Source organism: Abramis brama, assembly GCF_963993115.1.
Source record: "Abramis brama genome assembly, chromosome: 2".
In the NCBI taxonomy this organism is placed as follows: Eukaryota; Metazoa; Chordata; class Actinopteri; order Cypriniformes; family Leuciscidae; genus Abramis; species Abramis brama.
In genome coordinates, this window is record NC_139964.1 from 12,781,644 (window position 1) to 12,834,782 (window position 53,139).

Consider the following 53,139-nt stretch of genomic DNA (forward strand, 5'->3'; position numbering starts at 1 on the left):
CTGTCGTTCCGCGGCCCTGATTCACAAATGCACACAAGCCTATCTGTCTCATAGACTGTGATCTGTCCCCATTACCTGCAAAGATGCTATATGGTGTCTTCCTCCAGAGGGCGCTAACCGGCCTTCGAGCTGAATCTCCCAAAGGGCTGGATTCATTTCGTTTTCGGACTTAGCGAGACAACTGAAGTCTAAACATTTTTCACTAAATATCATATACATACATGCAAAGGTAGAGTAAAACCAAACCCCTTTTTTATTCTTCAACGTGAAATCAGAATAGGCTATGTAACCTGTTAAGAAAACCATAGGCCTACCCCACAGATAACAGGAAAGCTTTAAAGCATTTCTGTAACTGTTGGCAAACTACAAGGCTGTACGTTTTCTTTTGTTTATATAATTGTAGTTCTGAATGTACTTTGTGTAATGTAATAACCCCTCCCCTCACACACATATACAGTGAGGAAAATAAGTATTTGAACACCCTGCTATTTTGCAAGTTCTCCCACTTAGAAATCATGGAGGGGTCTGAAATTGTCATCGTAGGTGCATGTCCACTGTGAGAGACATAATCTAAAAAAAAATCCAGAAATCACAATGTATGATTTTTTAACTATTTATTTGTATGATACAGCTGCAAATAAGTATTTACACACCTGAGAAAATCAATGTTAATATTTGGTACAGTAGCCTTTGTTTGCAATTACAGAGGTCAAACGTTTCCTGTAGTTTTTCACCAGGTTTGCACACACTGCAGGAGGGATTTTGGCCCACTCCTCCACACAGATCTTCTCTAGATCAGTCAGGTTTCTGGGCTGTCGCTGAGAAACACGGAGTTTGAGCTTCCTCCAAAGATTCTCTATTGGGTTTAGGTCTGGAGACTGGCTAGGCCACGCCAGAACCTTGATATGCTTCTTACAGAGCCACTCCTTGGTTATCCTGGCTGTGTGGACAAATGAAGATATTTTGAAGAATGTCAGAAACCAGACGGTTAACGGAACCCATTAAATTCCATAGTAGAAAAAAAAATAATACTATGCAAGTCAATGGCTACTGTCAACTGTCTGGTTTCTGACATTCTTCAAAATATCTTCATTTGTGTTCAGCTGAAGAAAGAAACTCATACAGGTTTGAAACAACTTAAGGATGAGTAAACGGTGACAGAACTTTCATTTTTTGGGTGAACTATTCCTGTTTTCGCAGATTGAAAAAACATGTTTGGCAATTAATGAACCATTCAATTTAAAGTGGTTTTTGTGTTGTGGTTGCAGCCAAATAAATATTGCCTTGAATTGAGTATATCATCCAGTCTCATTATTTAGTTGGTTGAAATAATATACTTTTCCCCCATTTTTATTATATAACTCTTAATAAACTTTGATTTTTTTTTGCTAAAGCTTTATAGTAAATGAACAGATCAAAAAAAGATGAACAACTGGTTCATCTGATTCAGCACAAAAGGAGCAACTGACGCAAATCTCACTTTCCAACTTTTCCATGTAATGGTTTGCATAAGAATTGTTTACTTGAGGGTAATACTTGTGGATTCTTTTGAAAGAAATATTTTACTTTGTTGGTTAAATTATGTGGAAGCATTCATCCATTCTTTAAAAATAAGGAAAGCAAAACATACAGGTAATTGCTGAAAATATATTAATTTCCATTTAATATATGTGTGTGAGGGGAGGGGTTATTACATTACACAAAGTACATTCAGAACTACAATTATATAAACAAAAGAAAACGTACAGCCTTGTAGTTTGCCAACAGTTACAGAAATGCTTTAAAGCTTTCCTGTTATCTGTGGGGTAGGCCTATGGTTTTCTTAATAGGTTACATAGCCTATTCTGATTTCACGTTGAAGAATAAAAAAGGGGTTTGGTTTTTGGTCCGAAAACGAAATGAATCCAGCCCTTTGGGAGATTCAGCTCGAAGGCCGGTTAGCGCCCTCTGGAGGAAGACACCATATAGCATCTTTGCAGGTAATGGGGACAGATCACAGTCTATGAGACAGATAGGCTTGTGTGCATTTGTGAATCAGGGCCGCGGAACGACAGTCTCAAAAGATTCCACAGATACAAAAGCGCATATTCAGGGGCATTTTTAAGGCAGAACACCAATGCAAAAGACTCTGAAATTACAGGTACAGATAAAGCAAAGTTGTGAATTGTGTTGTGAGCAAAGCAATGCGAGTAAGGACAATAATGCACGATTGCGTGTGTGTGTATCTCTCGCGTGCATTCGTGGATCGCTGTGTTTGTGTGTGAGAGAGATAATCTCTCGCGTGCATTTGTGGATTGCTTTGTGTGTGTGGATCTCTCGCGTGCATTTGTGGATTGCTTTGCGTGTGTGGATCTCTCGCGTGCATTTGTGGATTGCTGCGCGCACATGTGGATCTCTCGCGTGCATTTGTGGATTGCTGCGCGCACATGTGGATCTCTCGCGTGCATTTGTGGATTGCTGCGCACACATGTGGATCTCTCGCGTGCATTTGTTGATTGCTGCGCGCACATGTGGATCTCTCGTGTGCATTTGTGGATTGCTGCGCACGCATGTGGATCTCTCGCGTGCATTTGTGGAAGGTTTTGAGACTGTTTTCACTCCATAAATTTTATTTGTTAATGTACCAGATGCAGTTACTCAGATTTACTTTATTTTTTTTACTTGCATTTATTCAATTCATACAGTATATTTCATTGATTTCACAGCTTTTTTTGAGTGTAAAAATGTTTCACCAAAAAAATTGAGTAAATCATATTAAACCTTTTAGAGTGTAATTAAGTGATAAAAACACTTGCAAATGTTGTACAAAATAGGCCTACACACACCATACTCATCTTTGCACCAATAAAATGTGCAACACTTTATGTTTTTACTACCAAATTATATGTATCTAATTAATTTAAATTACAATGGAATGTTTTCCTCGACATCTCGCGATTTCGGGGCACATTCCCAGTTCCTGAACATAATGCATGATGGGATACGCTTAGCCTTGAATACTCTGAAGTGGTATTGGAGATAGTGTGGGTTTAGTGTGCATTAAGGGCACTGCACTTTGTCATTTTTATGACATGGGACAGTATTACACACTTACTTTCTGTCGCGTGCACACGCTCTCAAGTGGCCAAGACCACAAGTGTGGGTATTTGGACAAGGCAAGAGACTGGAGACGAGCGGTGAGTAAGTAAGTGCATAATGATAAACATCTGCGTCTTGTTGCAGTAATTGGCATGGAGAGACCGGATAAAAGCCACTGGGAAACTGGGAGATTCTGAGAGAGAGTGGGCTGAGGACTCGTGGCGCTGTGTCTGTTCCAGACCAGACTTTATGCTACTTTGATCTACTGAGAAATGTATGTAAGCTCAGAGAACACGTGTTTGTTTTTGGTTTATTTTAAACTAATAATAGCACTAGCCTCAGCCTATTCTTGGACCTACATATGAAGACACTAGCTCAACATAAACCCCCTGTATGTTGACTATAGCTGCGCATGCCCATGTACAAGTGTGTGAAAATTGAGCACCATCTATTTTGAGATTGAACAGAGAACTAAAAGAGAAATACGCTCTAGTTCTTAGCTTAACGTCAAACAGAAATCAATGAAATACTTTTATTTATGCAAGAAAATGACAGCAACCATCATTTTTGCACTGCTTGAGTACGGAACTGTCTAAAGCCTTTCCCCGTCCCCTTTGATTGACAGCAGCTTTCATTATATAGTCAGCCTGTATTATACAGTTACTTCTTGTTAAAATATTAAAGTTTTAAGGTGTTTGTCACCAACATACAAAACACTGCTAGAGAAAACATTGTGCTATTGGACTTTTGATTTTAAACCATATAGTTACTGAGACACAGCCCTGTGACAACTAGCCCCAACCAATCTCCCATAAATCCCCCACACTTAAGATATTTAACAGAACAGTTATAAAATCATGCTCTTACCCGTTTCACCAACACCAGTGACCAGTGACAGCACTACAAATGATCAGGATGAAACCAGTATTGGCGTTTTCACACTCTGAATGACACGTGATTAACACGTTACTTTCACATGAGCTTATGACACCTCACCTAGTGCAGATCGAGCAGAGGAAGAGTTTTAACAGACAACATTAGACTAAAGGCATAAACATTAAACTGAGAGCAACTTTACATCAGTCCATAAAGATGCTCATGTAACAGTGTTTTCAAACTTGGGGATATCTATATTTAATCTGTTGCATATAGATTGTAATGACAAGTAACCTGTTCTTAAGAAACAGAGAAAATAATTGCTTTAATAACTTTACTTTAATTTGCATATGCAGACCAATTATCCTAGCTTGTAAAACACTGGAAGGAATTGCAGTGGCAGTGACGTCAAAACACACATTTCATCGCTAGCATCGCCAACTGTGCATTTGATAAACATCTAATTTACTGATTCATTAATACCAATCTGGAAGTTGAATAAACAAAGAACTTAAAACAGAAACAGAATTGATTCATCTGAATGTTTTTATCATGAGGACTTCAAAGCATTTTTTTTGTCAGTGGCCTTGTTCTTCTTGAATGCATCACATCTCTAAAAATACCGTTTCCTCTTTAGTAAGTGAGACTTCAGCATCACAGTGTGATCACGTGACCTTCATAAGCGATGGAGAGACGCTGAGAGACGTCACACCAAAGAGGAAGAGGAAATCAGTCCTGTCAGAGTAACGCTTGAGGCCTTTTTCACATACAGCTTCCATAGTCATGGAAGTCCTGCCTTTTAAATAAAAGGTCCAAATTGGTAATCATGTCACTGTAACTGCTGTTAGAAGCTCCGATGTCCATAGAAACAGTTCTGAGATGCGTGTTCAGGACTGCACAGGTGAATTGGCTGGACAAACATGTTATTAAATCAGAGCACAGAAGTGAAACAGGATAATGACTGCCCTCCTGCAGCTCAAAGGTAGCAACCCTCCGGCCAGACTATCATTGAGCACAGACAGCAAGTCACCCCCCAGCACTCACTAAAACGTTTTATAAAACTCAATTGGTAGACCATCAATTCCCGGGGCCTTACAGCAATCCATGCTCCGCAGAGCAACATGCAGTTCAGATGCTGAAAGCGGCCTCTCAAGCCAAGAATTGGTCTCATCTGGAACTTTAGGCAAACCCATATAAAAAGAGCTGGCCAGCTCATCTTCTTCTGTATGTTCACTTTTATAAAGCTCAGAATAATATAATACAGCTCTTTTTCTAATTTCCTTCGGCTCCACCATTTCTATACCCTCCAATGAGTATGAAGAATATATAAGTCTGCTTTGACCATTCTTTTTTTTTCCAAACCGAAGAAGAATTTAGTTGGGCCATCCATCTCTACTGCACTCGGAAAACATGAGCGGATCAAAGCTCCCTGTGCTCTGATGCCTAACAGGTTATCCAGAGTCCTTTTTTTTACTTTGAGGAGCTCAATATGTCCTCGATTTCCTGTGGACTCTACCAAATTCTGAAGTTCCACTATTTCAATCTCTAAGGTTTTCATTGATTGGGAAATGTCCTTGGATACGTTGAGAGTGTACTGACGACACAGTTGCTGTATCTCTTTTTTCCCATGATTCCACCATTGTTGTAGGGAAGAAAAATATTTTTTTCCTGGAACTGAACTGTTTCCAAAAATAAATAAAAACATCCTTAAAAAAATTGTCTTGTAGCAAAGAAGTATTAAAGTGCCAACAGGCACTCTTAGACTTTATATTAGTAATGAAGACACTACAGATTACTAGACTGTGATCAGAAAACCCACTAGGCAAAATCTCAGATTTCTTAATAACATTAAAATGGTATTTAAAACAATAGAACCTATCCAATCTAGCCATAGAAATATAATTTTCTCTTGTTTGCGCCCATGTGTACTGCCTTTGTTCTTTTTATAAAGTTCTCCATATATCACACAAATCATGTTCTTCTATAAGCTTTCTTATAGCATGTTGAGAAGCTAGATGTGGCTCTTTATGGTTCCTATCCATTCCATCATTTGCCGTACAATTAAAATCCCCTCCAGCAAATATGAACTCTTCCTCTTTACAGTTTGACAAAATATTACTTAATTTATCAAAAAGAACAACCCTTTCAGGACCAACAACAGGAGCATGCACATTTATAAAAACTAAAAACATTTTTTCAAATTTTGCTGTTATTTTTGTGGTGGGACGTACCGAGTTTCGTTTTTAATTAATTTAATGCTTGTGAGGGAGCGTATAAATGAGTGGCCGTATGAGTGGTCATTGCCGGGGACCGCCTATTCCGGTTTGTTTCACCCCTTCCGCTTGAGGTATGTGTTTGGTTAACTAGTTAGCACATAGATTTGTGACTTTATGTAACAGTCATTTGGTTTATAGCATTATGACGGATGGTTCGTTGCTGGGGGTTGTTGGCGGCGGCTATTCATATTCCCCTCCTGCATTCCCGTGCTTCTGTTGGCATGGCGATAGTCTTCTGTGTGCGTGACTTGGATTTTCGACCCACTATGAAATGAAGGTACGTGTAACTACCGCTACTGCGCAACATTCATTCATAGTTATGTTGGGAGTAATTTTATGTTTAAATTCTAACAGGAATAATCTGTTCTCGGATACCGTGTGTTCAGTGAGGCCTGCGGGGCAACACTATTTGATGCTGCTGCTTTGTCGATCCTGGTTTCTCCTGGGACAAACTCGCTCGTCAGCGCGTATGCGCTCGGTTCATGTGTATTGTAACACCTGCTTTCCAGCATATATTGCTTATGTGATCGCTGGGTTGCTGGTGAAGTATGAAAGTGGAGTGAATATCCACCCAGTTTTGGTGCCCAATTCTTAACCTCAGCGTGGTTTGATGCATGATTCTATGGTTTATTAATTAAATGATTTTCTTCTGTAACTTTTATTTAAGTTTCAGTGGTTGTTATTTGTTTTGTTAATTTGGAGACATTTTGTTTCTCGTTATAGGAACCGAGGCTTCAGGGCCGGCCGCTACTGATACAAAGTTTAATGCTAAATCCTGAAGTATCCCTTTAATGTTTGTATGTGTAACCTGCTCCTGCAGTCCTTTAATGTTTTAAGATTACTGCTTGATGATTGAAATAAACTTTTGTATCTTTTGGTATCTACGTCTCAGGCCCTCCTTTCGATAACCACGTGTTACGAAAGAATAGAGGGGACAATAGCAAGTAAAACAGGTCTTTATTAGAATATAAAGCACCAGTCTCAGAGTGAAAAGGGAAGCTGACAAAGTTCTCAGTAGAGTTGGAAGATCGCCGATGCAGTACTCGAGGGAGGTGTGTAGATCACAAGATCCTTCTCAGTGCGATGGTAATCTCTGATGAAGGCAAGGCAGCGCAGGCTTGCGTGGACAACTCGATCCGATGGTCAGACGTGAAGTGATGAACCCAGTGTTGGTGAAGAGTGAAGACATAAACTGCAACGACGAACTTCCAGACGAAGACAAAGCAGGAGACACGAGGAGCCGAAGAAACGGGAACACAACAGGCAACATCCACAAAACAACGATCTGACAAACACAAGAGGCATGAGGTGAGTATAAATAAGCAGTGGTAATGCACAACACCTGTCGCTGATCTCCCGGAGGACAATCAGCGACCACGCCCACACACACACACACATTCATTCACAAAACACACACACACAATGCAAGGGAGCGTCAATGAATTCCTCAACCGTGACACCACGTTGCTGTGTGTGCTTTGTAGGTGGTTAAATTCATTAACATTTATATTTCCCTGTCTAACAGGGTGGCGTAGTCAGCTATATCGTATAGAGGTTGCTTGCTCTCACCTCAATGCAGCATCCCGCTACGTTTTCATTAGATGTCCCTCAACAACATGTTCTATCTCATATGAAATTGTTTTAAAGTTTTTCTTAAGTACAGCTAAGCCACCACTACAGTAATTTTTGTGGCTTAAAATAATTGACCCATCCCATTCCATTAGCCATTCATTCTCATTAAAAACATCACTATGAGTTTCAGTGTTGGGCAGTAGCGTCGCTACAAGTAGTGACGTTACTAGCTTAACTACATTTCTCAATAGCGTGGTGGTAGCGTCGCTGTTTTCTGAATCAAATAGCTTTTCAGTAGCGAAGCTCTTTTGTTGATCAAGTAGTGCGGTAGCGTCCACTCAAGCTGAAGCTACATTTTCTGAAGCACAAGCTCAACTCGGGCGCCGCATGATTAACATCGCGCAACATCAGCATCACACGTGCACACAGAACGCACATAAACCTTGTGAATTACGGCTGCTTCAGACCGCAAGCGCGAGCAGCGCGAATTGTTTTCGCGTGCATGTTCAATGAGTGCATTCACACCGCGAGAAGGAGCAGCGCGTAAGCATCAAGCTGGAGCGTCGCGTGAGCAGTGAAGCTGAGGGTTTCGGCGCCGAGTCTATTTTTCATTAACCATTGAGCTCAACCAAATTAACCACGCTCAATTAAAATGAAAGCATACTTTTGATGGACAAAATAAATATGATTTCACAATAGTACCTAAAAAAGTACCTAAAATGCACATAATTTGCATGTATAGTGCGTTTTAACAAGAACTAGAGTATGGCTATGTCAGAAATCAGAAAGACTCAAAAATATTTATAGAAAATGTAGCAGCTACCCATTTAAACTTGTTTTTATTAATCAGTTTGGGTAAAAGTGGTGTTGTGTGTGTGTGTGTATATATTTACAGTTTTATTGATCACTGAGATAGCATTGGAATGAAGTTCAATATAAAAATTTAATTTTAAAAAATAGCTTAGATGTAGTTAACTACTTTTGCCATGTTCCTGTAGCTTAGCTTGCTACATTTTCCAGGGTGGTAGCTTCTGTGTAGTGAAGTTTCATATAATGTAGAGTAACTGTTAGCTTAGCTCACTACATTTTCCAAGTAGCTTGCCCAACACTGATGAGTTCCCTGGACCAACATTACATCGATTTTCTTTTGTTTAATCCGTTCATAAAGCATTGCTCTTTTCTTGCTGTCTCATGCACCATTCAAATTAAGTGTGCCCAATTGTATCCTACTCATAAAAAGGTAATATGAGCACACCAGTAACAAACACTTTAAAAAAAGAGAAAATAAGCTAGACTGATTTGAATTCATCGTTCAATAAATTTAGTTTTAACTTCTGGACAATTTTCTTCAGCCTAAAGACTTCTTATTCAGTGAAAGCTCCACCCTCCTTCATTAAAGCCCTGGTTGAATCTATAAACAACTCACAATCTGGGAAGTCTACATTTACACCTTTCATGCCTTTCGTTGTCTAAAGAAACTTTTTTATTTTGTCCGATGTGTAAGCGCTGCGGACAGATCGCTTCTGTGAAACTGAGCTCACAGAGTCTGATGATTCACAATCACTATCCACAGCAGACTCCTCAACATTACTCGAGTCTGAGTCCACCTCCCTTGCATCACCAACAGCTGTTCCAGTAGCTTTTTTTACTTACTTACTTTTTGCTTACTTTGGTCTTATTTTTCCTTTTTAATGTTGGTGTTTTAAAAATACTCTGATCTTCTGTCATGTCAACATCCAAAGCATCTTCTAATATGGCCTGCTCACTGACCTCAGAAACACCACCTTCATGCACATTTTCGTTTGTGGCCACACTCTCATTTATTACTTTCACGATCGTCAATTCCATTTTTGTCAACACAAGATACTGTGTCATTCGTTTGGGGATGATCTGTATTACTAAGTGTTTCGTCTGTATTGTGATTCTGATCTGCACTCTTCTCAGGGCACACCAGTGGTGTAGTCTAGTTTTTTGTAGTGAGTATACTTTAATATACTTTCGGTGTATACCGAAAACACCACGAGCGTGAGTCATGCGTGCTTCAGTGTGTGTGTGTGTCTGTGTGTGTGTGTGTGTAGTGGAGCACACATTGAGCGCTCATTCCCAGAGACGGCGAGGCGAGGCGAGGCGAGGCGAGGCGAGGCAAGGCAAGGCAAGGCAAGGCAAGGCAAGGCAAGGCAAGGCAATTTGTATAGCACATTTCATACACAATGGCAATTCAAAGTGCTGTACATAGAAGAAATTAAAATAATAAAAAGAAATAAGAATAATTAAAACGGTTTAGAAAAATAAAATACAGTACAGTACAAACAGTCGGACGAACAGTGGCACAGTGCTCATTCAGTAAATGCATAGCTAAACAGATGTGTTTTGAGTCTGGATTTGAATGTGACTATTGTAGGAGCACATCTGATCTCCTCTGGAAGCTGGTTCCAGCATAATAGCTAAAAGCGGATTCGCCATGCTTTGAGTGAACCCTTGGTATTTCTAGCTGATATGATCCTAGTGATCTGAGTGATCTGTTGGGTTTATATTCAGTGAGCATATCTGCAATGTATTGAGGTCCTAGGCCATTGAATGATTTATATACCAGTAATAATACTTTAAAATCAATCCTAGATTTAACTGGGAGCCAGTGTAAAGACCTGAAGACTGGTGTGATGTGTTCATATTTTCTGGTTCTGCTCAGAATCCTGGCGGCAGCGTTCTGTATGAGCTGCAAATGTCTTATGGTCTTTTTGGGAAGGCCAGTGAGGAGTCCATTACAATAATCCACCCTGCTGGTGATGAAAGCATGAACAAGTTTCTCTAAGTCTTGTCTGGAAACAAAGTATCTAATTCTTGCAATATTTTTCAGATGATAGTATGCTGATTTAGTTATTGCTTTGACATGACTACTGAAACTAAGGTCTGACTCTAGTGTCACACCAAGATTCCTGACTTGATGTTTAGTTGTTTGACCCCTAGAGTGAAGGTATGCGTTCACCTTGAGAACTTCATCTTTGTTTCCAAACGCAATGACTTCAGTTTTGTCTTTGTTTAACTGAAGAAAGTTTTGACACATCCAACTGTTGACTTCACCAATGCACTGGTACAGGGAGCAATGGGGCTGTAATCGTTAGGCGATAGGGCTAAATAGATCTGTGTGTCGTCTGCATAGCTGTGGTAAGCAATTTGGTTCTTTCTCATTATTTGGCACATTGGGAGCATATACAGGTTGAACAGGAGTGGCGCAAGAATTGAGCCTTGAGGGACTCCGCATGTCATGGATGTCCACTCAGACTTATGATCTCCTATACTCACATAATTACCTCTCCCATCTAAGTATGACCTGAACCATTTTAGGACTATCCCAGAAAGCCCCACCCAGTTTTCCAGCCTGTCAAGAAGTATGTTATGATCGACAGTGTCAAATGCAGCACTGAGGTCGAGTAGTACCAGCACCGATCATTTGCCTGTACACTGTAAAAAATTGCGCCGTAAAATAACGGTAATATACTGGCAGCTGTGGTTCCAGCAATGTACTGTTAATTTACAGCCCTCTACCGTTAATATACAGCTCTCCTTTTTTACAGTATGTTACCGTAAAAATACCAAAGAAGGTAACTCATTTGGGTAACCGATTGCTTCAAACAGTTCGAGTTTAAAAACTACTATTTATACTGATAGTACTGTGAAGTTACTTCATTTGAGTCCACTGAAAATTAATATCTCTTAATATTGAACTGTAAACACCTAATGTGTAATAGTGAATTTATTAAAAAAATGACTTTAACTAAAATCTTTGCAGTTCGCATTTAGCGAACATTAGCATACATGTATGTGCTAAAGTACTTAGCAAGGAGATTGTCACTGCATCAAGAATACACAGTTACTGCTTTTAAATAAAGCAACCGGCAGCATAACATCAGTGTTTCCGTGCTCATCTTTGACTGAAGCACAGGCTCTACTCTCCAGGACAATGGTGACACACAAAACTAATGAATTAAACTAACAGATCTCTTCTGTATCATCTTGTGCAAAACAACATAAAACACTTCAATTTAATATTTACTCTCCTTATCAGTTATTGACTTTGCCTAACTTTTTTCTATAAACATTTACTAATATTTCAGTGAAATGATCCTCTTTTGTTTAGTAAATCTAAATGTTGCATTTTACAGTATATTACTGTTTTTACTTGATTTTACGGCAATCTACTGGCAGCTGGGTTGCCAGTAAATTGCTGTTTTTCTACAGTTTTATGCCGTAAATTAATTTACAGTTGATTACTGTTAAATTACACTTCACTCTGTGTTCTTTTTATTTGACACATTTAACCCTTTCAAACCCACTTCAGTTTTAACCCTCTGAGGTCGACAAACGCGCCGACGCGTTTTGCCGGATTTTCTCCACATTGTAGCACTATAAACTTAAATTACTCCATCATTTATGGTCATACAGAAAAAAGAAATATAAAAAAAGAATCTGTGATATTTCTCCTTTTGTATGTGTCCACTTACAATCAAATCAAAACATTGTGCTTTTGTAAAATAAAGAAAATAAACAGGGTGTGCGTTCTGCCTCTCCGTCGCGGTGAACTTTTTTTTCTTGAGCACGTCTATAAACTGAAACAAAACTCAGCGAATACTTGTCACACATTTATGAGCCATATACCTTTATAAACATTTAAGTGTGTACTTTTAAATGATCGGATTCAAAACGAAAACAAATATTCTCTGTTTAAGTAATTTGTATAAAACCAACAAGATGTCCAGCTTCTCAAACGCTTGCTCATTACAGTTAATTTGGCCACGCCTACTCGCGCAAAAGATATTCACATGCAAATCTCCACATGGAACGCGAACGCGCTCGTTACCTCAACAACAAAACACTTCACTTCACTTTTCGTCGAGTTTGAAAGACGTGCCTGAGCTTACATTGGATTTAGGCTACCTCAGAAGAAGAAGAACGCGATTTGAAGACAAGAAAGATAAGGTAAGAAATTCTTACATAGCCTAGTTTGTTATTGTTGCATAAATGTCACGTTGCAGCTGAACTGTTGCTAGATATATGGGGAATATTATAATATTTAGACCCGTGTTTACTGTGTTTGTGGATATCTGCTCAAACATAGATATGTTTATGGTAACCATAATGTTTTATATTTGAGAGTGATCGCGTTTGAATGCATCATATTTTGCAAGCGATCGCGTTTGAATGTATCATATTTTGCAAGCGATCGCGTTTGAATGTATCATATTTTGCAAGCGATCGCGTTTGAATGTATCATATGTGTTTACTGTGTTTGTGGATATCTGCTCAAACATAGATATGTTTATGGTAACCATAATGTTTTATATTTGAGAGTGATCGCGTTTGAATGTATCATATTTTGCAAGCGATCGCGTTTGAATGTATCATATTTTGGATGAAAGCAAAACGCACCAAACGGCTTCATGTTTTTATTATTATCTCATTTCATATCATCATAACGGATGGAAACATTTGAAGTAACATGATAATCAATATATTTTTCTCTAGCTTCTTTTGGAAGATTTATAGGCTGCTATAGGTTATTTATTGTTATTATTATTTTATCCGCACTGCGCATATACCGTATGCCTACAAGGCACAACAAACCTGGTGTTCATTATATTATATATCGTTGGAAACGTGTGTGTGTGTATTCTGTGAATTTTAAAAAGGAATTTTAAAAAGCAATTTTAACCAGAAAAATCTAATATTTATTTCCAAAATCGTGCAGGCCTTTCTCTTGATATCAGTATGTTCACTTTTTTTTTTTTCAGGTCCCAGATGCCACTGAGGACTTCAACATTCACATGAGTCTCAGTACGTGAACATGGTAAAGTGAAAATCTTGGAAATGAAAGGTATGTACAATGTTTTTAGGAATGGCACAAAGGTCTCTGTCTTTGAAGTGCTTTTTTGGCATTTGTTGTGTATCTTTGGATTATGTTGTGTTGTAAATAAATCCAAACAATTTAAAAGCCATTATTTTTTAAATCTCCTCATTTACAGTATTGTGCAAGGTTGCTCAGAATGATAGGGGCCTGATAGCTCCTAATAGGGCCGTTAGGGGAGGTTCTTTGTCTTTCTCAGGTGAGAAAAGCTTACATATTAATGAGCTCTCGCATAAGGCTTTTTCACACAAAACACGTCGTAAAATATTTAAATCAATATATTGTCTTATCTGAATGAGCAGTCAGGGTGATTTTCACATAGTTTTGCAGCAAATATTCTAGGCTACGTCATACAATTTTCAAAAGTCTTGTGAAGAAATAATCAGTATGGGTTTCATGGCCTTATTTCAGTGAGAATTTTTTTTTGTATTTTCAAAAACCACGCATAAATGTCATTATCTCAAAACTACAAACTTTTACATACATGCTGCTGATATATTATTGTAGCAGAGTTTGTGCTGAATACAGTGTAATTAGACTTTAGCCATGAAAATGTCACAAGTAACAGAAATAACCAGAAATGTCAGAGCATGTCAGAACACCTCCAGGGCCCAGAAAACAGCTCAGACCTCAGAGGGTTAAATGAACACTTGTGTGTCCACACTACAGAGTGTTGGAGTAACACTGAAGCAGTGTTGAAGTTAATGATATAATTCAGTGATTAATTAACTGATGATTGAGCATTAGTGATGAACACCTGATGTTAACAAGCAGAATCACTGAAGGACAGAGAAACAACAAGAAGATAAAAAAGCGAAACACAAGAACTACAACTGACATCAGCCACAGAAGACATTAAATCTCTCAAGATTTCAGCAGAGGAGGATTAAACAACTCTAAAACAATAACATTACTATCTTCATTTATTACTAACCGGATTGACTTTATTTATTTTTTCATATATGTCTACAGAAATTCCTATTGAGAATTAACAAAGGTTTAGATGTGGTTTTGTTTCATTTGATGTTACCATTGAGGAGATCAGTGTTTGCTTTAGTTGGGCTCTTGACCCTTGACTTTAACATTAGTTTCTCTTTGGCTGTAACTGTGTTATTAAGACACATTTGTTGTAGCAGAAACAAACCCAACAGAACATAGATCAGGTGTTGCTGGCTATGTTTTGAATGTTTCATCATCACATAATGTTTGGATCACCAATCTCATCTAGAGTCTAATCATATATCTAAAATGTGTTTTTTATTAGATTAATTTTATATTTCTACACTGTGAAGCTACAGCAAAATATCAAGCATCCTGCACAATCAGTTATGAAGGATTTTTGAACTCATCATTCACTAAAAAATTTGAACTGCGGTTTCAGTTAGACACACACAGACATCAAGAATAAGCCAATGAATCTCAACAATGGTGACAATCAACAAAAAAGATATCAAATCTGAACATTACAAAACACACTATTTAAAGTCAACACAAAACAAACAGCAAAAATAAAAGTAAACATTAAAGAAAATAACCAGAAAATTCAGCTGCATAATTTATTCATGCCGCAATGCATGCTGGGAGTCACGCACAATTTTTTTGTACTATGCTGGTACCCAGCATGCATTACAGCATGACACTTTTTTTGATTGTCACCATTGTTGAGATTCATATGCCGATTTTTGTTGTCTGTGTGTGTCTGTCTGATATTGAAGTTCAAAATATTCTAAAATAATTCACTTTTTAAAATCCTAAATATTTTCTGATTGTTAAAATTCCGATAGCTCTCGATATGTAAAATCACAATGATATGATAATATACAACACATCACCAAAATAAATACATTAGACAATAAAAAGATCAGTGCATCGGACCACTAGATGATGATTGTGACCATTAACAAATATTCACTGTCATCTAATACGGTTTTCTTTCAGCTTTTTAGAAATAGCAAATGTAAGACACAGCTACCACAGCCAAATAAAAACTAATGATCAAAAGTGAAGGGTCAAGAGCCCAACTAAAGCAAACACTGTTCACCCTCATGGTAACATCAAATTAAAATAAAATGACATCTAAACCTCTCTCACCTTTTAATAAGAACTTCTGTAAACGTCTGACAGAAATAAAGTCAGTCTGGTTAGTAATAAGTGAAGCTGGTAATGCTGTTTGTGGAGTTGTTTAATCCTCCTCTGCTGAGATCTTCACAGATTTAATGTCTTCTTTTCTCTTCAGTTGATTTGATCTTTTGTCTGTTCTTGTTGTTCCTCTTTCCTTCAGTGATTCTGCTTGTAAACAGCAGGTGTTCATCAGTGTCTGAATTAATTTCGAAATTGAACTCAATTAACTATGAAATTATTCACTCAGTCAAGTGGACTGTATTAGTGATCTAATGTAGGGAATAGTGAATGAGGGTATAGGGTGTGATTTGGAACACAGCCTCTGAGTGTCGACTTTGAGCACTGTTAATTCACAGTATATTCCTGTAGGCTATTTTCTCGAAAACGACATATATCACCCAGAATGCATTTTTTCAACGGAATATTGCTGTTTTAATGGAAAACAGCATTTTACTGTGAAAATGTGGCCGTTTTTTTACAGCAATTTTTTACAGTGTATCAGTATTTAAGCGAATATCGTTTATTATCTTTATGAGCGCTGTCTCTGTGCTGTGGTGCGGTTGGAAACCAGATTGAAAATTGTCAAAGGATCCATTCAAGCTCAGGAATTTGTTCAGCTGATTGAAGACAACTTTTTCAATGATCTTGCCTATGAAAGGAAGATTTGAGATCGGTCTATAGTTGCTTAATATGGTCTTATCCAGATTGTTCTTTTTCAGGAGGGGCTTGACAACTGCAGTTTTCAGGGAGTTTGGAAAACTCCCAGAGAGAAGTGAGGCATTTACCACTTCTAGAAGATCTGCTTCTGAACTGTTTAACACACTTTTGAAAAAAGATGTGGGAAGTGTGTCAAGAGCGCAGGTTGATGTTTTAAGGTGCTGTACGGTTTCTTCCAAAATTTTGCCATCAATTTCTTTGAAGTCAGACATAGTAACTACTTTCTCAGGTGGTCTGATCTGTCTGACCTCAGTGCAACTCAAGGATGTGCTGATCACCTTTCTGATATTATTGATTTTCTCAGAGAAGAACAACTACAGTCTCTTTTAACTTTAATATTCATACACTAGTCCATATCGAGATTTGATTCATTGTACAGCCCTACTTTAGATTTATTCATTCAAAAATGGCCAAATTCCGTGACGTTCTGCTTTATATAGCAAGTTCCATTTGTGACTGGATTCCGCGATTCGATCCGTGTCGCTTCGCAAACACAGACGGGGTGAATTTATGAATGTAAGTGTGAAAGTTCTGACACAAAACAAAGTTGTTACGTATCCTCACGCTTTTTTATGTGGGCATACGGAAATCCTTGGCCTTTTCTAGTGGGTATATGGCGTATACCTGCGTATCACGTAGACTACACCACTGGGGCACACGCGTGTTATGTGACCCTCTTGTCCACAACCAAAACACTTCATCGGATCGGAGGTAGCAAAAATAACATAATGAAAATCCTCAGTCTTAAACTTCATGGCTAAATTAAGCTCTTCATTCTGGATATTTAAGATCATGTGCACCTGCCTCCTAAATGATACAACATGTTTCAACTGTGGCGATTTGCAACCGAGTGAGATTTTCTTAATTTTTGACACAAACTTTCCGTGTCTGGACAATTCCCTTTCAATCACTTTATTTTTAATAAACGGCGGGACATTTGACAATATTACTCTTTTTGCTGGTTGTAGAGAGGCGCGGATGGGCTATTATTTCATCCGCAACCGCATCACAAAACTCATCATCCGTCCGCCATCCATCCGCACCAACGTTTTTGACCAATTTTCAAAACTGCACCTGCCCGCCATCCGCTGATTGGTGTATACATATATTTTTCATTTGATTGGTTCAACCGCCCGCCACCCGCCCGAATTTAATTAAAATATTATTTTTCGTCACGTCATCCGCCCGATCTGCGGTTTATCCGCGTAGTCCGTGGCTGTAACCGCCAACCGCGCATCTCTAGCTGGTTGTACTAAGGGCATGACTGGAGTAAGGGAATCATTCACAACAATCCCGGTTTCTACAACTTCATTCACTTTGTCAACATTGTTCAAAAACATTACTATTGCGCTATTCATTATTGATGCAGACAGAATGCAATCATGACCAACAACAGCAGCAACAGCGAGGACACAGTCCTCAACTGAACAACGCTCCGCGGGTACTACCTTAACGCCGTGCCGCTGCGTTAAACTTTCCAAGCTCGCATGCTGAGACGCTGCCATAGCGATCAGTACACAATGACCGATGACGCTCCTCACAAACACCTACAAACTTTCCTCTATTTACCTAACAAAACCACAAGAAATAGATAAAAAGATAGAAAACTCACTTACACCGTAGAGCTCACTCCAACACACACTCACTCTCCGTCCACAAACTCCTAGCATGCATGAGAGAGTGAGAGAGAGAGAGGGAGAGAGATGATTTACACTCTCAGAAATAGGGGTACAGCAGGAGTCCATTTCTGACCCCCAAGGTACATATATGTACCTTTTTGAGGGTCAAAAAGGTATATGTCCCCAAGCATTAAAAGGTACAATCGTTGACAACAATGATATATATATATATATATATATATATATATATTACACACACGCTGAATTAAAATCAGAATTTATTAAATCCTTTTCATTTTCACATTTTCCAACATTTCATTTTAAACTCAATGTCTAACTGTGACATATACATTATTATCATCTGAGTAAATGTCATTTGCCTGAAAGTCCATTTCATGTCCTTTCATCTCGACGTCGGTTACTTCTATGCCTGCTTCTGATATAAGGACCTCCTCGGTTGAAAGTCCTGTAAGAACCATGAGTAACCGTGCTATGACTTCTTCTCCACCGATGGCCAAAAGAAAGAAAGACCCGGAACTGGACATTCTTTTAAATTGAGATTCAAGCAGCCAATCAGGGCTGGCTCTACATACACTCTCATAAAATAAAGTACATAATTGTACCTTTAGGGGTACAATGGCTTGTCACTGGGGCTGTACCCTCAAGGGTACAATATTCTACCTTAACCTTTAAAAGAAACGGTACATATATGTAACTTTTAATGCTTTTTGATCCTCAAAAAGTTACATATATGTACCTTGAGGTCCAACAGCAAAAACCTGTTGGGAGCCAAAAACCTGTAAACTCCTCTCCTGGGAGTTTATATGATACCAGACTCAAGAGTGTTGAAGTTAATGCTCTAATTAAGTGATTAATTGAGTGATGATTGACCATTATTGAAGACACCTGATGTTAACAAGCAGAATCACGGAAGGAGAAAATTGAATTTTTTAAGACACCGTTATGGAGATCAGTGTTTGCTTTAGTTGGGCTCTTGACCCTTAAATCATTAACTTTAGAATTTGTTTGGCTGTTGTATCTGAGTTATAACTGCCAGATGAACAAAGAGAAAAGTTGATCAGGTGGTGTTAGTTATGTTTTGACATAATCATAATTTAACCTGAATCACTGAACTCATTTAGAATCTAATCTCAGGCTTAAATGTATATTGTTGATTACAGCATCACTGTGATTCTACAGCAAAAGATTTTCAGCATTTTCAATATAATCCAAAAATTCTTGTTGAAAATTTAGAAAAAGTTGTTCTGATCAAAAGACATTGAAAATTACTTTATGAAGAAACACAGACATCAATAATCAGCCTGTGAATCTCAACAATGGTGACAATAATAAAGCATGTTGCAGTGGCTGCCACCAATCAAAACTCATTCATGGCTCCCATCATGCATTGCGGTATGAATAAATTATGATCTGAATTGTCTTACTAATTTCCTTTCCCTAACTGAATATTCTGTTTGTCACCATTGTTGAGATTCATACACTGATTCTTGATGTCTGTGTGTGCCTAAAATAAATATTTGTTTTATCAGATCAACTTTTAAGAAATCCTTTAGATTATTTCAAAAATTCTGGATCTCAAAACATAACCAACACCACCTGTTCAACTTATCTATTTGTTCATCTAGCCATTATAACTTAATAAAACCAGCCAAACAAAACCTAATGTTAACAGTTTAAGGGTCAAAAGACCCAACTAAAGCAAACACTGATCACCATAACGGTGTCTTAAAAAAATATATTTTCTCCTTCAGTGATTCTGCTTGTTAACATCAGGTGTCTTCAATATTGCTCAATCATCACTCAATGAATCACTTAATTAGCTCATTAACTTTAGCACTCTTGATTGTTAATTTAACACTCATATTTTAACACTTTAACACACTCGAGTCTGGAGCCAAATAAACTCCCAGGAAAGTTCATTTAACACTGGAGTTTTTGCTGTGTTATAATGATTTAATATCAGTAAATTGACTTACAAAACTTTTATTTCCTTTATTTCAAGGCTACTCAAATATAGTGATAAGTTAAAATCTACCTTAAATGATGAAGGCATCATTAAAACCTTTAAAAAAAAAAATATTTTTTTTTACAAAAAATAAAATAAAATTACTTAGCAGAGGCTGTCTTTTGATATTGTACCTTAACCTTTAAAAGAAACTGTATATATTTGTACCTTTTAATGCTTGGGGACATATATGTACCTTTTTGACCCTCAAAAAGGTACATATATGTACCTTGGGGGACAGAAATGGACTCCTGCTGTACCCCTATTTCTGAGAGTGTAAAAACAACAACAAACTTCAGTATACTTACTGGTAGTTGCACGCACACAATACTTGGAACTTGTAAATAAGTACAGCAACACTATCTTAGATTATCTATATAAATATAAATATAAACTGCACAGTCTTTCAACGCCAGCACTCTCTTCCAAACTTTTCCGAAACTGAAACTTAAGCTGTCTGCTTCCGCGAGCCGCAGAGCGCAGTGACGCTCCTGATTGGCTGATTCTCAAGCAGCCAGTTTTATCTGCCTGGAAAAGGTCGTCCTTCGTCACAGCTTGGTTGAATTCCAATGTAGAATGCGGCCTGTTATTTCTTGATAACCGACCGCTGCGAAGTATAACACACCGTTGCCATGAAAAACAGAGCGTTGCTATGGACGCAGGATTCTAACCGTAGAGACGGAACAGACTATTTTCTTTAGCGGAAGCAATACAATCGTTTTTAAATCAATAAACGCCTTTTTAAATCAATATTTTGGGTCAAATTATTGATTTATTTGGTGGGTAGCCATGTAATAAGCGGGATAATGTAGAGCGAGGCGGTTGTTATAGTGAATACAACCCCTTCAGGCTGATTCAAGACCTCTCCGCTTCGCGTCGGGGAGAGGTCTTGACATGTCTTCATGTCATAAAGTTATTCCTCACAAAGAACAGATACGTTGGTACCAATTACTCATATTTGAAACCTTATTTTACAAAATTCCAAAAGATCTGGAGAGAGTGAGAGAACAACTTATCCATCCAGTGTCACAATACTTCATTGGACTGGGCTACAGCGGGAAACATGGTGAGATAAGCTTTAATTAATTAATTTCAATTTATCTGTGGATTATGGGGGTTAAAAAATTGAAAAGTGACATGCCATCCTTAAGGCAACTTTTGTTTGCAACTTTTGTCTCTGTCTAACAGAGAGTGCAATACAAATGGCGGAAACATTCTTGGTTAAATGTCTCAAACGATCAACGGACATGGATACATTTGACGACCTGCGCATTGCTGCGTTCGATAGTAATGCCCTTAAGATGGACTTTGAGAGGACCGCTTGCACCTCAAGTAATGCAAGAAAACATATACAAAGAGCCTATTATCAACAGAAGCTTTGGGTCCAAGCACCATGTACAGACGCCACCTCGATCTTAAATGCAGATGCTTATGGTTTTGTAAGAAAGGGCAGTTTATTAGTCTCTAAGATTGTAATCTCAAAAACTGAAGGTTTGCCAGATCCCTGCTCGTGTGGCAAGTGTGCACACAAGAATGGGTGTCCCTGTCGGGCAGCTGGTATCCGTTGTTGCAAGTACTGCAAATGCAAGGGAGGCAATAGTTGTAAAAATCATATAACTGAATGAGCTCTCATCATCATCATACAGGGAACAGGGAATAAACCTGTTGTTTTGTATTTCTCACTTTAAGTTAACGTTCCAATGATAATAGCATGGTTGGATATAAAATGTCTGTGCATTAATCAAATGCTTGTTTTCTTTCTTTTAAAAAAGTCCCTTGTTTGTATACAATTGTATTTATAATTTTCCATTCAATACAGCACAAAACAGGACATCTTAATATGAAGATTAATCTGGTAGAAATGTATGAGGATATCTATAAATAGAAGAAAAAGTCCCATTCACCTGTAGTGTGATTATAGTGTCACCGGTTGTGATAATTTTCAGGACTTTCGTCCCAGGTAGAGATTTTGGCACACATCCCACATTGTTCAATGAGGTCATATTAGTCTATAACAGTTGAGCTATTCTCCGCTAAATGAAGCGCATATCTTACCCAGGACCTAAACTAAAAAACACTTTTTGCACCAGGCTGTAAATATTTTTTTTTTTCTGCTGTAAGCACTGCAACAGTTAAAAGCTGTCTACACTTGATGCGACAAAGTGACCGTTACAAATCCATTTGTTCTTCATGTCAGAAGTAGCGCATGTCATAAATAGAAGTGAGCATCAGCTTCTTGTCTGGGATTTATCGTGTCCCGCCGGATCCAGTGCCGATGGTTTCAATTGTCTTCAGTTGCGTTTCGCTGCTCGCGTCACATGCAGACACGGTGACATTGAAACTATTGCAGGTGTTTCTCAGTTACAAATCTTTCAATTTTCATAATTTTTGGTGAATTTATTTGGTAGTTTGAGGTGGGGGTGCCAGATTTTGTTAAAGGTTTAAAGGGGGGCATGATCAAAAGAGTTTGAGAACCACCGTTTTAGCATCAAATTATCAGAATTTCAAATTTCGTTTCACATTGTATGACCTAACAAAGCCTCATTTTCTGACATCACGTGCCTTGGCCAGTTTAATACGCACTTTAAAACACAGATATGAAACAGAATGTTGAGTCTTCGTACCTTTTTATCATTTAATGTTTTATTTGAAAAGGAATAAAGAGAAAAATCTGCCACATGCACTCGTTAATACACAGATAAAATGTATAAAATATTACAGAAACAACTCTAAACTCATTTATTAATTACACATTGACTGTTTATTAATGTCACATGAATATAATCCATTGCTTTCTGCAGAATGGAAACTCTGAAGATGCGTTTAAAGAAGGCTTTGCCAATCTTAGTCTTTTTGTTCCCCCTGCTGGTCTTTTTATATTCTGCACTTTGAATTGGTTTTATTCAGTTTCAGGGGTTGGGTTCAAAAGAACAACCACATGTTGAATCTGCCGTCAGTCCATAGCAACCACAACACTTAAACGAGGCACTGCCTGTAAGTGGAGTTTAATTATTCTTGATTTTGGCATTTTGTATGTTTATGAGGGAGTGCATATAAAAGTAATTGTTTTCAAAGTTCTGCGTTATATTGTGTGGACATTTTGTATTAATTTTTCCTGTTGTACATTGTTGGACTCGTCATTTGTGACAGTTTATTTATGTATTCTTTTTGTTTTTATATTGTTTTAGAGTTTTAGACATTTATTCAGTAAATCTGAACTACGACTGGATGTGTTTAGCTTGCTGGGATGAAGCCAGTATAGTAGTTGTGATGTGGGCCTGTCCAGCGATGGGACAAAAGCTGAGTAAAGTTTAGCTTGTGCTTCATCTTACTGTGGCGTCTTGCTGTGGCTACAACAGAAATAAGACACACATTTACATAAATCAACACTACAAATGGTACAAATAATCTCAGAGAAAAAAAATATATATTTCTGTCAGTGAATCTACTGGTATAATCCATCTTACAGAAAGAAAAGACTGTTTAGTATCTATTGACTAGTTGATTGACTACTGAGGACATTTTCTTTATTTTTTGATGAAATTGAGAAGACTTGAGAAACTCACGGACAGATTCTCATATTCAGAAGAGCCCGACTGGTGAACAGCAGGTCTGGGATGGACAGTCTATGGGAAAAACACATTGATTATTGATTATTTGACTTTTGAATGCACAAACTCTTTTGCACATGTAGTTTTTGATATTTCTCTTACTGTGAGTGTGTCGTAGAGGTCAGATGATCTGGACTTGAGGTCAAGAGCTGCATATGTGCCTTCACTGGGATCAGTTCTGGGATCATCGTTCTGCAGGGAAACAGAGAGAAGGACTATCACCACAAAAAAAAGAGATTTTGCATGACAATCAAAAGTGTAATCACTCCACAGTGTGTGTTCTCACATAAAATCCTGTAAAATTGTGGTAATATATGTTCTGCATGCAGGGACGTGCACAGACATTTTGAGGGGCAGGGGCTCAAGTGAAATAAAGGTCACTTCTCATAATTACGTTTTTTTCTTTCTTTTTTTTTTCTTCTAAAATGAGCATTTTTTTTTCAAGTTCAGTAATTTAACTTAAATGACAATTAATAGGCAATTTTCATTGCCAGTAATGTGAAATAAGTGAACATAAACATACAAGCTTGATAAAAATGATCATTATAAGGAAATTTCAGATGGCACTTAGAGGCTTTTTCATCTGAACTCTAACCTAAATAACTGCATCAAGCAGAGGGGCGTGTTTTACTAATAATTTGTTTATTTTTGCACAAGGCACTACATCGTTTTAATTATTTTGGAATACATAACACTTTAAAATTAAACTTCCCAAAATAATTGAGTAAAAATTAAATAAAAGCCAATGTCAAGTATGTATTTGTGGTTGTATGGAATACTATTTTATAAAGGTTTAGAGGAAATAAAAAAAGTTAAATTACTCATAAATAAAAAGTTAATTTATAAATATTGTTATTTTGAATGTTTAATGTTTACTTATTTCTACTCAGTTTTATTTATTAATGTACCAGATGCAGTTACTCAGATTTACTACATTTTTTAGAGTGTATCCTCCATCTGTTTGCATCTGTAGATTTCTTCTAAATTCACCAATTTAGATTTCTAAATTTCAGGGGGAAAGACTCTTGATGTAAGTCATTAACTGGGGACGTTCTGTATGCAAATTAGGCGTCAACTAGTTAAAATGCGCACATTTGCATCTAATTGACAGGGCAATGCAGGTAAATAGGATAAACAAAATAACTAAAGCATATCACCTGGTGGTGATATATGCTTATTTTATTAGCTTATTTTATTACATGGCTTGGTTGAATTCCAATGTAGAATGCGGTGTGTTATTTCTTGATAACAGACCGCTGTGCGGAGTATAACAGACCGTTGCCATGAAAAACAGAGCGTTGCTATGGACTCACAGGATTCTAACCGTAGAGACGGAGCGTACTATTTTCTTTAGCGGAAGCAATACAATCGGGTTTAACAATCGGGGGAGAGGGAGCGCTTCAGAACTCCTGACCTGATATTTAGATATACTATTCTTCAAAAAATATATTTGTTTGACAGGGAAGCTGTGCGCAAACAGAAATATATATTATTTTTCAAAAATAAAATAAAAAGCACCCCAGAAAAAAAGGGCACTTTCTCTCCAGGAATAAAAAGGGCAGGTGCTCAAGCCCCCTTTGATGTCTATGTGTGCACGTGCCTGTCTGCATGTATAAAGAGGCTCTAATTGATTTATTGGTAGCCTATGATTCTATGATTCTGTGACCATCTCACCTCATACTCGTGTATTGCAGATCTGCAGTTTATCCTTTTCTTCTGACTGTTAAAAAACAAATGGAAACAAGCCATTTAATTGTTTCATTTAATAATCAAATGTACTTCTGCATTAAATAAAAGCAAATTATATTACTCTTTGTTGATCATTTTATATTTACATTTTATGCAATATGATGATGATGATGATGATGATGAATATTCCTACACATCCCACTGGGATCCCCAACCAGACGAGCCAACCAGCACCATGACGAACTGAAAGAGGGAGAATATCATAATTAAATCTAAAAACTAAGAATGAAGTGTGTTAATAAAAGCTTCACCTGTGACAGTTACAGCGTCTGATCTCTGAGATCCATGTTGATTGTGAGCCTGACAGTAGAAGTGTCCACTCTGTAGTGCACTGAAACTCTGTCCAGATCCAACAGCTGAGGTTTCATTCTCCTTAAACCAGCTGAAGTTCAGAGCAGGAGGGTTTGAGTCACTGATGCAGTTCAGAGTCACTGAATCTCCCTCCACTATTACACCAGATCCATTTATCGACACTGAGACGCTCCAGGGAGAGTCTAATAACAATTATCAGATTATTTAAGACCTCTTACACATTTTTAAAATGACTAATATGAACCAAATTAATCAAAACAGAGAATTAGCATCTAATGTTTTATAATAAACTCACACATGACGTTTAAAGTCACATTATCAGAGTATTTCTCTCCATGTTTATTGATGGACTTGCACTTGTATTCTCCACTGTCATCAGAGCTGATCTTTGAGATGCTGAAGATTCCTCCAGATCCTACAATCGTTCCTCCTTTAATCCAGCTGATTTCTCCAGGAGGGTTTGAGTCACTGATGCAGTTCAGAGTCACTGAATCTCCCTCCACTATTACACCAGATCCACTTATCAACACTGAGACGTTCCTGGGAGGGTCTAACACAGAAAAACATAGATATCCTTAACAATCACAGTAAATTTGGAATCACAGATGTTTACATGACTGTTAAATAGATGTGATTCTGGCCCCCACATTCTCTACATACTGCTACCATTCCCATCCATGTTCACTGGTGTTTGTTACTTGGGATTGAGTGAACTAACATTCAGCCAATCACACGCAAGTGTTATTAGACCAATCATCTCTCTTGCACCCTCTCTGGGGGATCGACAGGTGAAATATTTCTACTTTATTTTTAACCACTAGTATTTCCCTAAAAAAACTCCAGCTGTAAATAAAATTTGAGGCTTTTACATGAACATTAAAAGTGTGAAGATGGTGATGGGTCGCCTGATCAAGATTAGTTCTCTCACACCGACTCTGTAACACATATAACCACATGTGCATGTTGGATATTTAATTTCAAAATAATGCTTTCACTCTTCTACAAAAGCTTTCCATTAGATGTTGTACTATGAAACCCATTAATTACAAGAACTGCACATACTTTTTGCCCATCCCTGGAATCTTCTTAATTTGGAAAGAAACTTCAAAGAAAAAAAGTGCATACATTAAATAAAATGATCTGTACTCACACATGACATTGATCTGAACAGCAGGAGAGATGTGAGTGTGTCCGTCTACAGCACAGCTATATCTGACTGAATCCCCTCTTCTGACTGGATTGATGGAGAGTTTGTTACTGTATTTATTCTCAGTTAATATCTTCTGTGAGTTTCTGTACCAGATGAATGTTGCTCTGTCAGTCAGAGCGCAGCTGCTTTTACATCTCAGAGTGACTGAATCTCCCTCTGTCACTCTCTCAGGAGACTCCACCTGAAGATCTGAACACAACACACACATTATATCTAGTGCTGCTGACATACACTGATTATTATTCAACATAATGCACAGAAGAAGAGATAAACCTCATCAAAGTCACCTGTGACATTAAGAGTTACACCAGGTTTACCAATCCATTTTCCATCAGTTTTATTAGTGATGAATCTGAAATAGTACATGTGTGAATCCTTCAGTGTCACATGACTCAGTCTGACGGTGCAGTTCTGCTGTTTATCTCCCAGATACTGAAGCCTCTGACTGTATTCAGGGTCCTTAGACAGATCTGGATACTTTCCATTATCTTTTACCAGTGTTTCGGTCCAGAACACTTTCTTTATCTGATGTCCAGTAGGGTATTTATAAGTGCATCTCATTATCACTGTTGAGTCCTTTAGTGCACAGATGTGTGAAGGACTGTAACTCACAACCCCATCATCCCACTGGCTACAAACTCCTGAAACACACATTAAAGGGATAGTTCACACAAAAACAATTGTTTCATAATTATTGACCCCTCGTGTTCATTATATTCTTATTCTTTTTGTAGAACACATGAAATGCTGACATTGCAAAAACATTCAAATAATCATAATTGATGCACATATTTATATTGTACATTAATTTCAGTGAGAATAACAGAAGAATTTAAACATTTATCTGAAGTTATTATTCTTTTTAATTTTTATCTCTGACTGCCTTTATTTTTTACTTTATTTGCATGATTTTTTTTTCCACAAAATTTGTTTGTGAAAGGGGTTTTAACAGGGTGCTGCCGGACTCATGATTTAAAAAAAGAAAGACTTTGATGAGAGACTAAAGGAGCGACTCACCGTGAATCATGAGCAGAAACACCAGAGGAAGAGGAGGAGCCATTATCAGTGACATCACTACAAGAACAATAATACAGAATCACACAGTTGTTCCTAATCCTGGACGATCTCCAGCATTTTAGATGTCTCCTTAATCAAGCACACCTAATTCAGTTCATCAGCTCATTATTAAAGGCTTTAATCTCAACAATGGTGACATGCTTCAATGGTGCAATGCATTCTGAGTGCATCATACGAAACTTATCCATGGCTCCCAGAATGCATTGCACCATTGAAGCATGTCACCATTGTTGAGATTCATATGCTGATTCTTGATGCCTGTGTGCGAGTAAAACTCACAGGAGCCCATAATATGTAAATGGTGTGTTAAAAATCGTTTGATGTTCTGATTAAATTATATTATTTCCTTGCTGTAGAATCACAACAATAAAACAGAATTAATAACATACTACCCGTATAAACCTCCCACATAATATCAATGAGTTAAGCCAATATATGATGGTTATATTCTTATCATCAATCAGCTTACAGCATCTGATTATATTTTCTCTTGCTGTTCTCATCATAACAAACAGACACAGCTGTTAGAAAAAAACAAATGTTGAAAAGTCAAGAGCCCAACTAAAGCACACACTGATCGCCACAATGGTAACATCAAATCAAACTATTACGTTCAAATAAGTAATCAACATCTAAACCTCTTCTTAATTCTTAATACGAACTTCTGTAGATGTCTGACAGAAATAAAGTCAGTCTGGTTTGTAATAAGTGAAGCTGGTAATGCTGTTTGTGGAGTTGTTTAATGAGATCTTGAGAGATGTAATGTATTTTATCTTCAGTTGATTTCATCCAAGGCTGTGGCTGGAAGTAGTTCTTGTGTTTCTCTTTCCTTCAGTGATTCTGCTTGTTAACAGCAGGTGTTCTTCACTAATACAAAATCATTTTTCAATCACTTAATTATCTCATTAACTCCAACACTGATTAAGTGTTACAATAAACAGCCTGTAGTGTGCACACTAAGCAGTGTTCATTTCATCTGGGCAAATCCATGTGGGGCCTACATGGAAACTGGGTGCAAAACTGGCTGGGTCCCAGTTAGATAGCCCAGGTCAAACCCATTTGGGCCCCACATGGCTCTGCTGGCTGGGTGGGTTTGTCAGATAAGAGAGATATCCAAAATGTGCAGTATTGGGGGTCCTCAAAGACCAGGATTGGGAACCACAGGTATAACACACACAATGAGCATTATAAAACAATCTTTAGCTTTAAAAACATTTCCATAAATAATATTTCATTGAGAATATTTCCAATTGATTAGGTCAGTGGTTTCTACAACAGTATTAATCTGACTATATTCACACAGTAACCAGCGTAACTCTTACCGTGTTCTGGTGAGTCTCTCAGCAGGCGTTGAACTGATGAATTTCTTGTGGTCACACACTGTTCGTTTTAAAATACTCGCACACACAAAAAATGTTTCTTCCTCTTTCTTGACTCCTGCCCACACAAGCAACTTCAGACAACTTTTCATCATGATTCAATGGCATTTATTGATATCTAAAAAATCATTAAACCCAAAATGTTTAAGAATATGAAGAAGTTTGTCCACCACTTTGATAGGTCATGTACAAATATGTATTAACATATAGGACGTATTTACAGCTTAACTTGAATTTCCACATTTTAAGATTAAAGGGATGTTCAGATATAAATGGAATACAAATAAAAGTGGGTTTTTAAACTTAGTTTTTATACCCTTTCTTCCTGGAAACATTTTCTGTAGAATTATTGAGCAAGACACTCAAGATAGGAACTTATATTGAGTAAGACTGGATGTCGACACTTTGACAGCCGACAGCCAAGTTGTATTTTGACATCCTCAAGATAATTTTTGCCTTCAGTTTATTGGCGAATAGAATAGCGACAGGAAGTGGTGGGCAGTAGAGGTGGGTGGGACAGGAAATGACCTCATCCAGAATCAGTTAAGAACACATGCACAGCCCAATGTGTCTCAATGTACGTCATTCAAAATGAATTCTTAGCTAATATTGCTTAATACAAAAACCCCTAAAAGCACATGGAGATTCAAAAGTATGAGATGGGAGGAGAAATAATATTTCAATGCTTTTTCATTTGCTCGCAAAAGTTTCATGCATGGGGAATGCAAAGGATTTGAAAGAAAATGCAAAAGCACTGACATATAATTTCCACCACCATGTGACTTTAGGGGCTCCATTAAATGTTGTTTTAGTCAAGCTGATTAAACCAACATGATTGACCTCGTCTTAACACACGTACACAGAATTTGCTCTACAAATAATCGTCACCAGAGGTGGGAAATCCAGGGCCCAATGAGTAGAAGTCCTGCCATATGTTTATTCCACCCATAAACTCAGTCAGCTGATTTCACTAATTAGTTCTCTCTCCTGTCTGAATTAGCAAATCCAGGTGATTGGAACAAAATACTGAGGAGGACTTTTACGTTCTGAACCTGGACTTTAGAGTTAAACCTCTGTTAATTCTCAATAAAACTTTTATAGACGTCTGACAGAAATAAAGTCAGTCTGGTTAGTAATAAGTGAAGCTGGTAATGCTGTTTGTGGAGTTGTTTAATCCTCCTCTGCTGAGATCTTCACAGATTTAATGTCTTCTTTTCTCTTCAGTTGATTTCATCTGAGGCTGTGGCTGAAATTACTATTTTTTGGCTATGATAAGGTCCAGTTCTGGTTTATTTCTTTGCTCTTGGCTGACATGTGGCATTGCTATGCAGAGGTGTAAAGTCCAGGTTCAGAACGTAAAAGTCCTCCTCAGTATTTTGTTCCAATCACCTGGATTTGCTAATTCAGACAGGAGAGAGAACTAATTAGTGAAATCAGCTGACTGAGTTTATGGGTGGAATAAACATATGGCAGGACTTTTACTCATTGGGCCCTGGATTTCCCACCTCTGATCGTCACTGGTGACTTTAATAGACTGAGGTGTTCATCAAAGCTTTAATTTTATCCACTGTTGCACAAGTTTGTTAGAACAGCCCAAATATTAATATTAACCCAGCTATCACATATAGTAGGTTATTCTGAGCTTAGGTCTACAATGACCCAGAAATGACCACACACAAGCTTAAATTTGGTAAAACTGATACAGCCTTTTTATTTGCTTACAGAAAACACATGAAGTCAAAAGTTCAAATGACTTTAACAAACAAATTACCAAGCAGTGACATCACAAAATGTGTTTAGTCTCACTAAACATGTGTTGTTGGTTCTTTGGCTCTTTCCTTTGTATTCTGCTCTTGTAATGAGAAAAAGACCACAGATACTGCATTCCTGACATCTATTTAGCTTATTTAATGAATAATAAATAACTGAGTGAATTAGCATGATAAATTGACAGCCCTACTCTCAGAATATTGTTCACTGTTTTGGCCTTTGTCTTCATGATGGTCTCATTTACTCATTTGACACAGCTGTAGATCACAGACGCCTCTTCCACAGTCTGCACATTTGATAGCCTAAAAACATCAAATAAAACAACAATCATGGTATGTATCAGAATACATGATGATAAAAGTCATTAAATAATTCAGATGTTTCTGAAACATCAGTGGGACACAATGTTATTTAAAAAAAAGTCCAGATTTAAAGAACTATAAATTCTCCTTTCATCAACACAAAAGTAACATGAGGGTGAGTTGATGGCAAACGTTTTATTTTTGCGTGAACTGTCTCTTTAAGCTCGTTCTTCTCACCTCAGGACAGAATCAGGCTGACGGATCCTGATATTGTCGTAGTGGCTTTCGTTCTCCTCTGCTCTCTTCGTCTCTGTCTTTCTGTGATGTTGGACAGTTGCGTACTGGATCTCCTCAGTATCTCTGCATTCAGGAGCATTTCCATCTCTTCTGGGTTTGCTGGAAGTAACACTGGCGTACTGAGCGTCATCACAATCGGCTGATTCAGAAACATGAACGTCTCTCTCTGTTACGGTAGAGTACAGATTGTCCTGAAATGGAAGATGGATGAAATATTATTTATCATTCACATTTAAAGGCTGTTCACACAGAACACGGTTTCCCATTTCAGTGCACTACTTTTCCATTGTTTTTCTATGTAAACTCGTGCTAGACCGACGTGTATGACCGTTATAAACACGGCACTGAAATTAAAATGCAGTAAACTTTTAAAAACACATCTCTAAACTTTTTGGGGGGGTTTGTCTCTCATTCCACTGACTTGTCTCTCACGTTTTGTGTGAATGGCCCCGTCTAACTAGACTCTTCACATGTTGTGTCTGGAAGATTTACCTGTTTTTCAGTGAGGTCTTCAGCTTTAGCACCTCTTCGTTTTCTCCTGATTTAACAGACAATAAACTTGTAAGCTGCATTTTAAAGATTCATTACTACTCACATTACATGAGGCATTTCCACCTGCACTAGTCTGAAAGTGAATTACATTTATACACTCACTGTAATTGAGAATGATTTTATTGAAAACTTACATTATAAACAGAATAATGATGATGACGATGAAGAATCCTAAGCATGCTGTGATCCCCAACCAGATGAGCCAGCCATGACCACGATGTTCTGAAAGATTAAAATTTTTAGTTCAGATTAAGTCTCAAAGCTTCATACTATAACTGTCTTGAACCCTTTATAAAATAAAAGCTTCACCTGTGACAGTTACAGCGTCTGATCTCTGAGATCCATGTTGATTGTGAGCCTGACAGTAGAAGCGTCCACTCTGTAGTGCACTGAAACTCTGTCCAGATCCAACAGCTGAGGGTTCATTCTCCTTAAACCAGCTGAAGTTCAGAGCAGGAGGGTTTGAGTCACTGATGCAGTTCAGAGTCACTGAATCTCCCTCCACTATTACACTAGATCCACTCATCAACACTGAGACGTTCCTGGGTGGGTCTAATAACAATTATCAGATTATTATTTTTAAATTGTATTACACATTTCTCCATGGATGTTTGTGCCAAAAGGTCATGTCACTTATTAACCCTCTGGAGACCAAGCTGTTTTTGGGGTCCTTGAGATGTTCTGACATGCCTTGACATTTGTGCTTTTTTCAGTTATTTATAAACATGTTAATGGCAAAGGTGTAAATTCACTCTATATAGCACAAACAGGGCTACCATAATATGCGAGCAACGTGTATGTAGATGTTTGTATTTTTAAGAGAATAATGTTTATGCGTGGTTATTGGAAAAAATTTAAATGAAAGTTGCTGAATTAAGACCACAAAACACATATTAACCCTCTGAGGTCTGAGCTGTTTTCTGGGCCCTGGAGGTGTTCTGACATGCTCTGACATTTCTGGTTATTTCTGTTACTTGTGACATTTTCATGGCTAAAGTCTAATTACACTGTATTCAGCACAAACTCTGCTACAATAATATATCAGCAGCATGTATGTAAAAGTTTGTAGTTTTGAGATAATGACATTTATGCGTGGTTTTTGAAAATACAAAAAAAAATTCTCACTGAAATAAGGCCATGAAACCCATACTGATTATTTCTTCACAAGACTTTTGAAAATTGTATGACGTAGCCTAGAATATTTGCTGCAAAACTATGTGAAATTCACCCTGACTGCTCATTCAGATAAGACAATATATTGATTTAAAAATTTTACGACGTGTTTTGTGTGAAAAAGCCTTATGCGAGAGCTCATTAATATGTAAGCTTTTCTCACCTGAGAAAGACAAAGAACCTCCCCTAACGGCCCTATTAGGAGCTATCAGGCCCCTATCATTCTGAGCAACCTTGCACAATACTGTAAATGAGGAGATTTAAAAAATAATGGCTTTTAAATTGTTTGGATTTATTTACAACACAACATAATCCAAAGATACACAACAAATGCCAAAAAAGCACTTCAAAGACAGAGACCTTTGTGCCATTCCTAAAAACATTGTACAATTCCTAAAAACATTGTACATACCTTTCATTTCCAAGATTTTCACTTTACCATGTTCACGTACTGAGACTCATGTGAATGTTGAAGTCCTCAGTGGCATCTGGGACCTGAAAAAAAAAAAAAGTGAACATACTGATATCAAGAGAAAGGCCTGCACGATTTTGGAAATAAATATTAGATTTTTCTGGTTAAAATTGCTTTTTAAAATTCCTTTTTAAAATTCACAGAATACACACACACACACACACGTTTCCAACGATATATAATATAATGAACACCAGGTTTGTTGTGCCTTGTAGGCATAAGGTATATGCGCAGTGCGGATAAAATAATAATAACAATAAATAACCTATAGCAGCCTATAAATCTTCCAAAAGAAGCTAGAGAAAAATATATTGATTATCATGTTACTTCAAATGTTTCCATCCGTTATGATGATATGAAATGAGATAATAATAAAAACATGAAGCCGTTTGGTGCGTTTTGCTTTCATCCAAAATATGATACATTCAAACGCGATCGCTTGCAAAATATGATACATTCAAACGCGATCACTCTCAAATATAAAACATTATGGTTACCATAAACATATCTATGTTTGAGCAGATATCCACAAACACAGTAAACACATATGATACATTCAAACGCGATCGCTTGCAAAATATGATACATTCAAACGCGATCGCTTGCAAAATATGATACATTCAAACGCGATCGCTTGCAAAATATGATACATTCAAACGCGATCGCTTGCAAAATATGATACATTCAAACGCGATCGCTTGCAAAATATGATACATTCAAACGCGATCACTCTCAAATATAAAACATTATGGTTACCATAAACATATCTATGTTTGAGCAGATATCCACAAACACAGTAAACACGGGTCTAAATATTATAATATTCCCCATATATCTAGCAACAGTTCAGCTGCAACGTGACATTTATGCAACAATAACAAACTAATATGTAAGAATTTCTTACCTTATCTTTCTTGTCTTCAAATCGCGTTCTTCTTCTTCTGAGGTAGCCTAAATCCAATGTAAGCTCAGGCACGTCTTTCAAACTCGACGAAAAGTGAAGTGAAGTGTTTTGTTGTTGAGGTAACGAGCGCGTTCGCGTTCCATGTGGAGATTTGCATGTGAATATCTTTTGCGCGAGTAGGCGTGGCCAAATTAACTGTAATGAGCAAGCGTTTGAGAAGCTGGACATCTTGTTGGTTTTATACAAATTACTTAAACAGAGAATATTTGTTTTCGTTTTGAATCCGATCATTTAAAAGTACACACTTAAATGTTTATAAAGGTATATGGCTCATAAATGTGTGACAAGTATTCGCTGAGTTTTGTTTCAGTTTATAGACGTGCTCAAGAAAAAAAAGTTCACCGCGACGGAGAGGCAGAACGCACACCCTGTTTATTTTCTTTATTTTACAAAAGCACAATGTTTTGATTTGATTGTAAGTGGACACATACAAAAGGAGAAATATCACAGATTCTTTTTTTATATTTCTTTTTTCTGTATGACCATAAATGATGGAGTAATTTAAGTTTATAGTGCTACAATGTGGAGAAAATCCGGCAAAACGCGTCGGCGCGTTTGTCGACCTCAGAGGGTTAAATATGTGTCCACAAGACTTTTGACTAATGGATGTTGTCCCTTTGAGTTCTAGCTTCAAAATGATGTAAAAATAGTCTTGCTTTATCGTTCACAAAAAAAAATACATTGATTTAAATGGTGTAAAACAGGTTTTGCTTGGAAAGCCAATATGCGAGGGGGAGGAGTAGTTTACACCTTAGATTATGAATGTCCCACCCACTCTGCATAATGAGCCATTCACTCAGGTGTGAAACTGACTGAGCCACAATGCAAGGACAAAAGATGTATTTAGAAGAAGACTTATATTGACCATTTAAGATTTCGCTTACATCTCTCTTGTAAATATGTTTTGCTATTTTATTAAAAATGTTACAATTACAACAATAATTACAATTTCAACAATATTTCAAGTGTACTCTTTCTTTGTAAAAAAAAAAAAAAAAAAAAAAAGATTATAGGCCTACATTTTATCATATGTATTCATTAGTTTGAATATAGCCAACATTGGAACATCTAACATCTTAGTCTATGAATTTATTTTTTTTTTGCAGTTTAATACGTTGCTTATACAAATACATTTTATTTCAACATATTCCAGTCGATTTTTACTCATCTCAGTAGGCTATAGCAAAGCAGTTTATTCTTTCACACACAGACGCGCGATTCATATTTAGGCTAAACAGTCTTTACAAATATGTCCCCTTCATTCATCTCACAGAAAGGCGAGTCATATTATAGAAATGCGATTCATCTTTTTGCGGTTTACATAGGCCTACACTAACGTTATTCCATAACGTTATTCCACACGTGAGAAAAGAAAACAGCCTACCTCACTCCTCAGCGGAATCTGCTCCTCATTTCAGGAGATATTGCTCCTCATCAGCACTGTTCTGAGGAATCTTTTCTCCATAAGGTAGGCTATAATGTCTCACTCGCGAGGAGTCGCGACGCGCTTTGTTTACAGCTGATGTGGGCGTTTCACAGCTCTGAAATAGTTCTCAGAATTTGCGTTTGAATAGCACGCGCTCTCCGGGGAGTGGTCACATTACTGTGAATTAGCTCGTAATGAGCTCGACAGGAGTCGCTCTCTTTTTATACAGATTACAGAAGCTGAGAATATTTGTTTTTTATATAAATGACTTCATTTAAAAGATGCAATCTCAAGCTTTATGCCCGTGGGTTTTCGCAGAGTTATAGATCATTTTCGAACGCGTTTCAAATGGGAGTTTACTGACAGAGAGAAGGCAGAAATCGCATCATGTTAATTTTTCTTTATTTGTCAAAAAGCAAAACACTTTATTTGTATTGTGAGAATACAGAAAAAAAATAGAAACTGAACAGGATCGATTGCTGTATTACACGAAAATGAAAGATCAAAATTAACAGAGCATTTAGTGTTTATTTTCATTGCTAAAAAAAAAAAACGAGCAAAACACGTGGGCGCGTTTGTGGTCCCCAGAGGGTTAAGAAATATCCAAAACGAAAATAAACAAAACTTTTTTCTGTGTGTGTGGTAGTCAGTAAATCAGTGCTGACATAATTGTTAGGTGTGGCTGTAGAAAGCGCTAGTGATGTTCGGCTCTTGAACAAATTGTTCTTTTGAGCCGATAGGAAGTAACCAGTCGAGGGTACTTACAATAGAAGTGAATGGACCTAATTTTGGAGGATTTAAAGGCATAAATGTGAGTCTTATTATTTCATAAAAGCATTTACAATCAGTATTTTGTTCAAATATGTGCATTATTTGAGCTTTAAATGTGTTTAAACCATTATTTGAACAGCTGTTGTAGTGTGTTGTGTTTATGGTGTGGCGTTGTCATGACAACGGTGTGTAAAATTGAATATAACATAAAATGTTAAAATCACACATATTGTTCATGTTTTGTGACTGTATTATTGAAACAGTGAGCATTTAAATGTTTTAAATATTAGCCCCAATTACTATCATTTTTAAAGAAAAGGAGGGACGAGTGAACTCTACTGGCTTTGGAAAGAAAACTTTAAAGAACATACTCACACATGACATTGAGCTGAACAGCAGGAGAGATGTGAGTGTGTCCGTCTACAGCACAGCTATATCTGCCTGAATCCTCTCTTCTGACTGACTGCAGCAGGAGTTCATTGTTTCTGTCTCTTCTCTCAGTTAATGGCTGTGAGTTTCTGTACCAGATGAATGTTGCTCTGTCAGTCAGAGCGCAGCTGCTTTTACATCTCAGAGTGACTGAATCTCCCTCTGTCACTCTCTCAGGAGACTCCACCTGAAGATCTGAACACAACACACACATTATATCTAGTGCTGCTGTCATACACTGATTATTATTCAACATAATGCACAGAAGAAGAGCTAAACCTCACCAAACTCACCGATGACAGTAAGAGTCACTCCTGGATTACCAATCCATTTTCCATCTTTGTCAGTGATGAATCTGAAATAGTACATGTGTGAATCCTTCAGTGTCACATGACTCAGTCTGACGGTGCAGTTCTGCTGTTGATCTCCCAGATACTGAAGCCTCTGACTGTATTCAGGGTCCTCAGACAGATCTGGAAACTCTTCATCTTTCTTTTTATCTTTTGTTTTGCTCCAGAACACTTTCTCAATCTGATGTCCAGTAGGGTATTTATAAGTGCAGCTCATTATCACTGTTGAGTCCTTTAGTGCACAGATGTGTGAAGGACTGTAACTCACACTCCAGTTATCACTAGAAACCCCTGAAACACAAAATTCACAAGGCAACAAGGATAGGAAACAACAATAGAAGCACACACATGCCCATCTACAGTATGAGTTAAACAGGACCATAAACTTTCATTAAAAATTGTTTTTCTTTACAAAACTAGTGTTAATAAATGAAGAATTACACTTATGATGTGATCTGTGTAAAACCTACAGCCATCAGACAGAAGGTGATGAAATGCAGGAAGCAGAACATTGAACACTAACCATGAAAAACGTTATGCTCTACATGTTATCAGCTTCATCAGTTAGCATTATATCAGCATAACCTGAATAATACCATTTTCTTTAGAAGCAACAAATAAATCACTGAAATTTCCCTCCATTATAGTAGATATTTTACCAGTGCTATATTTCCTGGGGCACCAGCAGTGCTAACTGATCCATGCTAACTAGCCAAAACCTTTTACTCTTAGTTAGTAATGAACTCGTATGTCATTTACAGGAGAGACTCACCTGGAATCAGGAGCAGAAACACCAGAGCAAGAGTCATCAGTGACATCACAGGAAACTAAATAATGTACACAACAGTTCAATATGTCATCTTTCATTTCATCAAAACTATAACAACAGCCGTTTATTGCATTATAAACACTGCAAAAAAGATACAAATACTTTACAATCTTCACTGTTAGTAGATTTCCACGGATGAAACTCATTTAAAGATAACGTCAGGAACACATGAGTCATCTAACAGAGGTTATTATGAAAGAAAATGTTTCTCACTCCAATTTTCTTGTGTGGAGATTAATTAGTTAGACAATATTAATTACTGAATAAGTGTATCTCTTACCGTTTTGTAGTTTCAGCCGCTGATAACAGACTCCAGGAGAGTGAAGTGCAAATGCAAGCTGAAAACTTTCTTCTGCTATTTTACAGTTTTTTTCCTTCCTCTTTTTAAAGTCTGATCAACCTTCCCCACGCCGAGACAGGAACAACCCGAATGAAACCACTTGCAAATAGAAAAAAGATAAAACACTCTCTCTAAAGGATTGGTTAACGAATATCTAAAAGCTTGACTATAGAGCTTACATTACAAATATCAAATGAAACTTTCAGTGTGAAGCTCTCCTGTCAATATGATTAGATGGTGTGCAAAAGTGATCTTCTTTCTTTAAGATGAGCAGTTGTTCATTTTTAAAGACAGTGTTTACAAAATAAGATTTAAACTGTGTGTTTACATGCATGTTTAGTATTTACACCTAGTTGAGGGAGGAACATGCCATTGCCTTCCCATAGAATCAGGAAACAATATGATGGATGAATGGAATGGGTTGATCATTTTGTGGGTGAAAGAAAGAAAGAAAGAAAGAAAGAAAGAAAGAAAGAAAGAAAGAAAGAAAGAAAGAAAGAAAGAAAGAAAGAAACACAGCAAAATCCCCAGTGTTAAATCAACACTGCTCAGAGCAAATATGGTCCCACTCAACAGAGTGTTAAAATAACACTGAAGCAGTGTTAAAGTTAATGAGATAATTAAGTGACTAATTGAGTGATGATTGAACATTAGTGATGAACACCTGCAGTTAACAAGCAGAATCACTGAAGGAAAGAGAAACACAAGAACTACAACTGACTTCCAGTCACAGTCACATTAAATCAGATGAAGAGAAAAGAAGACATTAAATCTGTGAAGATCTCAGCAGAGGAGGATTAACCCTCTGAGGTCTGAGCTGTTTTCTGGGCCCTGGAGGTGTTCTGACATGCTCTGACATTTCTGGTTATTTCTGTTACTTGTGACATTTTCATGGCTAAAGTCTGATTACACTGTATTCAGCACAAACTCTGCTACAATAATATATCAGCAGCATGTATGTAAAAGTTTGTAGTTTTGAGATAATGACATTTATGCATGGTTTGTGAAAATACAAAAAAAAATTCTCACTGAAATAAGGCCATGAAACCCATACTGATTATTTCTTCACAAGACTTTTGAAAATTGTATCACGTAGCCTAGAATATTTGCTCTAAAACTATGTGAAAATCACCCTGATTGCTCATTCAGATAAGACAATATATTGATTTAAAAAATTTACGACGTGTTTTGTGTGAAAAAGCCTTATGCGAGAGCTCATTAATATGTAAGCTTTTCTCACCTGAGAAAGACAAAGACCCTCCCCTAACGGCCCTATTAGGAGGTATCAGGCCCTGTCATTCTGAGCAACCTTGCACAATACTGTAAATGAGGAGATTTAAAAAAAGAATGGCTTTTAAATTGTTTGGATTTATTTACAACACAACATAGTCCAAAGATACACACAGCAAATGCCAAAAAAGCTCTTATTGAAAACAATGATCCAAAGACAGAGACCTTTGTGCCATTCCTAAAAACATTGTACATACCTTTCATTTCCAAGGTGTTTGATTTTCACTTTACCATGTTCATGTTCACTGAAGTCCTCAGTGGCATCTGGGCCCTGAAAAAAAAAAGTGAACATACTGACATCAAGAGAAAGGCCTGCACGATTTTGGGAATACATTTTAGATTTTTCTGGTTAAAATTGCTTTTTAAAATTCACAGAATACACACACACACACACAAATGTTTCCAACAATATATAATATAATGAACAGTGAACACCAGGTTTGTTGTGCCTTGTAGGCATAAGCTATGCGCAGTGCTGGATAAAATATGATACATTCAAACGTGATCACGATCCAAAATATGATACATTCAAACGCGATCGCGCTGCAAAATATGATACATTCAAACGCCATCGCGCTGCAAAATATGATACATTCAAACGCCATCGCGCTGCAAAATATGATACATTCAAACGCGATCGCGCTGCAAAATATGATACATTCAAACGCGATCGCGCTGCAAAATATGATACATTCAAACGCGATCACGATCCAAAATTTGATACATTCAAACGCGATCGCGCTCAAATATAAAACATTATGGTTACCATATATGGGATTAATATCCTGCCATGATTCAAAACTGAAAATAAAGTTCTGAAAGGTTGAAACTAAGTGTTCAAAAACTCAAAATCTTATAAAAAAAAGTTTTGCAAGATCGAAAAATAAGTTTTGCAAGCTTGCAAAATGTAAAAAAAATAAAACATATCTCTGCAAACATTATGTTGTTTTTGAGATTTCCTTCTTCAGAACTGCAAAAAAACTGCAAAAAAAATGTACGATGTTGCGCAAACAATTTTCAAATTTGTTTCAAATTTGTTAGTGTTCTCCCACTGTATTAGTTTGTTTTCCAGGTTTGAAACCTTGTAAATGGTGATCTGAAAACTGGTGTGCGAATGTGTGAAAAAAAGTTTTGAAACTCTGAAAATAGAGTTTTGCAGGCTTGCAAAGTGGTAAAATTAAATCTCTGCAAACATAATATTGTGTTTGAGTTTTCCTTCTTCAGAAGTGCAACACTCTTTTTTTACGGTGTTGTGCAATCATTTTTTCAGAGTTTCGAATTTGTCACTGTTCTCCCAGTGTATAGTTTGTTTTCCAGATTTGAAACCTTGTAAATGGTGATCTGAAAACTGGTGTGCGAATAGGTGAAAAAAAGTTTTGAAACTCTGAAAACTGAGGTTCGAAAGGGCGCAACTTATTACATTACATTACATTTGCACTCCTATTGCAGACTATTTTTTCAGAGCTGAGTTTACAACACCCACTTTGCGGAGATACGCCCACACAGTTGCGAGCTTGCGACTCACGTGATTTGTGGCAGCGTTGTCACGCAGCTCTGCTCTGAAACTCTGAAACTCAGACTGAGCGAAAATGAAGCTTCGCAACTTCGCAACTTAAAAAAAAGCCTGGAGGGAGGGCCTTCTGCTATTGGCCAATGCTTTGCTGTCTGCTGACGTACAGTCCAATCACAAGTCGTATTTACTGGAAAGGTGGGATTGACCGACTGCTCCGCCAATGACGAAATTCTCACTCTCGAAATTCTCATGCTCACTCGCCTCACACAAGTGCTGAGTCCCAATTCGCATACTATCCGTCCTAAATAGTATGCGAAACTAGAATTAGTACGTCCCAAATCGTAGTATGTTGAAAAGAGTATTCCAAAGATACCCGGATGGTCTACTATTTCCGGTTAGAATTCGAAGTGCAGATCAATGCACACTCTAACGGCTAATATTGCCCACAACCCATTGCGTGCGTGCGGGAGGAGCTTTGCGGTGATGGTGGTGATGTAAACCTGGCAGTCGGATGCACCAGCGGAGATGCGCCCTCAGTTTTTAAGTGTAAGAATTCAAATGTTAAACCCTAATAAAAGTTATATTTTATTGTCTCGTAATATTAATGGGTTTATGTTGTGCCAAAATAAGTAGCCTACTGTGTTTATCTTGTAGGGTCCGATGAAGATACTGAGCGCCTCATTGCAGGCTACAAAACAATAAATAAAAAGGCTCTAGTAGTGTCATGCAAGTGTCTTTTTTTATGTATTTATTTTGATGTTTCTGTCTTACTTATTTGTAGTAATACTGTGTCTGTACAAATGTTAACTTTATCAGTCCAACCAAAGAAACATCGTTACTACACTTTTACTATAGTAAAAGCATGGTTCATTTTCATCGGGGTATTTTTAAGTATTATACATAAGTATAAGATTAAGTATAAAATACGTTAAACAATAGTTACACTTTAAACTTTAAATATTTTAACGAAAATAAGTAGCTTTCGTTACACACATTTGCACATGGACGTCAGAACCAGCCGCCTCACAAACGACAGTCTGGTTGATCTACGACGACGGCGCCCTGCTTCACTCCTCAATTTGGAAAAACACATTGTAAATGTATTGTGGAAAAAAGTTGGGAATAGTAATTATATTGGACATGTAAGAATGAATGAAATGTAAAATGTTTTGTTAACAGTCGAGGTGTGTGCGTAACTAGGCAACCACGTTCAAGTTCACGTCATCGAAGTATGTCCCAGAACGTGCATACTCTTTTGCTACACACTCAAAAGTATGTACTTTTTCCTCACAAAAAAAGTACATACTTTTAGGTCGTAGTATAAGTAGGCGAATTGGGACTCAGCATTGGTCTATGCTCACACAGCGAGCGACTTACTTTCCTCAGCTGGCGACTCACTTTCCTCAGCTGGCGACTCACTCTCCTCACACAGCGAGCGACTTACTTTCCTCAGCTGGCGACTCACTCTCCTCACACAGCGAGCGACTCACTTTCCTCAGCTGGCGACTCACTCTCCTCACACAGCGAGCGACTCACTTTCCTCAGCTGGCAAATCATTCTCCTCACACAGCGAGCGACTCAGTCATGTACATTGGCCTAATATTATAATAAAATCTCAAGTACTGTATTGGTGCAATAACTAACTTCAGTAAACTGTTCAATTGTTGTGTTGTAAAAGTCATTTATTCTGAACCAATAATCTTAAATTGATTCTCATTGCATTTTTTTTAACATTTATAAAGGCAATTTCCCCCTAACTGTCATCTTTCAAGTCAAATTCTATACATTTTAAGTCACTATATTAGCCTACTTTTACCAATCAAATTGACTAGTATCAACAAAAAAAATTGTTCCCACTGCAGAGAAAACAGAATCTGCATCAGAGGTGGCATTTATAAAAAGTTTAATATGCAAAACAAGCATAAAAAAAAAAAAAATCAAATATTCAACATGAATGCATGGGGCAAAAATATAAAAATATTTAGTGTATATTATGTGTATTTTATGTTTGTTTAAGGACTGCTGCTGGCCAATAAAAAAGCCAACAAAACTTATGAATACAATTGTAGTTAAAAAACAAATAATAATCATAAAACATAATGGGGCATTCATGTTGAATATTCTTTTGAATGGTGTTATCAAATAATAATCTGTTATAATCTGATTGTAATTTATAGGCCTACAGTTAACTAATGTGATCTTTACAAAAACATAATGGTGTGTGTAACTTTGAAATGCGTTTTACCTATTTTGATACCAATGTGAATCAGCAAAAATGGAAACGTCACTTTTTCAGAATATTCTATTTTAAAGATAATTTATAAAATAAACTTTTTAAAAAGCCGTGCATCCTGTTAGCGTATCCTGTGCGCTTTCGTCATTGGCGGAGCAGGCGGTCAATCCCACCTTTCCAGTAAATACGACTTGTGATTGGACTGTACGTCAGCAGACAGCAAAGCATTGGCCAAGAGCAGAAGGCCCTCCCTCCAGGCTTTTTTTAAGTTGCGAAGTTGCAAAGCTTCATTTTCGCTCAGTCTGAGTTTCAGAGTTTCAGAGCAGAGCTGCGTGACAACGCTGCCACAAATCACGTGAGTCGCAAGCTCGCAACTGTGAGGGCGTATCTCCGCAAAGTGGGTGTTGTAAACTCAGCTCTGAAAAAATAGTCTGCAATAGGAGTGCAAATGTAATGTAATGTAATAAGTTGCGCCCTTTCGAACCTCAGTTTTCAGAGTTTCAAAACTTTTTTTCACCTATTCGCACACCAGTTTTCAGATCACCATTTACAAGGTTTCAAATCTGGAAAACAAACTATACACTGGGAGAACAGTGACAAATTCGAAACTCTGAAAAAATGATTGCACAACACCGTAAAAAAGAGTGTTGCACTTCTGAAGAAGGAAAACTCAAACACAATATTATGTTTGCAGAGATTTAATTTTTTTTACCACTTTGCAAGCCTGCAAAACTCTGTTTTCAGAGTTTCAAAACTTTTTTTCACACATTCGCACACCAGTTTTCAGATCACCATTTACAAGGTTTCAAACCTGGAAAACAAACTAATACAGTGGGAGAACACTGACAAATTTGAAACTCTGAAAAATTGTTTGCGCAACATCGTAAAAAAATGTTGCAGTTCTGAAGAAGGAAATCTCAAAAACAACATAATGTTTGCAGAGATATTTTTTATTTTTTTTACATTTTGCAAGCTTGCAAAACTTATTTTTCGATCTTGCAAAACTTTTTTTTGTAAGATTTTGAGTTTTCGAACACTTAGTTTCAACCTTTCAGAACTTTATTTTCAGTTTTGAATCATGGCAGGATATTAATCCCATAACCATATACATATCTACGTTTGAGCAGATATCCACAAACACAGTAACAGTAAACACGGGTCTAAATATTATAATATTCACCATATATCTAGCAACAGTTCAACTGCAATGTGAAATTTATGCAACAATAGCAAACTAATATGTAAGTATCTTTCTTTATCTTTCTTGTCTTCAAATCGGGTTCTTCTTCTTCTGATGTAAATCCAATGTAAGCTCAGGCACGTCTTTCAAACTCGACGAAAAGTGAAGTGAAGTGTTTTGTTGTTGAGGTAATGAGCGCGATCGCGTTCCATGTGGAGATTTGCATGTGAATATCTTTTGCGCGAGTAGGCGTGGTAAATTAAAAAATAATTAGGAAGCGTTTGAGAAGCTGGACATCTTGTTGGTTTTATACAAATTACTTAAACAGAGAATATTTGTTTTCGTTTTGAATCCGATCATTTAAAAGTACACACTTAAATGTTTATAAAGGTGTATGGCTCATAAATGTGTGACAAGTATTCGCTGAGTTTTGTTTCAGTTTATAGACGTGCTCAAGAAAAAAAAGTTCACCGCGACGGAGAGGCAGAACGCACACCCTGTCTATTTTCTTTATTTTACAAAAGCACAATGTTTTGATTTGATTGTAAGTGGACACACACAAAAGTAGAAATATCACAGATTCTTTTTTTATATTTCTTTTTTCTGTATGACCATAAATGACGAAGAAATTTAAGTTTATAGTGCTACAGTGTGGAGAAAATCCAGCAAAACGCGCCCGCGCGTTTGTCGACCTCAGAGGGTTAAACAACTCCACAAACAGCATTACCAGCTTCACTTATTACTAACCAGACTGACTTTATTTCTGTCATATGTCTGTGAACAGAGGTTTAGATGTTGATGTTTTAAAATATTTGGCCACCATTATGGTGATCGGTGTTTCCTTTAGTTGGGCAGTTTGAATCGTGGCATTTTAAGTACAATTTTGGTCTTTTGTAACAGTATTTATCAAAGTACATAATTTGTAACAAAGAATGCCAAAAACAAAGTTGTTCAGGTGGTGTAGTTTTCATTATTATAAAGTAGAGTGAGTTTATAATAATGAGTTTATAATAATTATTGAGTTTATAATAATTACCCTAATCATAAGTTGTCATTTGTTATTAAAAAATAGCTTACACCTTTCTTGATAAAGAGCAGACATTTTTATTTTTATATACATTGCTGAATTTTTTTGGAAAATTATTATTTTCTTTTATTTAGATTTTTTTTAGGAACAAACAGACATCAAGAAGCAGCTTATGAATCTCAACAATGGTGACATGCTTCATGCTGCAATGCATGCTGGGAGCCAAGCGTTTTATACTATGGTGCCTCCCAGAATGCATTGCGGCATAAAAAGCATGTCACCATTGTTGAGATTCATATGTGGATTCTTGATGTCTGTGTGTTTGTCCAAAGATATACTTTCCCAATAATTAAAAAAAAAGAATTAAAAAAAAAAGCTTGATGCCTGATCTGAAGAAAGAAGTCAATGTTAATAAAAATATATATTAATAACAAATAACCACTTTCAGTCAATGATAAAATTTGTAAACTTTATGATGTTGAAAACTATAGGTCTATCACCTGACTGTCTTTGATTCTGGCTTTCCTTGCAACAAATTATGTGTTTTAGTAAACACGGTTACAAAGACCATAAACTCCCATAAGAAGTCAAGAGTCAAATTGCGCAACTAAATGCAACACTGTTCACCATAATGGTGATTTTTTAATGGTGATTTTAAAACATCAACATCTAAACCTCTGTTAATTCTCAAACAGAACTGTAGACGTCTGACAGAAATAAAGTCAGTCTGGTTAGTAATAAGTGAAGCTGGTAATGCTGTTTGTGGAGTTGTTTAATCCTCCTCTGCTGAGATCTTCACAGATTTAATCTCTTCGTTTTATATTTAGTTGATTTAATCTAAGGCTGTGACTAAAAGTCTGTTGTAGTTCTTGTGTTTCTCTTTCCTTCAGTGATTCTGCTTGTTAACTGCAGGTGTTCATCACTAATGCTCAGTCATCACTCAATTAATCACTTAATTATCTCATTAACTTTAACACTGCTTTAGTGTTACTTTAACACTATGTAGAGTGGGACCATATTTGCTCTGAGCAGTGTTGATTTAACACTGGGGATTTTGCTGTGTAGAAAGAAAGAAAGAAAGAAATGAATGAATGAATGAATGAATGAATGAATGAATAAATAAATATGTGGATGCATGGATGGATGGATGGGGCATTAACATGTAATTTCATTCCCTTATATAAAATAATCAGGCACCACTATGATGGATGGATGGAGTAACATTGAGGATGGCCAGACTTTACCTCCACTGTCCTGAAGAGGGAGCAGTTTTTCAGATCATACTTCTGACACTGTGTTTGTGTTAATCCATGTGCATTAGGGAAGTGTAACTCTATAAACACACACACACACACACACACACAATATCTATCTAGTATGTAGTGTGAGAACAGGTAGTGGGAGTCGATGTTCAAGTGGACAGTCATGAGAACCGTCTCCTCCATCAGTTTCTCAGGTATGATATCTGTCATAACACTAAATCAGTAAGAATTGCACTTTTTACTCTTCAGTGTCATTGATAAACACCACAATTCAGCCTAATAACTCTGAATCTGCCTCTGTCAGCAGTGCTTGTTCTGTCAGCGCTGTGGCTGATGAATAACTCACTGGCTCTTACCGTCACTGGATCTGTGGGAAGCAACATCTCAGTCTCCTGCAGATACCCTGAAACATACGAGAACAACAGCAAGTTCTTCTGTCAGATGAGCGGCTGGTTTTCTCCGAGAGATCCTCAGTGTGTTCACACGACTCATCGAGACACGAGGTCTGAACGAGGGAGACTGGCTCTTCTGGACGACACCAGCGCTCATGTTCTCACAGCTCTCGTCTCTAGACTGGCTCCAGAAGACTCGGGGAAGTACTGGTGTGGTGTAGATATCGATCTCCTGCCTGACTTTACCTCTGAGATCTGGATAACAGTCAGCAAAGGTGAGATTCACAACAGCTGAAGACTATCCGTCCTAATGAATATCCTTAATATATATGAGCATAAGGTACCCATAAGGTAATGATCTTTGCAACGGAAGTGAATCAGTCAAAACTAACTTTAGCTGGACAATAACTTTATTCTAGAGCTGCTGCAAAGCCAAACAATCTCTGTTATTGTAATCTCCTAGTATCACTGTAAAGCTGCTTTGAAACAATCTATATTGTTAAAAGTGCTATATAAATGAAGGCAACTTGACTTAAACATCTTCATTTGTCTAAACATCAAACGTTTAACCGTTGTGGAAAAAATAAAAATAATCAAGCTCCATGTACAACTATTTCAAAAAGCCCTTATTTCACTGTACCTGTGGTTTTTAAGAGCTCATGCAAATTGACCCATGAAGACATTGAATATACAGATTCATCACACAGACTGTGACATCTAATATCTTGATGACAAAAAAAAACATCCATTTATTGTATATTTGTCATCAACCCGATCGATTATTAATGCGATCTCGATCTGTTCGGCATCATTTGCGCTGAGAAACACGACCGTTCAACAGTTACAGGGATTGTTGAGGTGCCACTGAGACTCAGACTGGTTTCAGATGGGATGTGATATAGCGTCATCTTCCTCTTACACGTCTCATAATGAGTCACTGTGAGAACTGAATTCACTCAAATGTGTGGTGAATGAATGCCAGCTGAGGTTTGAATGAACTATATATTGATGCACTATCAGATGATGAACTATAGTCCTTTCGCTTTTGTTTTCTGTGCAGGGGATCCACAAGAACAAACCACAGACCTGTTCCCGGAAGAAGCTGGCGGTGAGGTTACAAAACAAACACACACACACATACACACACACTCACACACATGTGGTTTTGCTTTTTTCAGTCAACTCATTGTGGGTTTGCATCAACAGAGTCTTACCCCAGGTTCATGATGATTGTGGCTTTGATGTGTGTTTGCGCTCTGCTTTTCGTGTTTCTGTTTGGTCTGTTTCAAGTCCTGAAACACAGCAGTCACAGTAACTCAGGTGAGACTACAGCACTAACAGAACATGTCTTTTTCTTCAAAACATCTTCTGTTGAAGTTCTGAAAGAGTCCCTGCATATTTCAATAAATTGATAATTACATATTTATGTTCTTATCAGGTTCTGCTCCTCACCAAAGGACAATATCAAACCAAGTTCAGGTGACGACAGCAAATCTCATTCATAATTAATGACGTTGTTTTAACATCAGTGTTATTTTAGAATCATTGAGACACTATTATTATACACATCATGGCCATATTCCAGGATGACAATATCAAGATTCATCTCTGGATGGAAATAACTGTTGTGATGTTTTTGGTCAAGATCTTGTATTGTCAATGCAAGAGTCCAGCACTCTTTAAAGTCTCCTCCAGCACATCCTAAAAGACTTTCAGTGAGTTTAAACTCTGGACTCAGAGGAGCCGATTCATGTGTGGAAATGATTCTTCATGCCCCTCCAAACCATTCCTTCACAATTTGAGCCTGATGAATCTTGACATTGTCATTCTGGAATATGGCCATTATGTGTCTTCCTTCATGATTGTTTAAGTAATGAAAACCACACACTCCATCAGTTAGGGTTAGAAGAACTGTTGCCAAACATATAAAATGCTAGAAACATAATAATCATAATAATCCAATCATAGACTCTTAAGAAGACAGTGTATATTTTTAGCCGTCATCTGCTTATGATTTATAACTTATATTTATTTATTTTATATAGGATGACTACCAGAGAATAAGGCTTCCAGACTCATCCAAAGCTCAACGTGATAAAGAGGAATTTTACAGACCCATAAACCTGGATTACACAAACACAGAAGCGGTCGACACACACTCCTACTACACAGATGTTGTTTCAGCACAAACACAAGATCAGATCTACACAGAACTGAACGCCAGTAGACGGAGTCACGTGTATCAGAGTTTAACAGCGGATTCTGCTCAAGAAGAGGCGATCTATCACACTATTGATCACTGAATCCTCATCAACAGCCTCATCAAAACCCTAGATTCCTCTGACAGCTACGATAATCCACACTGTAAAAATGAATACTCTATATTTACTCAATAAAATTGTGGCAACAGATTACAAGCAATATTATTAATTAAATTGAACAAATTAGAATTGAGTAATAATTAATCAAATTAATTCATTAAAAGTTAACCATTTAAAATGAGTAAAATTTACTTTTTTTTAAACAAAAATATTGAAATAACAGACAGACGTCAAAGATGAATTAAGAACTCTTTATTTTTTATTGGCAACATTGAAGACACCTAATGTTAACAATCAGAATCACCGAAGGAGAAAACCGTAAATTGTAAGTCACCATTATGGTGACCAGTGTTTGTTTTAGTTGGGCTCTTGACCTTAAATCAATAACTTTAGATTGTGTTTGGCTGCTGTACCTAAGTTATAACAGCCAGATGAACAATGAGAAAAGGTGATCTGATGGTGTTGGTTGTGTTTTAACAATCATTATTACACAATCATTTGACCTGAATCTCTGGACTCATATAGTTAAAAATATGATCCTGTACAGGGACAGAGCTGCTATAATTAATTATCTAATATATCTAAAATACAAAAAAAAAAAAAATTTTTAATTTAGTTTCTAAACACACAGACATCAAGAATCAGCCTGTGAATCTCAACAATGGTGACATTTATAAAGCATGTTGCAGTGCATTCTGGGTTCCACCAATCACAACTCTTTCATAGCTCCCATCATGCATTGCTGCATGAATAAATAATGAGCTTATGATCAGAGGTGATCTGTTTGTCACCATTGCTGAGATTCATACACTAAATCTTGATGCCTGTGTGTGCCTATATAACAAACAAGTTTTTTTATTATTTTTTTTATTTGATCATTTGGATTTCATTGAAAAGGCTAAACATATTATGCTGTACAAGGACAGTGCTGCTATAATTAATAAAATAAACACAACTCAGACATAGGGCTCTATATGAGTTCAGGTGAAATAATGATTGTTAAAACACAACCAACACCATCAGATCACCTTTTCTCATTGTTCATCTGGCTGTTATAACTCAGGTACAGCAGCCAAACAAAATCTAAAGTTAATGATTTACGGTCAAGAGCCCAACTAAAGTAAACACTGATCACCATAACGGCGACTTGCAATTTACGGTTTTCTCCTTCGGTGATTCTGATTGTTAACATTAGGTGTCTTCAATGTTGCCAATAAAAAATAAAGAGTTCTTAATTCATCTTTGACGTCTGTCTGTTATTTCGATATTTTTGTTTAAAAAAAAAGTAAATTTTACTAATTTTAAATGGTTAACTTTTAAGGAATTAATTTGATTAATTATTACTCAATTCTAATTTGTTCAATTTAATTAATAATATTGCTTGTAATCTGTTGCCACAATTTTATTGAGTAAATATAGCGTATTCATTTTTACAGTGCAACCTCTGTCAGCATCACAAGTTTTTGTGTTGTTTTCACTAAATAATATAAAAAATATTAATAATTAATTGATACAGCTTTTTGTTAAAGGTACAGTATGTAGTTTTTCGCCGCTAGGAGTCACTAACCTCTTCAAAACAATAACAAAGGCGTAGATTGATGACGCAGTGAATGTGCGTGGAATCAGGGAACTTGTCGTCATGCCGATGGATCTAATAATGTTTATTGGGAAATGTTTATGGATGAGTAGGGCTTGATTGCTAATGAGAGACAGATATCAGCGACACACGCGAGTCCTGGGGATATAAAGGAATGAGGACATTTAATTCTACCGAACTACCTGCAATTTCTGAATTACTACTCACACAGGTCAGTTTATTAGACGAAACTTGTGAGGTAACACAGCGCTGTTTCACTTGGTCTAACAGTTACACTATCATACTAAACTGTATTTGAGTGTGTTGAAAGTTATAATGTTATTATATGTGTTAGTTGGTTGGCTGTATGAGACTAGCAGTAAGCTAGATCAACATTAGAATATCATACTGATCATATTCTAACGTTTCATCATGTTGAGCTATATAACATTGATTTGTTTTATGTACATTTGCTCACCTGTCTAATAAAGCACATTCTAGAGCGGCGTCTCAAATAGAAGTGTGTCACGAAGCTCTCTGCATCTTGAAAACGTCACACCAATATTTTATTTCTCCTTTTGTCCCAAAGTCTGCTTGCCATGGTCCACAATGTTTGAACAAAACAACAACAGCGTGTTGCTAGACATTATGAGTTGTCCACGTCTGTCGCCATGGTTACTATGGCAGTACAAGCGGAAACCAGGGATATTACGTCATTGACAGGCGACAAGTGACGGGCAGTATTTAAAATTGTGAATTTCTCTGGATTTACAAATTCTTGGAAACATTTAGGATATTGTAAGTACACAACTGAACAAATACATAATCTGTTCCAGTGTTTTTTTTTTCCGGATATCTTAATTCAAAAATCTTACATATTGTACTTTTAAAGGTGTACTGTGTAATTTTTAGCGGCATCTAGTGGTGAGGGTGCAAATTGCAACCAAAATAAGTTACGGTGGCCAACAGGAAAATATGTTGTCTTCTGAGACAGTAGAGAGTAGCCAGTTAAGGTTTCTTAACAAAGATTCATTAAGAAATTATGTTTACTTAATTATTCAGTAAATCGATATGTTATTGCTACTTATTCATCATTGTGTCAGTGTTTAATTTGCTGACCTTAGCTAGCTTTTTTGCACGAAGAA

The 53,139-nt window shown here is 37.0% G+C and overlaps 3 protein-coding genes and 1 long non-coding RNA gene across 5 annotated transcripts; 1 reads left to right on the plus strand and 3 right to left on the minus strand.

The window, feature by feature from the left end:
• Positions 1 to 7,156: 7,156 nt before the first annotated feature.
• On the minus strand, positions 7,157 to 20,612 carry LOC311077761. Its single transcript, XR_014604981.1, has 3 exons — positions 20,496 to 20,612; positions 18,155 to 18,205; positions 7,157 to 7,515 (listed from the first exon to the last, which is right to left on the minus strand). It is a non-coding gene; the product is annotated as an uncharacterized lncRNA (long non-coding RNA).
• Positions 20,613 to 22,808: 2,196 nt separating this feature from the next.
• Positions 22,809 to 29,561, minus strand: LOC311077703 (B-cell receptor CD22-like). Its single transcript, XM_084106299.1, has 11 exons — positions 29,469 to 29,561; positions 28,087 to 28,143; positions 27,357 to 27,710; positions 27,010 to 27,258; positions 26,155 to 26,409; positions 25,799 to 26,041; positions 25,634 to 25,730; positions 25,473 to 25,518; positions 23,901 to 23,990; positions 23,754 to 23,813; positions 22,809 to 23,537 (listed from the first exon to the last, which is right to left on the minus strand). Exons 2-11 carry the CDS (start codon positions 28,139 to 28,141, stop codon positions 23,511 to 23,513), a joined length of 1,476 nt encoding a protein of 491 aa, XP_083962425.1. The 5' UTR covers positions 28,142 to 28,143; positions 29,469 to 29,561; the 3' UTR covers positions 22,809 to 23,510.
• A 1,650-nt stretch (positions 29,562 to 31,211) lies between these two features.
• On the minus strand, positions 31,212 to 39,217 carry LOC311077713 (B-cell receptor CD22-like). 2 transcript variants are annotated; one of them, XM_084106321.1, is made up of 9 exons: positions 39,141 to 39,217; positions 38,804 to 38,858; positions 37,975 to 38,322; positions 37,628 to 37,876; positions 32,756 to 32,998; positions 32,581 to 32,668; positions 32,387 to 32,432; positions 31,835 to 32,085; positions 31,212 to 31,597 (listed from the first exon to the last, which is right to left on the minus strand). In XM_084106321.1, the coding sequence occupies exons 2-9, from the start codon at positions 38,847 to 38,849 to the stop codon at positions 31,540 to 31,542; spliced, it is 1,329 nt and encodes a 442-aa protein (XP_083962447.1). In that variant the 5' UTR covers positions 38,850 to 38,858; positions 39,141 to 39,217; the 3' UTR covers positions 31,212 to 31,539. The 2 variants fall into 2 exon arrangements, with proteins under 2 accessions (XP_083962447.1, XP_083962446.1); XM_084106320.1 differs by lacking the exons at positions 38,804 to 38,858; positions 39,141 to 39,217 and having other exon boundaries at positions 37,966 to 38,788.
• Positions 39,218 to 47,834: 8,617 nt separating this feature from the next.
• LOC311077936 (uncharacterized protein) lies at positions 47,835 to 50,400 on the plus strand (the record flags this gene model as incomplete). The annotated part of the gene is made up of 6 exons (XM_084106581.1): positions 47,835 to 47,899; positions 48,013 to 48,372; positions 49,158 to 49,205; positions 49,304 to 49,417; positions 49,536 to 49,576; positions 50,143 to 50,400. Exons 1-6 carry the CDS (start codon positions 47,851 to 47,853, stop codon positions 50,398 to 50,400), a joined length of 870 nt encoding a protein of 289 aa, XP_083962707.1. The 5' UTR covers positions 47,835 to 47,850.
• Between the last annotated feature and the right edge of the window lie 2,739 nt (positions 50,401 to 53,139).

Coding starts and splice junctions, on each gene's coding strand:
- LOC311077713 (XM_084106320.1), bottom strand. CDS start 38,413: ATGGTCCTGTTTAACTCATACTGTAGATGGGCATGTGTGTGCTTCTAT. Junction 32,999..37,627: donor TGTTCAGCTCAATGTCATGT/GTGAGTATGTTC, acceptor AATTGTTATTAG/ACCCACCCAGGAACGTCTCA. Junction 31,598..31,834: donor CAGCCTGATTCTGTCCTGAG/GTGAGAAGAACG, acceptor TGATGTTTTTAG/GCTATCAAATGTGCAGACTG.
- LOC311077703 (XM_084106299.1), bottom strand. CDS start 28,141: ATGTCACTGATAATGGCTCCTCCTCTTCCTCTGGTGTTTCTGCTCATG. Junction 27,711..28,086: donor GTTTCTGCTCATGATTCACG/GTGAGTCGCTCC, acceptor TGTGTGTTTCAG/GAGTTTGTAGCCAGTGGGAT. Junction 23,538..23,753: donor CTGAATATGAGAATCTGTCC/GTGAGTTTCTCA, acceptor TTTCTGTTGTAG/CCACAGCAAGACGCCACAGT.